The following is a 70,091-nucleotide window of genomic DNA, read 5'->3' as shown; positions in this document are numbered from 1 at the left end:
AGTCATGCGAGGAAATGCTGATTGACAGAATCATGAAAACACGTTCACACTCGAGAAGTGATGGCAGCTGTTCAGCTTTGATCCGTCTATCCCCGGTTTTCTCTCTCCCACTCTCTTCACATCTCTCTCGCCGCCTCGCTCTCTCTCTCCCTCTACCCTTCTCTCTTACAACCACCAGCAAGCACACGGTTCTCCTGGCACCTATCTTACCCCCCGGAGGCTCAGCCATGTCGGACTTCCTATCTCCCACGGTGGAGAGAGACAGGATGTAGTGGTCCAACCACTCTGGGTGATTATTCCTCAAACAAAGGGGTTTCTATACCAAGAGGGGAGGAGTGCTGGGTGGGCGATGCAGGGAAATGTTCAGCCTGGTGTGTTTAACCACCGGAATAACAATGCAGTCATCCATGGCTGCGAAGAAATGACAGGAAACGAGTGTTGGACGCTCGGCAGTACAGTGTAACCCGTACACAGTTAAAATGTAAAATGACCATTTGTTTCACATCCAGCGTTATTCCCTCGCACTCTTATTCTCTCAAGTCCATCTCTCTTCTCTCTGCTGTGTAAAGCGCCTTAAAACATCCTGGTTGTACCATTTGCACTATTAAAAAATGTATTTATCTGTATTATTTATCGGTCCGCACCACTGTGCAATCCAGTTTACCTCAGCTGCTTTTCCTATTCATCTGTATTATTCATCTGTATTTTTTATCCTTATTTGTTATTTGTACATTTTATATTTGATATTTTTTTGGTTTATAGAGATGTTTGACCTTTCTTCCATATTTAAGATGTTGTTGTGAATCGCACCGCACTGCATTGAAATTCCGTTGTACCATTCAATGCAATGACAACAAAGGGAATTCTGATTATGATTCTGGTCTAACCCCCTCTGGTCTAACCCCCCCCCCCCCCCCCCCTGCTGCAGGGTCTGCGGGCGGCGGACAACGACCCCACGGCGCCGCCCTACGACTCCCTGCTGGTGTTTGACTACGAGGGCAGCGGCTCCACGGCGGGCTCCGTCAGCTCCCTCAACTCCTCCAGCTCCGGGGACCAGGACTACGACTACCTCAACGACTGGGGCCCGCGCTTCAAGAAGCTGGCCGACATGTACGGCGGCGGGGACGAGGATTAAGAACACAAAAAAAAACACACACGCAACGGCAACGGCAAATTGAACGACCGCACGCTCGGGTGTGCACTTCGACGTCGAGACGGGGGAGGGGGTGAGAGTGGGGGGGGGGGGTGGGGGGCGAGGGAGGGGGGGTGGGAGGGTGGGTGGGTGGGTGGGTGGGTGGGGGGGGCGGGGGCGGGGGGGGGTTGCGGGTGGTGGGGGTAAAGAAAAGAAGGTGTGCAAAGAAACACACACACACACACAAAGAAACACACGCGTGCGCGCACACACGGCGCGTTACCACTCCACATAACTTGTTTCATCGTCGCTGGGCTGAGGCCACGCCCCCCCTTCGGTCCCGACCGAGACGAGGTCCGAACGGGGCCCCTTGGATGGACACACCGTAACCACGGCGATGGATGGACAGGATCACCGGCCCCATCACATTTGGCCCCCTGGATGTCAGTTTGTTTTCTGGTGAGGCGCCGTCCTCCAAACTGTCCTGAGGCTTCAACTGAGACTCTAAACTTGACGGGTCTGTCATCTGCTTTGGTTCAAACTGTTGTTTTTTTTTATTTTTTCGATTATTATTCTTTTTCGACTCGTCGATGTATGTTACAGGTTCATAACTTTATCCGATTTCTTTTCATTTGGTCTTGCCTCTTTTGGTTTGACTGCACCTCTGCTCGCCTTTCCCCATGTACCATGTGAGAGTTCACCTGTAACTCACTGGTTGATCTCTGCCATGGCAGGGGGGGGGGGGGGGGGCTTTTGGCCACCGGCTTTGCCTTGCTGCCTGTCGGAGGGGGGGGGAAAGTAAACGAAAACACAGAACAAGAACAGGGAAAAAAAGTAAATGTCCGTACCCACACGGAAGGCGGTGGATTATTGTGTGGGTGAACTGGAGGTCCTGAAAAGAGAAGCACTGGTGTGTACAAAGTGCCTTCGGTGGTGCGCATCTGGTAGTCTCTTCCGCCGTCTCAGGATTGTCACGCGATCCCCGACCCTTTTAACGCAGACCTTTCCATCGGGATGAACCCCATGCAGGGGGAGCTGTACACACAAGGGGAGGAGGGGGGGGGGGTGGCGTACGATTTGACTGACATCGTTGGCGTAAAAGAGGGCTTTATGTAGACGCGGAAGAGGTTGAGGGCACCACACGTTTTTGCTAACACGTTATCTGTGTTCCTGTGTTCCTATAGTTCACAGCCAACTCCTTGTCATTGAGGATCCCCAATCACAACATGAAGGATGTATGTTCTTTGCAGCTCTCATCGCAACCTCGGATTGTTTTATCCACCTGTTGTCACCAGCCACGGTTGTTTCCATCTTCACAGGATTGTAAAGGAATCACCAGTTTCCCTCTATACGAACTACATATGCAGGTTGTTTAATGGGAGTTTATTCCTTCATGTAGCTGGGGGAGGCTTATTTCCTCAACTGTTCTCAAAACGATATCAGCTCTCCTTTATGTTCATCTTACAAAGGTTTTTTTTTTTTAAATGTATTTCCATTTTCCAAAAACGGTGAGATCAGAGCTTCAATTTAGCAGCTCCAGAATCTGTCCCCCAGGCAATGTCTTCATTAATGTTGGACTACAATTACTAAGATGTTTTTAAAAGTCGGTGCAAGGAGCCTTTGTTTTGAAAAAAAGGTAGCAATGGGCACTTTATCAAAATAAAGATGCATAACTTACTCTTCAGATAACACTTAACACTTTCAGATAACGGTTGACAGTTCAGCACTACCTAAGGCAATTTGTTTTATCGGATGTTTGATCTCAACTTCAATTAACATTGTTGGACCAAACCAAACACTTTACCGTCACGGTTCAATTGTTTCACTTTGTAATTTCTTTTTTTTTTAACAAGCGAGGCAATGGTAAGAATATATTAAACCAGAAGTATTCAGTGCTCAATGCTAAATGTTTTCCCCTTCACATCTCTCGCTGCCATTTCTATTTTTGGGAGAGCTTTTTCTATCATTAAATCTCTTCTAACGTCAGCGCTGGGAATTCTGGCCATCTATCTCTCCCTGCTCTCTCCTGGTAGATTATATTGGGATTGGCCAGAGTTGTGTGTTTAATCCACTTTTAATTAAAGGAGATGAAGAATCCCTAAAGGTAAACTCTTTGAAGGGTTAGATTCAACCAGGCTCGTGTTTCATAAAATGGAGCAGGCTTCTCAGCTTCTCCTTCCTCCCTCTCACACTCTCTCTCTCTCTCTCTCTCTCTCTCTCTCTCTTGCTTATCATCTACTCCACAACCAGGAAGCATTCACGGTGTACAGAATTAAAAGAGAAAGAGTGGGGGGTGGAGGAGGGGATATGGCCTTCGACAAGCGAATGACGAAAACGGATTGATGGACGTTGTAAACAAACTAAAAATACAGGGTAGAACAAAAATGGGATTGTTAACAGAGAGTTGCCAATTCTATGTAGCGTTGTGAATCTAGTTTACAGCGCAGGTTGTCGTGGCGGTGAAGACACAAACAGCAGGACGTGGAGTGCTATCCGCGGGGAAGCAGGCTGCTGGTGGATAACACCTGTTCTCTCTCCCTACTCCCCCACCACGGTACGGCTTTGCAGAAAATATCTTAGGGAAAACAAATAGAGCACTCACATACGGCCCACCCTTCCTATTTCAGATGTTGTGGTTGATTTTGTTTTCGATAATGTGCTCGTCGTTATACCAATGTTTTGTACGTGTCGCCGGTTGTGGATTCACATTTTATGGCTTTAATTTGTTTCTTTTTCGTTTCATTCAATGCATCCTTTGCCTTTCTCCACAAAAAAAAAAAAAAAAAGAGCCATGGGGTTCAGGAAGAGCCGCTGTGTTTCTATATGAGCTTACAGCCACACTTGTTAATGTGTGGTCGGTGTCCACGGTCGGCTTTTATAGTCCAAGGGAAAGGTCACAGTCTCACTATAATCCAGCGCGTATCGTCACCCCAACTTAACCACCCTTTCACCCTACTAGGCCTTACTGTAAATATGTGGGTGTGCTTCTGTGCGTGAACCCCCTTTCAGCATCCTTCACGGCTCCACGGAGGAACGGAGCACCGAGCGTTCAAAAGAGAAGCTTAATAAATGGTGTGTGTTTCTTTATACTTGTGTATTCTGTTGTAACACACGGTTCTGGGGGAGGGCCACTGCGCAGGGCACGCAGGTTACACAAGCCCACCGACCTGATCTTCGTGTGTGTGTGTGTGTGTGTGTGTGCGTGCGTGCGTGCGTGCGTGTGTGTGTGTTGAAAACCCAAAGCCATGCCATTACAGAGAATCCGTGGTTAGTGATGAAACAGGGCGACCGTCGGACCCCGTAAGAGACACAACCTGCCCACCCCCCCCCCCTCGGAATCGATCTTGTGGGTGTGGAGGTATAGAGAACAGCATCACGGACAGTTTTATAATTTATTGTTCCTTTGCTTTATCTTTATCTATCCATTCATCCGCTCCGATGTTGGCGACAGACCCACTTTTTGTACAAACGCAGTGAAATGGAACGTGTATAAAGGACTCCCATAGCTTACGGCCCCAGGCCGCGGCGCACCTAGCGGACGGTCGCGTTGTGTCTAGGGCCGGTGTGGTCTGCGGATCGCAAGTCTTTACCGAGACACGGGCTGATCGTGTGGTCATGCATAGAGAGGGGAGAGAGGTGGGGGGCGGGCGGGGGGGGGGGGGGCGGGGGCGGGTCCAGGAAGCAGCCGGTGTTTAGAATCTTCTGCTCCAATCAGAACCACTGAGACAGCGGCAGCGGTGTGTGGTATGAATTGTACTTATATCGCTCAAGCCTAACTGTACATAATAAAGTATTTGCTTGAAGCCACAAAATGGAACCACTTAGACAACGTATACTGTACAACTGGAGCTTTTTGCATGTGTCTTTTTATATCGGACAGAAGAGTTCTATAACCGTAAAAAACCATACAATGTTTTCAATGGTGTCGCAGCCCGCATGACCAAGGTGTTTCGGTCCAGACGTGATTCTGGTGTACATACTCACATAAGATATGACAAGAGGGGGAAAAAACAGACGAACAAAAAGATGAAAAAAAAAAATGGTAAAAAGAAAAAAAAAGCTGGGAAAAATCATTGCACAGTTGTCGAGTCAAAAGAACCTTTTTTTGTAAAACTGTCAACAGCACAACTATTTTGTATTGTTGTTTGTACCATTTTTTAAGAAAAAGAAAAAAAAAGAAAAAAGAAGAAGAAAAAAAAATAACGTGTGTTGTTTTAAGCGTGTGTTTCTAGTGCCACTGCAATTTTGGTTTTCAAATACTGTATACGACATACGCAGCCTTGCAGATCACCTTGTAATATAGTTTATGAGCCGGCCACTCCCTGCCGGCGCACCCCCATGTTATAAATAAAGTTTCCCTTCCTAATAAGAATCAGGTCTTTCTGTCTCATCTTTCTCCGCTCTGCACTGGCGCCAAAGAGGCATTTTTTCCCTTCTTATCACTCATTGCAGTCATTTCCCAAATTGATTTCACAATTATCAACTGGCTAATGGCTAATGGCTGTGCGAGCATAAATCCACACTAACAAAGTTTGAGGGTTAGTAATCACACCTCCTGCTTCCCGCCCTTCGGCTGTGCTTTCACTGCCAATTAGCACGAGTAGGTGGATAAACGGCAGCGTTACGGCCCTACTGAGGCCCGTTCCACCCAACACTGACACGCTCACCGGGGGTTAAGAAGCACAAGGCCACTCCGGGCAGCACATGTGGTGAGATGAGATTAATCAATTTGCCATTTTTCTGAAGTGAACATTACGATACGAGCTGGTGCCTTTGTAAATATTGCTGAATTAGAGTCAAGGTAATCTTCTACAAATGGCCTAATGTAGTGTTAGGATATTGAATTTCAGGGTCAAATGATTTATTTGCTTTGTCAGTAATTGGAATGTATCAAAATAAATCGGGTAGCTTTCTTTTGTTGAATGGTGCAGTTGACTTGGTCTTGTGGAAAAGGTTGCAGTGTGATTGTAGCACTGCAGCAGGTCAAGTAAAGGGTAATGTTGTGCTACCTTGTGACAAGCTCCTCACTAGTGTATAATATAATACAATTACCTATTCATACATTTATCATACATAATAATCACACGTAATTAGAATACAGATAATTAACAAGTTAAAAGAGCTTTAGGGTATAGCAAACAAGCAAAGAAATACTACCGAAATAAAAGTATATCATATACAACATCTATGTTATGTTATATAGCAGTAGATATATCTCTGGAGAGCATTTGGCCTGGTCCGTCCTTGGATGGGGGACCGTGAAGGACTGGTAGGGGTGCCTGAGGGCCAGTAGGGGGCGCTCATCCCACCGGCCTACTTTATATCGCCTCTGCCCCAGGACATGGACGGGTTGCGTGGAACAGATGAGACATCAAACTGAGGTCCCCCCCCCCCCACACACACACACACACACACACACACACACACACACACACACACACACACACACGCATACTATGTAAAGTGCTTCGGGGCACTTGAAAAGCACTAGCAATGCAATGAATTATTATTATCATCACGCTTGTGTGTTATCATACATCCCACTGTGATATACGTCGAGCACTTTCCGTGAGTGAGTTTGCGAAATAAATGTATACTATACAGAAAAAGGAGTGCAACCATTTCTGACATTTGAAAGCGTGTTTTGCTGCTCGGTGCGAGGTTCACTGGGGAAGGAGAGAGACAAGAAGATGCAGAAGGGGGAAGGGAACGAGCCAGAGTTGGAGAAGCTGAGGCGGGCGAGGAGATGACCTCCGGGGCTACTCTTTCAGCACAGCAGGTCAATGAAGCAGCAGCAGACTCCATCTCCTTCCCATCGATTGGCCTGTCACACCGTGTCAATGTGCAAGTGGAAAAATTAACCCCTGCTGTCTGCCACTGGGTGAGGCCATGAGCACACACGCACGCACGCACGCACGCACGCACGCGCGCACACACACACATGCACGCACACATGCACACGCACGCAGACACACACATGCAGGCACACAGGCGCACGCATGTAGACACACACATGCACGCACACACGCGCACGCAGAGACGCGCATGCAAACAGACACACACTCATGAGCGCAGACACACACGTGAACGCAGACACACACACTTGAACACATACACACACACACACACACACACACACACACACATGAACACAGACACACATACGTGAACTCAGACACACACATATGAACACAGACACACGCTTGAATGCAGTCTCATGCATGCAGACACCCTCATGTAGACACTCAATCTCTCTCTTTCTCTCTCTATCTGTAATTATCTCTCTCGTTTACTATTAATTTAGTCTTTCCGTCTCTTTATCTGTATTTCTCTCTTAGTCTCCCTCCACCCCTTTTCTCTCTCCATTCCTCAAGGAATATCCTCCGCAGACTGGAAGAGATCTACTCCACTAAGCGTATACCTGGAGAGCTAGGTATTAAAAAACTCCAGCAGTAAAACACCACCTGTAGCCAACAGGAAGGGCCGGTATTGATTGAAGCAGGTAGAAGCCTTGTGATTATCAGAATAGCACCATGTGGTATTTTTATGGATTTAATACCAGGTGGGTAGCTTGTGATTGTATTGATCCCATCTTTCACCATTTTTAGAGCACAACCCCCAATTGTGCTGGTCTTAATCCATCCTATAAAACATAAGGGAAACATTTAAAGAGCTTACTTTCCAAAAGATGTGAACAAGAATAAGATTTTCCGTATTGAAATCCCCAAATGTGTGACATAAATGATGAAAACATCCACACATGCTATTGATTGTGTGTGTGTGTGTGTGTGTGTGTGTGTGTGTGTGTGTGTGTGTGTGTGTGTGTGTGTGTGTGTGTGTGTGTGTGCATGCGTGCGTGCGTGCGTGCGTGCGTGTGTGTGTGTGTGCATGCGTGCGTGCGTGCGTGCGTGCGTGTGTGTGTGTGTGCGTGCGTGCGTGCGTGCGTGCGTGTGTGTGTGTGTGTGTGTCTATCCTCCACACTACTGTTTCTTCGACAGAGACCTTGCCTATCTGATGTTTGTTCTATAAACTGCAGTTCTATTCCTGTCTTGGTTTTTGTAGCGTTGACATAAGACCATTATCCCAACCTGGGGTGTGTGGTTTCTTAGAAGAAGAAGAAGAAGAAGAAGAAGTATGAGTATTGTAGTAATGCATTAGGGTTGTATGCCTTGAACTGGGATGTAATGGTGGGAGAGTGTTTATTTTGAATAAAATGGATTTGGATGTACTTTGTCAGTTCTTTAGACACAAGTATCCATTGTAGGGAAAGATATACTATACTATATATACTATATGCTGCTGCTTTTCTGTCTCCATTCACTGATGGTACGATCTTTATACATGTATGCACACAGCAATGGCAACACATTTGCAGCAGCAAAGGACACATTTTTCTTCTGGTCTGAAAAAAACCCAGAAGAACCCCCCCCCCCCCCCCCCATAGTTAGAGATGGGTGGGCTCACTGGGTGCATCCCTGTCCTGGGGGACCACCACCACAGCAGTTATCCATCCATCCTATCTGTACAATTTCCCCATATTCTCCCAGTCAGTGGCTTTCATTTCCCCTCTGATGGCCCGAGGGGGTGAGGGATGGCGTGAATAGGTTGGGAGCTAGGGGGCAGAGGGGGGGATATGGAACAACCAAGGTGATGGGATATGCATCTGATGGCTGGTTTATTAGACAGCCTCTGGGTATGAAACCGAGAGAAATACAGAAGTATTGGACTGGTCTGTACTTGCATACTCCCAACCCATCCACCATCATAACCACCACCACAGAACCAACACACACACACACACACACACACACACACACACACACACACACACACACACACAGACCCGCCCGACTTGTAATGCATTTACAACAAATGATCCCAGGCATGTGCTTCATTCTGCATATTAGGAATAAACGAATGGCCCGGCTACATTGGCTTTATTGTCCTACATCAAAGTTGATTTATTTAAATTCTTAACAGGGCCTTACTATGCAGATTGCCCGATGACCCGGCGGTGAACCGATAGTTTAATCCTCTCACAGACTGATCCCATATCTGTGGTGGCAGGGGAGTGGCCACGGGATAAATAAATAAACGAGTGAATGAAATGACAACACAGGGTTCAAACAGTCAAACAGTTCACAGACAGCGGCGAGGGGGGGGGGGGGGGGCGCTATTGGAACTCTCTATTGCTCTCCCACCAGGCAGCACACGAGCAGAAGGGCCTCTGCTCAGACTCAGGGTGGATACGCTGGAGGTCACGTGGCAATCGGCCACCATTGCAAGTGGCAGTTTTTCCGCAAAAGATGATTCTTATGACGGGCACTTCCTGAGTACAAAAAGGGAGGGAAGTGTTATTTATTTTCTTCTGTGGCGGGGGCTGGGGGGGGTGTGCCCCTGGATTGAATGACTGGAGCAGAGCACATTATGGTTTAGCACGGGATGGGGGATAACGGAGTAAGGAGTGCAGTGCCGGGCACATAACCCTGGCCCTCAATGAGATCAGTCTTCCACTGTTACATCGCAATTACATTAGGCTCCACAGTTATGTTGTCGGTGGCCATCTATCACTCACACACGCTGCCAAACGGGACGGGCGGTCTTTCAGTCCACTCAGAAATGGTATGCAGTACTTGAGGAACGCAGGGTGGAAGACGGGGCGACAGGGCGGTCAGAGTTGCTGCAAAAGTCAACTACGATCCAGCAGTCCTGCTATGTCACAGCAGAACTTATAGGGGCACAGAGCCAGGGCCAGAAACCAGAAACAGCAGGGGGCAAAGCTAGACTTTGTTTCCTGTTTCGTTACGGAGATATGCTACGAAAGTAAACTCCTTTGCCCAAGTGGATGAAGCTTTCAGACAGGGATTTTAATAATTGTGTTCCAGCAGTGGCCAGTCCAAACAGTGTTGACTCACCCAGATTAGTCTCGTCTGCCATCAGAATTGAGATATTAATCTAAAGCCTGATTTGTGAGATTGCTTTAAAAGCAATAGCGGTGTCTGTGTTTCTACCAAGGCTATCTCCGTGATTTGAGGCCACTTATGAGATAAAATAGTAGAGGGTCATTGAAAACATCCATACATTTTTAATGATGATCATCTTTTCCAATTGATAATTTATTATGTGCAAGAGCAAAAGAGACAACTATTAGCATCAAATGGATTTCTCTCTCAGCAGGCTGGGAGAGGAATCTCTCTGCTTGCAGGGAGGATTATAGAAAAGCAACAATGTGTTTGATTTATGAGATCCCAGGCGGAAAATGAATGTAACTATGGCTTTTTCTGTATTACGAAGACATAAAATATTAATGTTAGGATGAAGAATTATATGAAGGAAGCGTTGTAGCCAAGGTCTTTATAATGAGCCGAGGATATCAGAAAGTTTCTAGTTATTTCTTGGTTCTTAAATAGCTCACTTTCACATCCCTCTTGTACGTTTTGCCTCCATTTCCCCTGTCCTCTTTGTAAGCAAGTCTTCTTTAACAAACATAACGTGACATGCATAACTACAAACATGTGTACTTGTAAGCCCGTCTGTGATGCTGTTGAGACCTTCTGCACACTTCTCTGTGGTATTTTTTCCCCATGTACTCATTAAAGACTGAGAAGAGCAACTTGTCTTTGCATGGGTAGCTTACACACACACTATGTTCAGTGTTTATATGAGTCAGAGACCTGTGACTACAGAGAGCCAGCTCTTGCCACAAACCTTTGTATATTCATCCACTTTCTCCATAAGTTGGACAATCGTAGCAATATGACACACTGTAAAAACGATAACTTGAAATTGCTGGTCTTAAAAGGATTTTTACATTGAGTGAACATAAAACTACAAGTTTCACTGTAAACTGTTTATTTGAGATGTTTCAACTAACTTCCAAACGTTTCTGGTTAAAAGTTGATCTCACTCCATAAACTGAGTTGGCAAAATAAACAAATACGAATTGAATCCTATGGTTCCAACTTCCCATGCGTTAGCGCCCAGAGGTGGTGGAATGGTGGTTGATTTCATGCATGTTATTATTTCACTCCTCCCCTGTCCCTCTTAAAGTGCTTGGGCCCGGTTTTGCTGTGGGACAGGAGGTCCGGAGACTGGTGGGCGAGAGGAGTGGTAGTGTGTATGAGTGTTGGTTGGAGATAGCTGGTGGTGGTTGAGTTTTTGTTGGTTGTTTCTACTTGTTTTGGATTGATTGGTTATTGATTGATTTATTTTGATTGTTTTGATTGTTTCTTTGGTACAGAATCCCATCTAGGTGGGCTTCTGTTTTAAGTGGGGGGATGTGACGACCCAGGTGGGTCTTTGACCCCACCCCTGCTGTTTGTATGCCTGTGTTGCTCTCCCTACTAATTAGGAGATTGTGGGCAGGTGTGGGTTGGACCGGGACCGCGGTATATAGAGCCTGCCCAGACAACAGACCTGGCTTCTCCCTCCTCCAGGCATTTGAGTTCCTTTGTTCCTTTGTTTGTAACACATGGACTGATCTTCGCATGAACTTTTTGGTTACTTTTATTTATGTTGACTTGCACCACACTTCTTATTATATTTATTTAAAAATAAATTCTTTATTGTTGTTGAAAAAGCGTGGTCTCCCCAGTTTATGTTGCATGCATATAGAGCCAGCATGTCACATTTGGGATCCTATGAATCCTATGGCATCCTAAGTTTTAAAGCTGTTTATTACCCTCATGGTGAAAAATAAACATGCTAAATTGTTTAAAAAGCTGGTTTATCGTCCATTTGTGTAATTGTAAATAGGATTTCCTTTGTAATAAAAACTCAAAATTGATGTTTTTACACATGAATGATTCAATATAATATTGACTTAGAATTCTTAGTGTGTACAATTCGATTTCTGAAACTTTCATTGTTATGACAAGTTATTTGGACCAAAAAAACTTAGTTGTCTCAACTTTGAAATTAGCTGGTACAACTATAAGAATTAAGTTGGCACAACTGTGTGATATTTTCTTCAAAACGTAGAAGTTTGAGTTGACATGAAAACCCAAAAATCCTGTGCAGACAGTTGCCTTGAAATTTCAAGTTGAATTCACTTTTTATTTTTTACAGTGCAGTAGCCTATAACTGATTATCCCCCGAAATAAATACCATTTGCAACCTAATGTCAAAATAGACAGTGGCGGATTTAGCAAATTGGGGGCCCAAGGCAAAGATATGTATGGGGCCCACCTCATCCAATCTTTAAAAGAGGACAGAGAAAAACAATGTACCGACTGAATGGTGGATAGGCAGGTAAAGCTAATCCACACGGAAGTAAAGGTTGGAGATGAGAAAAAAAATCTTCCCCTTTAAACCCTGCATACACTACTTTACTCCAAAATGAAGATGGAAAGCAGAGAACACATCAAGTGTAGCAGTACACAAACTAATAGTCACGATGGAACAGGATGAAAACAGGATGAAACAGAGAATAAGGTTTCAGATAACACCCGTCTTTGCCAAAATGCCAGCACTGTTTATTATTATTTTTTAAGATCAAATCAATATCAGTATAACAGCAAGACAAGTAGTTAGGGTAAACCCCCACAAACAGTCATATAGGCCTACTTAGCAAAACATCACAAACAGCCATATGCTTAGCAAATAACGCCAAGAGGAATTATTTACTTTGTATGTGTGAGGTTGCAATTGGCATTGCACTTGAGATTGAACATTTCAAACAAGCCTATATATATATATATATATATATACATATATATACACACAGTATATATATATAAAAGAAAAAGAGAGAGAGAGAGAGAGAGAGTCCTACTTATTGACGTGTCTTCTCACAGGTCTTCACCTAGCGCCACTTCACAGCTAGCTGCTGCTGCTGTAGCGGCATGTTCAACGCTTTGGACGTTGTTGTTCCTGTCTGTATCCCCAACAATAACTGTAAAAAAGGGTGTCATCTTTGGCAGCGTTGCCAAATACTTATCGCATTTAGACTCGTCTTGCTTTGTCTCTGTTTGTGTACGGTTGGGGGCCCCCCTACTGGTTGGGGGCCTAAGGTAATCGCCTACTCCGCCTTAATGGTAGGTCCGCCACTGAAAATAGAGAAACATAAATTTGGATTTTTGTACTATCAATTATTTGCACATTGTTTATTTCTCTATTTACCACCCAAGCTGTTGTCCTGTGACACCTCCAAGAGCAACTATTTTCTCCCTGAAACAAAAAGTAGCTTCCTGCGACGACAGGGAACAAAGCTCAAGGGAAAAGGCTGTATTTACTCCTCTAGAAAACCATTAAATGCTCACAAGCTCAAACTGCATCCTCACACTGCATTTATATTCTGTGAGTGGAGGGTTAGTGCGAGTTAGGCCTATATCGTAAAGGTAAAATTACTTGATTCAGCAAGCTTCCTCCCCATAGGTATTTAGCATTCTTAACAAAATAAATGAATTAAAGTTTCAAGCGGAGCCCATAACGACCTAGAGGTGCCAATGAAGGATTGTAACGCTAATGCTAACAACCTTCTTCATTATTTTATTTTTTACTTAATGACGCTATAGCGTTTAGACGACACATATTACCCATTAGGGGCTCTCTGAACTGGACAGTGGTTTGATAAAGTCCCGGCCAGTCAAGTGGACAGAATACCAGCAGCGGACCGCTCGTAATTGATGCCCAATTGGCGTGCCGGCGTGTGCCTGGCGGATGTGTAGAATCCATAAAAAGAGATGTTGGCGGTAATTACGTTTGTCATGATATATTGAAAGCGGGAATCGCCGAGCTAATCACAACGGTTGACAGCTGTAGCGTGCAGATGCTATCGGACCTCTTGTCCTACGTGGTGATGAAATGAAAGCGGGTCATTTTAACAGGTAACAGCTGCTCGTGGCTAATTTGTTCAATTACACGCAGAGGACGCACGCGGAGGATGTTTCAGCGTCCCGCGGGACCTTCATTCCTGTCTCCTCCACAGCTTGCTATGGCCCTCAGCAGCAAGGAGAATAAATGGCGAATATATTTTTTCTGCTTTATTTTTTTTCGGTCAAACACTGCCTTACACCGTCAGGGTATTGCTATTTAAATTCTCTTTCAACAATGAAAACACTACAATGCTATTTTTTTTGGTCATTAATGATGGAGGTGATGGGGTCGGTCATGTGATTGGCTATAGTGAACCGACTCATTCAATGCTCTTCTTACCATTAAGAATTACTCCTGAATGAGGGAAGAAATGATGATAATAACAATTAACAATTAATAATAATTGTTCATAAAAGAGATAGGCCTTAATGATATGCCTATGTGATTGTCAGGAATAATGACAGCATTTTTCTGTTGCCTGATATTATTTCTTATTTTTTTTCCCCTGAAGTGAATCAGGCGGGTAACGTAAAAGAAAATGCCGACTAATTATCAGTTAGCAATTTATAGCTCTATTGCTTTCCACATTAATCATTAAAAACAGACCGCCCTGCGAGGCAGTACTACACACACTATTAGGGGAAACAATTGATCAATGAAGTCATTACAGCCAAAGTAATGCAACAATATAAGAGGCCTTTAAGAGCCTCTGTTTGCTCTGTCTCCCCCTGGGGCAGGCCGGAACGCAAATGCACACATAAGCAAATCACGGCTTATATGGGTAACACAAGCCATGCCTCTTTCCACTTCCTCGGGCCTGAACACCAGGCAGCCATCGCTCGCTGCTATGCTTCCTGAGCAGCAAGGCAAAGGTGTTATAGGGCTCTGCTCTTAGCAACATAAATCTAGTTATAAAGGCATAATATGACATCATACGTTCCCATAAAACATGCCCTTTAAGGGCTCTATTGGTTTAAAGGTAGGGCTGATGAATCAGCACCCGCTGAACCGGTAGTGTGTGTGTGTGTGTGTGTGTGTGTGTGCATGTGTGTGTGTGTGTGTGTGTGTGTGTGTGTGTGTGTGTGTGTGTGTGTGCGTGCGTGCGCGCGTGCGTGCGTGCGTGCGTGTGTGTGTGTGTGCGCGTGTGTGTGTGTACTGTTGGGTGTCCGACGGCAGTGAATAAAAAAGAAGCAACTTGACAACATGGGTTTCACTCTTCTCACTAGCTTTATTAGAGGAGGGGGGAAACTACTGTGAAACGATGTGTCACGTTCACAGTGTGGTCTAGCATCCGAATTGCAGAGGACACTTCATGGTCTCACGTTGTGGTTCTCCACCAGCGCTGTCCATGGTGCTGGATAGCAGCTGAACGTCAAACAGCAGCGACGCTCTGGACACATTTGTTAATTGGATTTATTTTAGTCATTTGAGTGACGATAGTGGTTGGATCATGTGGGTGACTGAGGATATATACTGTATAGTGGATGCTGTTGTGGTTCGGATTGAGCACCTCTCCTTCCTTCTCAGCACACAGGTTTCATTGAAAAGCGTTTCTTACTTATCTTGTACTATTTATGTCTTCCCAATCACTATCTATCACACAGATAGTCATCCATAGACGGGTGTATCTCTCACCGTTGAGGCTTTAAAGTCCACTGTAACTGTGATAAAAGGTTGTACGGATAAAGCTGGCCTCATTCTGATTATGACCGGTGAGTTGTCGACACACTGAGTCATTGTGATTAGCGGGACTGTATGACTTTAAGGCCCACGACTCCTGAAGTCACCTGATTGGTGAGCTCAGCGTAACAGAGTCACAGTGGGACCCTGGAGGGTCCCAGGCTGAAAGCCCAAGGGTCGGCCAGTCCTGGTGACACTTCTATTCAGCATCACATTGGCTTTAAGCGGGAGAGTGCCTCTGGATGGGCAGATGGAAGGATGGATGGATGGACTTTTTTTTGTAGTAAAACTTATAAACTCAAAATGAAAACCTCTTCAAGGTATCAATTGCTATTTAATTTCAAATGTTCCAAGTTAAGACGTAAGATTCCTGGCAATATCTCAACAGAAGCCACTTATGGCACACAGACAAGAAAGTGATGAGCAATGGCAACAAATTGTGATGCTTCAACAAATACACTTTAGCACATTGTTCTAATTTGTATTCTCTCATGCACTTCGTCTCAATTGCACAATCCGTCGATGAGTCTTTTGCTTTTTATAACTAAGTGGCAGTGGAGCTCACATGAAATTTTGTCTTTAATTTAATATTGTTTCCACCATTTTACCAAAACCCTCACAGGGACGTTAAACACAGAAATATCCTGGACTGCTCTACTTAGAGGTGGTGCAACACGCATTAAAACAATTACAATCAAAGATCTGACCTCTGCACAGCCGCTGCAGGTGCAGAGCGCTACTTGGCTTCCTGCTACGCCCACTCAGACTCCGCTGGTTCCGGACTGCGTCCAGAAATTCTGATTGCTTTTGGAATCACTAGCAATTGCTTCAGTTGTTTATTTCCTGTTTGGCTGTTGACGCCCATGATGTCAAAAATAATAGCGTCAGACTGTCCAGCGTAGCCTAGCCCGTGGTGTGAATCCTCTGTTATCCTTTGAAAACCAAATGGAATGACCATGAGCTGGCATCAGCTCCGTGGGGCCCAGGGAGGGAGTGGGCCGGGGTTACTGCGGGGTTTACTGGAATCAAGGAGTTGATCTGGAATCAAATCTGTTATTGTTCTATTTCCTCCTCAAAGTAAAAACCTAGGTCTCAGCAGAGCCGGAAGTTATAAGAAATGTTGACAAGGCAAAACAGAGTGGAAGGACCTAATCCTCCACTACAGCTGGTTCCGGCTCCGCCCAGCCTACCCTGGACACGCATGACAGTCCCACAAGAGGGGAGGCTGCACTCTGCTTTTACAGAAATTACAAAATTGCATTTCGCGCTCCGTCAGGTATGTCAAAATGTGCACATTTGATTTACCCATCTTCAAAGCTGTCACTCAAAGACATTATCGTGTGAGCAGCCAGCAGAGCTCTCTCATTATGCAAAATCAAACAAGACATTGGAATTGAGTTCCTCCACCGCAGTCCCAGAGAAATGTAAGCAAATATAGCCCGACAAGTCATACCGGCGAGGACTTAGAAGTCTGCCTCGTTCGGGATATCAGGACAGCAGAGACGATGATCTGGGAAACCAGAGGCACAAGTTACCTTGTCTGCAGACGGAACAAAACAAACATCAACGTAAGCCCCGAAATCCACCCAAGCTGAAGGAATACGAGCTCCCGATTTGGATGTGGTCCCTACACAAACATAGATACCCATCTGTGTGTGTGTGTGTGTGTGTGTGTCTGTGTGTGTGTGTGTGTGTGTGTGTGTGTGCGTGTGTGTGTGTGCATGCACGTGTGTCTGCCATTGCGTATCAGTATGCATTTGCTCACTAGAGCGTAGGAAAGACGTCGTCTTTGCAATCACACACAGCATCATCTACACCTTAAATCAACCCAATCACGGTCATAGGGCTGCCCTCCGTTGTTTACCATTGATCGAGAACCCACGGCGCATCCGAAGAAGGATGTAAAGGCCCACCGTCCACAAGTCATCCTGCACCAAGGTATGGTTAGGTAGAGTTCTCTTAAGACGATGGTTCATTTGGTCTAACAGTGCCCCCTATTGAGAAATATAATCCCTGCACAACAGGCACATCAGAGCAGGCTTTCCATTACCAGGAGCTGTCAAAAGGGATGTGTCTTTAACAGAAGAGTGCCATTCTTCAAGCACATCATGCAGTGATACGAGAGTTATGTTTTAAGTCAGTGAAGATGGAAAATGGTGTCTTCCACTTAAGGGGCTTTTAGTAAAAATATGTCACCAGGGATATAAAATAACGTGTCTTTACATGACTCATTTGTATATCATCTTTGTTGCAAAGGGTTGTGTGTGTTGTGCCGTGTGTTTTTAAGCACCTGAGATGTTTGTGACAAATAGTTATACACTTGTAGGTTTACGATACATCGAGACAGATTTTACCAGTGGAGTTTTAATTGAAGGTGTAAGATATGGCAAATGAAAGGTTCTAATCGATGCTGAACATGAATCATGCATTTTCTGCATGCATCGAGTCACCAATAAGCTCCTTTATAACATTGGCACTATTAATCAGTAGTTGACATTTGATGAAGGAATGGCCACTTGTTTTGTTTTTCCCCCAAGACTGCCTCAGACATGATACAGAATGGAGGTTGTGATTTAAAAATACAATAATATTTGAGTTTGAGGTAAAGAAGTAAAGCTCATTATAATATCCGGGCTGCTTTTTTCTTCAAGAGCTGGTTCCATGGCTAATTAGTCATTTGATATCACACTTCATTGTTCCAATTAAATAACAAGTGTACCAACATTACGAATAACAATAATAGGAATCCCTACAATAATAATAGGTATCCACAGATAAACTGAATAACTAATAATAATTCACTGCATTCATATGTTTTTTCAAGACACCCAAAGTGTGTGTTTGTGTGTGGGAGGGACACCGCATCTAGGCCTGTGTGTTGCAGCCACCTGGGTGACGTGTCTGTGACTGTTAAAAAGCTCTTAAAAGTGACTCTATTCTTCAAAGCTAATGCAGGGAATCAAACAACAACAGCCTCTACCGATGCCAACTGTACCTGGCTGTTTGGGACCCTATCCTCTCCGTCCCTTTTATAGACGTGTCAGAGGATGAGATCATGTGCATGACCTGCAGAGCATGTGAGATGGAAGTGTGACACATTAAAGATAAAAGGACAACCACAAATATTGTTTTTTTCTATACCACTTTCTTTAATGAAAGAGACCATTCTCCCTCCATTGGTTATAAAATAGCAATTAGAAACTCTTAATCAGAATATTTACATATGAACAAGTAGCTGTGCAAAATGTACATGATATATATATATATATATATATATATATCTATAGCTATCTATATATCTATATATAGATATATAGATTTATATAGATATCCAGAGGAAGGCATGTAACAGTTAATTTGGGCAATGGTGATAACACACTCAATGAGCATTGATCCCTATTACTCCTACATAGACAAACTCCCCAGATGTGAAAACATCTTTTAACAAAAATATGTCAAATCAATCAAATGTATATACAGTCACAAAAATGTGTCATTTGACATTCTCTGATAAAACTACAAAAGAAAGTATAGAGAAATAAGTATGTGCTCTAAGAATTGTATAAAAGATACAAAGTGGGCTTTGCAATTTTTTGACAGACTAAAAGCTGATCTGTGGTGCGGGGGGGCAGTCAGTGCACTGCCTTTAATCTCTGTGGTTACACACAACGGCCTCGCTCCAGTCAGTGATATCAACATTTGTACATCCAACGTGAAGAAATGAATCCAACTAAAGACTGCAATCATTTAAGTGAATATCGCCCCCCCACAAATCCTATTTTCTCCAATCCTTAACTCTTCCTTGGCTCATCTGATAACTTAATTCCCATTTAACAACAACAACGACAAATTACATTTTGCAAGACATTGACAACAAATATGCCGAAATATAAATATGCAATCATGCTTCTTTTTTTGATTGTTGACTAAACCGAATTGAACAGATACAAATAAACAATACTGCATCACTCGCATCCTACAAATCCAACAAGAACATTAAAAGTTATATGGAGCAAGAAACTTTGATCCGATCGTTACAATGCATTATGGCTTAAGTTTGGGAAGAAGGCAGAAAATGTAAAAACCACAGACATAAAAAAAACAAATAGCAATCAACGAATAACCTTAGAACAATTTCAAATCAGATCAGCAAAAGGAGTGTCAGGGGAACATGTTAAATAATCGTCTGCCGTGTGGTCGTGTGAAGTTAAAAAAGCTCCACCTGAATCCGTCACGCGGTCAAAATAGGGACTGAACAATGTGTTATATTTTTGTATTATTATGTTTTACTTTGCCATCCCAGCAATGGTTCTGGCGTTTTGGATGCTGCATTTTCCCACGGTCACTTGAACGCACCGCACTGGAGCTCAGGGAGCAAGGCAGCTGTGTACGAGGGCGGGGCGCTGGAACCGGTGTGTAGGGGAGCAGTTTGTCTGGAGGCACAAGTGTAACAGAGCAAAGAGTCTGGCTGTTACCCGCCATGGTCTTAACTGTACTTCCCCGCGGTCCGACGGGGCCTGGGGTTCAAGAGGTTGTTGGCGCCGACATGGGGGGGAAACACTCTGAAGCTCTGCTCCAAGCGCCGTTCAACAACTCTTCCCTCATTCAGGAGTGAAGCTTGATTATTGCAATCTGTTTTTGTTTATTGTCCGCCTGTGTGTATATGTGTCAGTGTGTGTGTGTGTGTGTGTGTGTGTGTGTATATATGCGCGTGTGTGTGTGTGTGTATATATGTGCGTGTGTGTGTGTGTGTGTATGTGCGTGCGTGTGCGTGTATAATGTGCGTGTGTGTGTGTGTGTGTGTATATGTGCGTGTGTGTGTGTATATATGTGCGTGTGCCTGTGTGTGCTACTTGAGTAGGCCTTTATAGAGCAGGTGCGAGTGGCCGGACTCCCTCTCGTTCTCCAGGCAGAAGAGCAGGTCCCTGAGGTTGACCCTTGTGATGCGCTGGCGTGTGAACTGCCGGGACCCTCCTCCGTTGGACCCCCCCGGCTGAGCGGCGCCGGACCCCGAGCCCTGCGGAAACACACATGTCAGCCCACGTCAACACCCCGTCCACGTCAACACCCCGTCCACCCCCATTGAGAAGTCCCAGCGATTTCAACGGCAGCCAGTTCAGCCGCGTTCATTTCAGTCGTTCTGTAGCCGTAAGGTCGTGTTCGCCCCGCACCTCTGCGACGGCGCCGTTGGCCGGCGACCCCATTTTGCGTTTCTTCCTGGGCCCGATGGCCGCCAGCGCCGTGAGGTTGGCCTCCCGCTGCCGGATCTGCGCCAGCTCCTGCTGCTGCATCTGAAAGGAGGACAAGGGGCGACACCACAGTTGAGCGGGTTCACCGGCGCCGGAGACCAGAGCACGGATCGATGGGAGCGCCGGGCTGGAAAACAGTCCCTCACCTCTTTGGCCTTTTGCTTCAGTCTGAGCTGCTCGGGATCTTCTTGTCGCGACCGAGACTGCGGAGACACACGGGATGGAGCAGAACCGAAAAAAAAAAATGTAAGAGGGCAAAGATGGATCACGCCATCAGCTTTAGAACTGAAATGACACCATCAACACCATCAGGAGCATCAGGTTGGGGGGGGTTGTTTGTGTTTTTCGGCCGACAGCGGCCCAGGGTTACCTTAGCGGCCTTCATCAGGATTTCTCTCTCCTGCTCCTCTTTCCTCTGCTTCTCCATCTGGTCCAACTGCTCAAAGAATTTGAGCTGCGTTCGCACATCGGTGACCTGCTCAAACCGTTCATCTTCCTGATGGACAGAAAAGGACCAGTGGGCAAGTAGGAAAAAAAAGAAAATAAGATTGGAAAAAATAAACGGTTGACCGAAGGACATTGGGTCCAGGAAGAGAAAAGTACCTTGAAAGTTAGGTTTTTCTGCTGCGCCACTTCCGACACTTTTTCCAGCAGATTCTGCAGTCGCTGCTTGGTTGCGTGAGAGATGTAGTTGATGACCTCTTGGCCCAGGTCACAGACTCCAAACTTCCTCCCTATCACGGAGCATGGGAAGGGAGACCATGTCAGACTGGACAACACATTTTCCTCATCGTATGCGTTACATTTTGTCCGGTGCGGGGCTGAACTCTCACCCATCTCCAGGACTCTGCGGGTCAGCAGGGCGGTGGTGAGGAAGGGCTGGTCCTTACACGACCGGGTCACGGTGCCGACAAGGTCCGAGTTGGTTGCTAGGATACGAGCGCTCTCCTCCGATAAGTCGACTCCCGCCATGGAGGCCACGTCGTTGATGTCATCGTCGTCCCTAAAATGGACCACCCACAAGCAGCCTTTTACATAGACAACTTACACATACACAAACTTTCAAGAGATCAGTTTGTATAGACGCAATTGTAGGGGACTATTTGGATAGCTGGAGGATGATTTCCCTTCAATTCATACCGTTGAGAGATATATTATCACTAGATCTTTCTCTAACGTTTATCAGAGAGAGAGAGAGAGTTTATTACAATGACAATTTTTGTCGTTTTGTCATTTTTGTCGACAGAGTTTTTGATACTGCTTTTCAAGACACTCAAAGGACTTGACAAAGTAATGCCTCAGATCATCCTTTAGCACACGCGGTCTCACACCGGCGGCGGCGGCACTCATGCAGGGGAACTACCAGCAGTGAGCCTCAGACATCTCGCACCAGGGACACCTCCACAGTCAGGACCTGCCCATCCAAAATGGCAGATGATGGTTTATACCCCTCTGAGCGCCTCCTGACTCATTCGTGACAGTGAACAAGCGCTTTTCCGCTGCACCAAGTAGCACGGTACAGTACACATTGGAATACCATCCGTGTTGATTCTCAGAAGTGAGGGTAGGAGTTAAATCTGTGATTTCGTTATCCACGCCACTAGGAGAACACTGAGCTTTGACTGTCGTCTACACTCTGCTCATTGATATTCACTGTTTATGTTGTCCCCATAGCTTTATCTTTAGATGAGCAGACTTGCTATTTTTTGGTGATCTACACGTATAGTAACATGTCCAAGTTCATGGGTTGATTTTGAAAGCTCTTGACGGTGAGGTCACAGCAAGTATTTTTCCCCTCCACTCAATCACTGACATTTCTCCACTTTCATGCTCCCTCTCTGGCTAAATTATTGCCCAAATAAATGAGTCACAGAGCCCTCCTGGTACTTTAGCCAGAAGAATTATAATTGATTGCCCACTTTCTTTTTAACGTTTTAGGGAAAAGAACGAACAGAAGACAAGATAATCATTTATCGAGCCGGATGGGAAATTCAGGTTCCATTGCAGCGAGTAAATGATTGAGTTGAATATTATTTTTTATTTATTTATACCAAATAAATGGAGAATACTTAACCAGGCGCTTTGTTATACCTCAAAGAACAGTGAACAATCTAATCTTCTCTTGATTTTGTTTTAGCTTAGCCAATATAACAAATTTCTCTGACAAATATTATTATTGGCATCGACTATTACTGTAAACACTGCAATAAAAACCTATATATATATATATTTAAAAAAAAGAAGCATAATTTCAGGCGACTAAACTGCCAAAGAGCCAGAGCCTCCTCCTTATATTGTTGACAAGTGAATCTTTTACAAGCCCCAGGAACTTAAAATGAGTGCCAAAAGGTCATGGAGTGAAGCTCAGAGGTCAAGCCTACCTGAAGGTTCCTCCACCCGCTTCCTTCAGCTTGTTCCTCTGAGCTGCTGTTAAGGCAGAGTGGGCGGAGAGCACGCCCCTGGTCCCTGAAGCCAGGGTCTGCTTGACCACTGGCACTGAACCTGCAATGGATCACAGGGAGACGTGGGAAAAAAAATTAAATAAAAAAATTAGGCGTCCAGTGGCCAAATGTGTCGTGGTACATGATGTGTTTGCTCAATATTTACTCTTGTTAAATCTCCACAATTCCCGTAAATCTGCACACTGGCTCATCTGTACCTTCCTTTCTCTTCTTTTAGGATGATTTAGGCCCAGTCCCATTTCTCTCCCCTTAACAAGAATACTTGCTTTGAGTGCCCTTTGAGCTGGCTAGCGTTCAAGGGTTGATTTTAAGGGAAACACAGCACTCCCCCTTGCTCCCTTAAGTATTGGGACACCCTACCCCGGGAACGCGCAAAATCTGGGGGGACAGGGCCTTAGTTTCCCAATGGATGCATTCAGTTCCCCCCCAATCTGTATTCACTTCAATCCGTTTAACCATCAATTACACATAGACGCCACAAGATGGCAGTGTTTCTCCATCGCTCCCAGGAAAGGAATTATAAATCAGAACCCTTGCCAATGAAACAAGATGAGTATGCAAGCTCATCTTTTATTTGCTTTGGCATATGCGTCTGGCCCCCCTCCCGTTCAGATATATTTCCAGCAGACCAATCACACCCGTTAATCTAACATGGCGACGGTTAATTACAGTCACGGAGGCGTGCCTTATGGGAGCTCTTTAGATGCATTTTCGTAAACAACCTAGTCACATGTTTCGTTGCTCTGATTCGTTGAAGGTCTATCCAATTGAGTCCAGGGGCATTTCGGTCGGAGTCTGTTGAAAAACCTCTGAGAAATCTGACAAATGAACCGAGAGGTTTCAGACTAATAGCCTAGGCATTTCTGAATTGGTCTGGCATTGTCAGACTAGAGTACCCTCTCAAGAGAGAAATAACTTATATTTACTGCATTCTTTCCCAAGCAGTTGGCCTTGAAATGACACAACACAACACGTGTACCGGTGGCTTTGCTCACCGCTATTGCTCAGCTTGAGTTTTGAGTTTACACTCATAGCTTTGCGTAAGCCACCGCAGACTTGGATATATGTACAACCATACCAAATAGGATTTCACCCTTGTACTCCATTAATAACAAATGGGAGGCACACCACCAACATTGCATACCACATATTAAAGAGGGTGCAGGACAGGTTTTCTAACAACTCCCTAAAGTGTGTCTGCATGCAAGAGGCGGTCTCTGGGGCACACGCACCTTGCAGCTGCTTGACTACTTGTGGCTGGCTCATGATGACGCGAGGGTGGGGCTGTCCTCTGAGCGCGACCATGGAGGGCTGAGCCAAAGTCACCTGGGGCCTCACCGTCGCCCCCTGCTGCTGGGGCGCCATCTGTGTGGCAGCGCAGGCAGACAGACAGCATGAGGCCAGACAGCATGAGGCACACACACAACACAGCCACACACACACACACACACACACACACACCCACAAGAACGTCTCCCAGTCCTCACAAAGAGGCGTCTTCCGGGGTCAAAGGTTGGCGGTCTCTGGGCTGAAGGCGGGGACTTACCGGGCCCGCCTTGCAGTGGGGCGACTGGGTCAGGGTGACGACGGGGGTTCTGGGGGAGGCGGCGGCGGTGGTGGTGGTGGAGAGAGGGGGTCGCAGCACCATGGCGGTGAGGGCGGCGGAGGTGGAGGAGGGCTGGGTGCAGGGCAGGGGTAGCTGGCTCTGGTGGATGAAGGCGGTGGAGTCCGAAGTCATCTGACGCAGCGCCGGTAGACTCCTCTGGAAGCGGGGGGGGGGACAGAGTAACGGATGAATGGCTCTTTGGAATGGACACGCACTGCACTGAAGTTCTGAACTATAATGATGCACAAAAATGATGTCATCCGCATAAGGATTTTGTGTTTCCTCTCCAGATTTATACTGGTTGTATTTCTTTCAGCATGATATTCACACAATCCTTAAGTAATACATAAAGAAATGAGAACACTGAAAAATCACCAGTAAAGCTTAACTTTGCAGTGGAATAACTCATGATGATTTATACTGCTGTATCACATTCATATTAATTACACTAAACACACCTTAATCTAAGATGAATACCATAGTGTGCAAGCGTGCGTGCGTGCATGTGTGCGTGCGTGCGTGCTTAAAAAAAAAGGCTCCATTACACAGCATCAAGTAGGTGTGTCTCACTGTGGGTCTCACCTTGAGGAAAGGCACGAGGTAGGGCTGTGGTGAAGAGTTGAGCTCCTCATACAACCTACTGGTGAAAGCCTCCGGCTCAATCTTCCCCTCCTGCACAGCGGCAAACACACAGGTTAGCCAAGACCACGCAAATCAACCGGCAAAACGTGACCATTGAAAAACCTGAAGGTTAGGTGAATTGCAGGTGAGTAAAGTTCCGAGAGAGAGAGAGAGAGAGAGAGAGAGAGAGAGAGAGAGAGAGAGAGAGAGAGAGAGAGAGAGAGAGAGAGAGAGAGAGAGAGAGAGAGAGGAGTCATACCAGCAGGTTCTTCACCAGCTCCTTGACGTTGGCCGTGGTCTCAGGGGACTGCTTTCCACTAGAGGCCAGCTTGATCAGAGTGGACAGGAAGTTCCGACACTTTTTCACGTTCTCCAGTGTCTCCTGCGACCATTCCAATGTACGCAAACACAAAGACACATTTCAATAACGAGCCGAGGGAGGACACCTGATTTCATGACCACCGCGCATTGACCCGCGCAGGTGAGCATGGACTAAAAAAGGCCCGGTTCATACGGCTTTATGTCGCGCACCTCTATAATGTTGAAGCTTCGCAACCAGAGTCTGCAAACTGCATGTCAACAGCATGGTTATGGTGACTTTAAATCATGCTCAAGAGTGAAAAAATACAACAACAAAAAAAAAAAAACACACATATATACTGTATACTGTAAAATAATTTCCCTTGGAACTGAAGAGGGACGTTTGTGGCTCTCACCGCGGAGATGGGAGTAGGGCCCTGGGGGGTCCCAGCGGGGCCTATCCTCTGGGTGACGGCGGGGACAGCAGAGCCGGGCTGTCCCGTGGTGGCGGTGCCCAGCGGCTGCCCCGGGGTGGTGGCGCTGCCTCCCAGCATGATGGTGTTCTGTTGGGAGTTACTCAGAGTCTGTTACGGCCTCAATGATCCACTGGCTGCACCACCAAACTGCTTATTGTGTGTTGACAGTTAGGACGAGGATGTGGGTCGTGGCCCATGGTAGTCTGAACAAGAGACGGGTTTTAGACGGGTTAGGCGTTTAATGGTCAACAACAGATGGCGCCATATATCTGAAAAAAGAATATTCCCCATTTGACTGAAGCAGCCACCCTTAGTCACATTGCCAGGGGCCAGAAACATGGATGGACACAGTGATGGACACCAGCACAGTGGCTCAAAACACCAAGTGCCATTACATTTAATTGTGAGTACATCTTGATAAATCAAATCTTTATTAATCAAGATGTGGTCTAGAAAAGTATCTCAAAATATGTCTTGAAAAAGGGGGGAGGGGTCGTCTCTCGGAAATACTGTATTTGCACAAAGAGAAGACTGCCACAGTCGTGACGCTGTCAGTGGGCCATGTACCTGCAGAACAGGAGGCCTCTGGAGTGTGGTGGTGGCCTGGACACTGGTCTGGACACTAGAGCCCTGTTTGATCAGAGTGTTTGGGGTCACCTGGCGAGCCAACAGGGAGCCCCCCGGAGCCTAGAATATGAAACAAAATGGAAAAGGTTTCATGTAATCAGTTGATTTGAAAATACATCAGGAATCAACATGGATAACGTGTGGATGTGTAGGGGTGCAGGACCTGTAAAGAGGCCAGCTGGACCGATGGAGTGCTGGTGGGGGTCGCTGGGCGCGGAGTCATGGCACTCTGGGACTGGGACTGGGCCTGCATCTGGGCCAGGGTCTGGTGGTGGATCATCAGGAGCTGCCCACTCTCACTGCGCACCAGCACCATGCCTGCAATAAGCCCATGCCAGTAAAAGGGTGAGAAGTGCATGAGGTGTATTGAGAAGTACTTGGCACTATCAACATCTACCAGTGTAAATGTTAGCGTGCCGTTTAAAGATTAAGCAAACACTTGGGTTTTTGAGAATGCAAAACCAAAACAATTGATAGCTTTCTTGGCAGCATTGAAGCAATAATTCAATAGTAGTTTTTGGTCTCAAAGAAGCAACAGTTTAATACTATCTATATCTTTCTATATACTATAGAAAATACAATTACTATAGTGAAAGCCTATTGTACCACAAATGTCTGTATTGATGTGATACTCTGTATTGATGTGATACTAGCAAATCAGACTAACCCGTTTGGCCCCTTATTATGATGCCATAACGAGTAGCAATTAACATTTTTGTTGATTAAAAAAAACAATATCAACATCATTATAATTATCCTACTAATTATAATTTGAAACAGAAACAACAAAAGCATAAAGAAGACGCATTTTCAAGTAAAACTACTTGATTTTCTATCAAATTAATAAAAAAAAAGGGGGACACATGTGGATTCCCGTTTCAAAACACTGCTCATGACTGTCCCTAGAGCTCGCACTGAGCTGCAGGACGTAATCACTACTAATTTCAATCGATCATAAAACAGATGGAAGCACAAACGGTTGGTAAATTGTGTGTTGTGTGTGTTTTATCTATGTTGTAACTTGAATAAATACGTATACAATCAAATAAAAATATTCAAAGCTGAACATAAACAACACATATATTCAATACATCTATAATTTCTTTAAAAGAAAAACAAGTCAACAGTAACAGTGCTGTGCTGGTACCTGGCGGAAGTTGAATGTTCTGGACGTTGGGGGCGTTGGGTTGTTGCTGTCCAATCCGCGGGGCCAGCACCTGAGCAGCGATGGTCCGTACCGCAGCGGACCCGGGCGCTGCGATGATGGAGGACGGCACCGACGTCCGCACGTTCTGCAGAACGGTCGGGCTTTTGACAGTTACGGTAGCTACGGTTGCTCCCGTCGGCACAGCTGATACCGTTGATATCGGCGCCGTGGTCTGAATGATGGTTTTGGGTGACTCGAATGTGTTGATCACAGGACCTGGACCTTGAGTGCTGGTGACACTGGCCACTGTTGAAGTGGAGATGACTGCGCCCTGAGAGGAAACCGAGGGAGTTTGCATAGGTGGCCTCACCAGCGTCACGGTGGGCACACTGCTCGGAGAGGACTGAGGGGCGACCACGGTCGAAGCGACAACATTATGAGCACTGGGTAAATATGTCGGATTAATAGTGTTCGCAGTAGTGGACAGGATCGCATTTCCTTTCGGCACACTGGGCACGCCTCCAGGAATATGCGAGATTGTCACCAAGTTACTTCCATTCAAAGTTTTGACAGCGACCGCTGCTGGGGCGCCGATCGCTGGATCGGTGGTGACCGCAGCAGCATCACTGACGGCGCTGGTCTTGGTTGGAGTCGGACCGGCTGTCATACCCGATGCCACGGCCGCTGTGGTTCCGCCTGCTCCATCCATGGGTGAACCGCTGGTGATGACACCTCCTTGCACCCCTGTGCCCACAATCACACAACAACCACCACACAAATGTGAGCTTTCTTAATGCTTTTCCAACACATTGGTGGATTCAACCCCTTATTAAAATACATTGCATAAGTCAAAGGGCATCAAACCTGTACAGAATTCGCCATCTGGAGTAATTTATGTGTTACCTGTTTTTGCGAGCTCTTGTGAAATTCTGCTGGACTGGACATTGGAGTTTGCTGCTGCAGCAGAGTTTCCGACCTGGTTTTCTGTGGACTGTGACCTAGCAGCAGCGCTCGTTTCACCCGCTCCTGTGAGTTCGGACTCCAGAGAACCAACTAGATCACTAACTACTTTTTCGTCCACCTCTGTGTTGAAAACATCATCCAGCAAATCGGAGCCCGCCGCCATCTTTGCACAGCTACGCTCTCTCGTTCGACAGAAGCGCCGATTGGACGCGTCCCTGCTGACGCGCCGTCGCCGGGTGCTGTGATTGGTTCAGCTGAGAGATAAAGCTGGAAGTAATGGCGGATGGTTGCATTTGATGTACGTCTCCTCTGTAGATGAGAGCGATTTTAGACAGAGGGCTACTTTCGACAGAACTGGGTTCTTTCGGGCATCGTTTTTACACGGAGGTATTCCAAATAAAGTATAAGCATACGCTCGACCTTCAGTGTCTTTTTATAATTCATAAAACGGATGACACAAAATGGCTGCGTATTTTTCCAAGCAGCAGCTGCCGTGTCCAGTACCGCAGCTCTCGCTGCTGGTACTGTCAGCGCTCTCTGCACCACCACAGCCCCCTGCGCTCTGGGCTGGCTTTCAGATCATTTGAAAGCGTCGACTGTCTGGAAAGCCCGTTTAATCGTGTTCGCCACATAAATGTATAATAATTTGATTGTACATTGTTGTTATCACTTACTAGTTTAGAAATTAATACAAAAAAAAACGTCTTCTGTAAATATTTAAATAGAGCATTATTATATATTTCAGTAACCGCCAAATGGCTGAAATGTATCCATGATAAGAAAAATAGATAAATAAAGCATAATTATAAGGCTAGGGCGGGGTGAATGAATGGTTCAAATCACAGTTTGTCTTTAATGCCAATCAATTACGACCAGGTGCGTTTATCTTGATAAATGGGCGTGGTTATTGCCCATGCGTGGAGTTGCAATTTTATAAATGTCGCTGTGTTGGTGTAGCTACTCATATGTTTTTGTCGAATGAGACAAATAAGGAATTTTATTGGTCTAAATACTTGTTTATAACTATGAGCAGTGGAAAGCCCTACATTGGATGTAAACTGGGCCTAATTTCAAAGGCTCAGAATCGTTATGAAGGCATTTTGTTTACAATTGATACTATTAACTCAACAGTTGTACTGGAAAAAGGTGAGTTATATTTTACCCCTTCTTGGAAAAATTAGGCAACACCATTTTGTGTCTACATGGAAATGCCGTTAAGTGTATAGGCCAAGTGTTTGATGCAGTGTTTTAAAAACAAATACTTTCATATTTTGTAAATAGTGAAGTGTTTTGGAACAGAGGGGCGACCAACACACAAGCCAATTCCTCCCAAACATGATGTCTTTGAGTTCATCACCTTCCGGGGAAGTGACATTAAAGACATCACACTGTGCGAGGCTCCGAGGTCACACTACAGCCTTCCACATGATCCCGCAATCATACAGGTAATTCTGGCCGTGTAACGAAACCATTTGTTTTGTGAGCTCTATTGTATGCTGTATTGGGTCTAGTATCTACTAAACTAAAAGTTGTTTTGGGCCAGTCATCAGATGGCATCTCATCAGGACTCTACAACCCACAAGAAGCGCCGTTCAGTCCCCTAAGGATGCCCTCCTATAACCAGCTAGCTAGTAGCTGTCTGCTTAACCAACAGCTGGCTGCTGTGCATGGCTTTGGTAAGAACAACAAGAACACATTAGATTTGAAACACATTTCTATTTTGACTCGTATGTCGACTATGAACGCCCCTAAACTGGACCCTCTCGGTACGCAGGGCCGGTTCCGGGCCAGCTCGTCAGAAGGGCTCCCATGGTGGAGAAAGCAGTCCAGACCACGGAGGGCTGGAGGCCCCAGGGAGCTAGATCGATGCCCCCTAGGGACACTAGACCCCCAAGTAAGCAGGGAATATAAAGTGAGACAAAACTAGCAATGATGACACATACAATCCTAACTCAATATATTACAGAAATGCTTTTTAATCCAGCTGTCAAGTGCAACTTGTTCAATCTGTTTTTTTGTTCATTGCAAATAGGAAGGAACCCAACCCCTGTGTCCAGGAATCAGGAACAACCTTATCGAGGACAAAGTGGATATTATGAACCTGGACCTCCACCAAGGAGAGGTCAAGGTGAATAGTAAAGTGTATTGAAGAGCTTTTTCCTGCTTTTTCTCAGAAAGGCTTCAGTCTTTATTTTTTTTTAAAGGAAACATGTGGTCTGCTTTTAATATGGCTCGTCTGTAGAACTTAATGTCATGCTAATATTTAAAAGGACAGATTTTGAGTATTTTCGTCGTCACTCCTGAATAGTACCTTGAACAGTCTTTCAACCATGAAATTCAGAATTCAGAATTGAAGTCTTGAATTGCATATCCCTCAATCTTTGTATCACATTTTAGGCAGGCGCAGAAACCAGGGGAGAGGCTGGGAGATGGCTGAATATGTTGCGTCTAGCACCCTGAAGTTTGATACCGACTTTGATTTTGATTCCGCAAATGCTCAATTCATTAAGATGGTGCTGGAACGAGAGATGCAGGACTGGCTGAATAGAAAAGGTTGGTGGCAATGTAAAGTAGAAAATGCATGCGCCTGAGCAGAATTATTTTGAAAATAATCGTAGGAGTTTGGAATGAACTATTAATGCATATTAATGTTACCCAGTTCCAGGGTTGTTATCTCGCATGTTTCCCTGATATGTTTCTATAACTCATTCAGAGGGGAAGGAAAAGGCTGAGCAGGATTCCCAAACTGATAAAAATCTGGAGGATCCTATTGGCCCAAAGTGCTACTATGACAAGGGAAAGTGTTTCTATGACAAGCTGTCATCGGATAATGCCTTCAGGTAACCATAGTAGTCCACTCATTTCAGAGCATCCAACTTGTTATGGGCCTGGTTTTCCTTTTGAGGGCTACTGTGTCTTGCCCTCCCGTTTGTATTTGATCCATCTGAAATGATTCAGGCAATCCTGGGCCGAGGAGCGTAGGAGGAACATCGAGACCTTTGGAGTTCCAGGTCTGTTCCCACGGGGACGGGGATTCCGAGGTGGATACCGTGGGCCCAGGGAACCGATGTTTCAATATCGGAGAGGCGGGAACAAACTGCTTTAAGATTCAGTATGTTATGCTTTATCATAGCTCCTCCCAGCAAGCTCCTTATTTTGGACTAGTCCTTCTAAACAAATCGTGGCCCATATTGTTGCTTGCCAAACGCTATTTGATCTGTCCTCAGGTGTCACTCGGGCAACGTGAAACCTCCAGCTGTCCCAGTGACTAATTTGATAATATTAAAGGATGATAAGCATGTTAACCTTGTCAGCATTTATTATCAAATCTTTCTTTGTAAATACTGATATAATCTATAAAATCATATACCTATTCAAATATGTGCCCTATTTGGTTCTCTAAGCTTCCTACATTAAAATATGAATAAATGCATGAAATTGTAGACCTATGTTTGTCAACTTTTTGCCTATAAAAACATTTGCGATATGCCTACTTAATTCCTACCCTGGATAAATAGGCTACTGTATTTTAATTCTTATCGTACTATACATAAACTGAATCAAGAACCCTTCTACTAGAAAGTGGGTGTCTTCGTTGTTGGGGCCATACAAAAAGCTGAGGAGGGGTTTCGTTCCAGTTTATATTTTAACTAAGTTAGAATTTTGTTACAAAGGTATGTTGTGTTCACCAATAAGTGCAGATCCTGCACATAAACCTTACTTGGGTACAATAGCAAACTAACCAGAACATGCAGTCTGGAATATTGATAGAAGCTCCTCAATTTGTTCCCTCGCACTATACACCCTAATCTCTGACCCTAATTTCCAACTCTACCAACCATCCCCACCCTTTCTCTCAGCCTCCCAATTCAAATATGTCTATGGGAGTTGATGGTCTGGGCCAGAACAGGCCAACCCTTAGAGCAACCTCAGTGACAACCCAGCTACGGGATTGACCCATGTCAATGATGCAGAGCTAAACCAGCAATGGTGATATTCAACAGTTAACCTGTTCCGCAACTATCTAAAACGTGTTCAAGAGGACATAAACACATGCAAATGCACAGGAAAAAATCTCCCGGATTGGATTCATGTGACTCTGGGGGATGGGGTTAGATCCCGGGAGAGTCCCAGTCATACATACTCGAAATACTGCTTATTTTTTACTTCTTATGAAACATATAAATAAGTAAATGGACCCACATGATTTGAGAGATATCCCATTAAAGTTAACAGGTGAATAAAGAGGCGTATCTTGGAGTTTTACTGACTTCAATTAGTACTGTGTTTCGATGAAAAATATTTAAAAAAAAAAGTAAGAGTTCAGAGTAAGACTGGAGATATGTGATTCTTGTCTGGGTGAATCACTTCCCGTGGCGTGTCAGCAAAGGCCTATTTATAACTCACTGAAAGAACTGCTAAAGGCACGCCTCATAGATTCCAGATAAAGATGGAAGATTCCACATTGTTTACCTTGACCCTGATGCTAACATGTTCTTTAATAATCCCAGGGTATTTTATTCTCAATAAGGCTTGAATACGTGATTCATCTCTGGGTTTATTCCTTGGGATAATTTGTATTGGTAAAACAAAGTCAAGGCTTAGGGATACACAAGACAATCCCTAGAAGACTCACAGTAGCTGCTGCACACCCGTTTTTTCTTGGAAATGCAATACAACTACACCCATCAAATATGCTTCAACATGTAAACAGGGAATACTGAATGGTTGCTTCCCACCACCAAACTAAGATTTGATGTTCCCCCAATAACTATCCATTGGGAGTATTGGAAGACTTCTTTTGACTTTTTTTACTTTGATGTTATAGCTTTTTTGTAGGAACACATTCACCGTTTATCATTGGGAAAACAATTCATGGGATCAGATCAGAGGAACTCACACATGTATATGCAAACACAAATGCACACACACACACACACACACACACACACACACACACACACACACACACACACACAATATATATATTCCATATACGCAAGACTTTAATTGCACAACACATACAGTATACATTACACATACAATGATAAATCTATAAAGCGGCTTTATGTGCCTGTCAGGCCCTAGCCAAGGTGGATCCTCACAGTAAAAAAAAAGTATCAGCAGCCTCAGGACCAAATGTACAGCTCCCACCACTGCTCTAGGGGAGCCCTAGAGCAGTCACAGACACCCTACCCATATCAACAGATTATACTTTACACTAGCTATGAACTTATAGTTCTGTCTCTCCTCCAATTAATATATAATAATTATAGTATTGTTTTTTTTAATGATAAACATATGTTGTATTATAGATTCATATAAATTATCTCTTTATTTGATTCTTGTAGGTAGGTCACTTTCAGCAATGAGGTACAATCTCCTTTATACACTGGATGATAATGACAACGAAGTGGTTCTCAAGTGGAATAAAAATTCTGTTATGTGAATAACAAATGAAGACACTATAATATTGTTTGTGTTATGAAGGTGAGTGTCCCTAGAGATGTGTACATGTGTGATCCAACATTCTCTGTTTGTGTGTCTTAATGCCTGTATTTATTTTAACTGAGATAAGAGGCTCAATAGATGGCAACTTTATGTATAGTTTGGAGCGTAATGGTGATCAGGCATAGTGATAGTATTGCCCATTGTTTTTTTTATTGTTTTAATGCTTTCAAGAAATTATGTTTATATGATAACACTTTGGCATTTGTTTGCATTTTTTCACTTCTGTTTAAAATGTGAATAAAATATGTAAAATACATATAATATACCACATAATATCCATTTGTTCTACATTTACCTTAACATCAAAAAGGTAATGGAAATTAAAGTATTCAACGATGCTTTCCTAAATATTATATATTTAAATGCTCCGCTTCCTGGGACATTTTCAGCTATAACTTTTCAGACCCTTCAGAGCTTCCGTAGACGTGTGGTGGCTTGGAAACAGCCTGTTTGTACCTCTAACTTGGTGGCTATTCTGGATGCATAGCTTATAAACCTTTCTTAAATTAAACATACGTTACTTTTCTACTGAAGTCAAAATAAAAGTCTTCGCTTTGGTGACCATGCCAATGATTGCAAGTGGAACTGTTATTGTGGATTTGAGCTGTTACTCTCCTAGATAGGTCACATTGCTAGCTAGCTAGCATTGCTCAATAAGACCATGTTGAAAACATTGTCGAGAAGCAAGTGCTACAATGTGCTTTCGGTAACACTACTACAAGGACGGAAATGTGAACAAGAAAGCAGAAGGACCGTGTGGACGCTTTTAAATAACAGCTTTCCACAATCAGCGGTACAGAGGAAAGCAAAAGGGATCAGAAACCTCAGCACTACAGATACGTTGTGTGCCAAAGCCCGAGTGGTCGTGAAGAAGAAACCCCTCTCTGAGAAGAAACTGGTATGCTGACATATGTATGCAATCTCTATACGATAACGGCCCTTTGTCTGTAATGTAATCCTCCGATTTTCTACGATGACATGTTTCCCCAGACACGTTACTTTATTGACTACCGCAATGTGAAGCTGGCGGCGGGGTCAGGTGGGAGAGGAGTCTGCTCCTTCCTCAGCGAACCACGAAAGGAGTGGGGCGGACCTGACGGAGGGAATGGAGGTGACGGGGGTAACATCATTATCAAAGGTAAATCATAGGCCCAGTATACTTGTGATAAGTAATGCCCACATTATTCATTCAACATTGTACTTGTCTTGTGTGTACATTTTTCATGTTTAATAAATAGGCTTTGTGTCAAATCTGCCAAAACAAAATGTGTCTGCTTTCAGTTGACCGACTTATCAAGTCATTGGCACAGGTGGTACCACTGTATAAGGGAGAAGATGGCCAACCGGGCGGCAGCAAAAACTGTTATGGTCGGAACGGCAGCATAACCTACATTTTGGTGGGTGTGTGTGTGTATTTGTTTTCTAAAATGTATATAGTCCACACATGCTTTTATTGATATATCGTCTACCTAATGCATTTCCATCTCTATATGTCTATGTTTGCAGGTCCCAATCGGCACTGTGGTAAAAGAAGAAGGAACGATGGTAGCAGATCTCTCTCAGCATGGTCAGGAGTATCTGGCAGTGTTTGGTGGAACGGGAGGAAAGGGAAATCGCTTCTATCTTTCAAATGAAAACCGCGCACCAATGACGACCACTCCTGGAATACCAGGTCAAGAAAGGCGCTTACAGCTGGAGCTACGCACCATGGCTCACGCTGGGCTGGTAAGCACTTAAGTTTTCTGAATTCAAAGCTGCGTTACACAGATTTTGCACAAAGGGGACGTGGTGTTCCAATTTAAGAAGACCACATTGGTACAAAAAGATGACCTACAATAAATCTCATCCTGCAGAACCATGAATAAGGTCCTTTTGTTTTGTACTTCAGGATGTCATTTTGGGCGTCAGATTATGAACAATTAAACATATGTTACCCCTTCAGGTCGGGTTTCCAAACGCAGGAAAGTCCTCTCTCCTGAGGGCCATCTCCAACGCCACGCCCGCCGTCGCCGCCTACCCCTTCACCACGCTGAACCCACACGTGGGCATCGTGAAGTACAGGGACCACGAGCAAGTAGCAGGTAACATGCTTTTTCTCCCGCTTCCTGGAGACCATGGTGTCTTGGTACCTGCTAAACAAAGGGGTGCTTTTACTCTTGTTCAGTGGCCGACATCCCGGGCATCATCCAGGGGGCGCACCTGAACCGCGGCCTGGGCATCTCCTTCCTGCGTCACATCGAGCGCTGCCGCTTCCTGCTGTTTGTCCTGGACATGTCCTCCCCAGAGCCCTGGACGCACCTGGAGCAGCTGTGCTACGAGCTGGACCAGTATGAGCCGGGGCTGTCCAAACGACCCCAAGCCATCGTAGCCAACAAAATGGACCTTCCCGAGGCCCGGGGCAACCTGGAGGCTCTGAGGAGCCGGGTGACCCAGAGGGTGATCCCTCTGTCGGCGCTCAAGGGACATAACACAGAGGAGCTGATCCTGCATCTCAGAGAGCTGTACGACGGCTATGACGGCACGGCCACTAGGTGGTAGTAAATGCTCAGCCTTTCACTTACTTTGTGTATTCTAACAAGTTATATCATTTAAATTATTGAATAAATATTTTTGAATAAATGGAAAAAAGGGTTATTTCTGAATTGTTTTCACATGTTCAATGAATGCACAATGAACATGATTTGGGCAACTTAAGGTAGTAGAGAAGAGAAGCAAGGGGTTTTGAATGTCTTAAAATTCTTGATGTATCCTTGTTGAGATTAACGTACAGTAGCTGTGAATGATGAATCGAAAAAATTATTGGTCAATTATGTCAGGGTTATTTTGACATTCAAAGTTTCTTAAAATTCAAATCTGATAGATTTGACTTCAAACAAACTTTTACAAGATATGTAACAAAAGCTTGTTTATTGAAAGGGATGGCCCTAGGACTCTGGATTCCATTTAGCATCTAAAGATCTGTGACTCACCTGCCAAATTCATATTTTCTGTAACATGAATTATTTATAGATTTATTACAATACAAATGTGTCATTACTGACAGTTTAATGAGTAGAAAAGAATAAACAAATTGCCGCATTTCATATGATAAGTACTTGATTGTTAATCAATGATAAAGCTGACTTTTATGAGTATATCAAAGCGTTAATAACTTTCTTATTAACTTTTTGTCATAACTTTCAAGGCATCCAAATTGCTGTGGTGATATGGTTTGTGGCCTAGTACCCTGAAGATTGGCAGAATTTGTCAGACTTTCTTATCAATTGTGATTTATTTCCATGACACATTGTAACCCAGAACGCTCCCCCTGAAAATTTGAACTTTGTAATCAACAAAAAACTGTTTTCTGTTCCAACTTAACCCTAACTTACTGTCAGAGAACTTCAACGACAGAGAAGTAGCATGTTAAAAAAGGTGGTACAAAAAATGGTAAAATAACATGACATGGCATGACATTACATGACACAAGGACAGGACATGTGGTGGGAGTCATTCAAGGTTAAAAAAACAGACTTATACACCATATCAAGAGTGTGCACATAGTTTCCAGTGTTTGTTTACTGTAAGTTCTCATTGGATCAGAATAAAAATAAACAGTTCAAGCTGATTTGAGAAATGTTTTAGATTCCCGTGTTCAAAAGGACAATAAAGTTAGATAGTATAACAAAACTTTTGACAGCAGAGGCTGAAGATCATGTGAAGTTTATGTTTAGATGACCTTCAACCTCTGCCGGATATGTGGAATTTTACCTATTCTATACATTCTATTATGTATACGGTTGCCCACTGCCAAATGATTTTCCACAACAACCACAAAAAAAAGTTGTTTCACATGATGTTTTCAGAATGCATTAAGAGTAGTAATGAATAGCTTCTGGATAATTCTTAAAACTCTCACGTGTTCCTGTGTTCCTTCTTATCTACATCATCGCTATCGTAATACATACCTATAAATATATGGAAGCAATTATTTTCCAAAAAAGAGGGGGTTAAAAGTAACTACAGGTGTTCAGTGGCATAGGAATGAGTTTAACATTTAACAAACTTGATAGATCTGTTAATGGTTTGAACAGAAATATGTCATAAATTGACTACACTTCAAAACATTCACAAATATATTTTATTCTACTATAAAGATACATTGTAAAGGTAAAGGAAAACACATTTTGGATGGCAGTAATTAACTGATAAAAACCAAACCAATTCTTTAATTGCAGGCTTAATCATCCAGTTTTGTAGAATAATAAATAACATGGGAAGAATATTGATCAAAATTTGAATAAAAATTTTCTGAATCATTCTAAAAATGTGTTCAGATTCATAGCCTACATTCTGACAAGCAGAGCCTGGACAAGCTTCACTGCATATACAGACCTACTTCATGGCATTCCTATTCCTTGCTATTTGTCCTGGGTGTTATTCTGATATTGAGGAAAATCATGATCACTGTTCTAAAGGACTACTGCTCACAACAAAGCTAATGGGGTTTTTGGTAGGCCTATATACACATTTAAGAGAAAATATGAAAGACATTGAATGAGTATCGTGTGGGACTATCTACTACTGTGTGTGTGTGTGTGTGTGTGTGTGTGTGTGTGTGTGTGTGTGTGTGTGTGTGAGAGAGAGAGACGTCAACCTCCTTGAGCATGAGCACAGAGACAAACACTCTTCAAATTAGCCTACACATATTTGTTTGAGGAGTGAATTTGCTCCACAATCGATTTGTTTGCAGCCAGATGCTGTGGAATTGCTAGTGGAATTGCGGACAGGTGTCATCAAAATTGGCCCCTGTAACAACACTCACAGAAATGAATCATGGTTGAGTTTATTTTTAAGCATATAAATCTATTTGATTTTATTTACTTTATAATTTATTTTATAATACTAAAATATATTTTTTAAATGTATGTATTTAAATCAATTATAATCTGTATAATTCTGTCATTTCTAAAATGTATTAAATGTAATTACTTAATACATATTAACATGGTTTAAATAATCAAAGCTGTGAAACAAACAAGATTATCTTATTTAAAATGTATGTGATTGGTTTACATACAACTTAGGGGAAGTGAAATTGGGAAACAGGAAATGACATCCTTATTTTCCAAGTACTAATGGCTGCGGCCTGCGGGAAGGCGGAGTTGGACGTCCAACCACGCCCACATCCAGATTGGAAGGTCCAGCCCTGCCCACATCCAATACCTTTATCGTGCTTCATTCAGGACGAAACTTGCTGCATTTACGAGACATGCAAACTGTAGGATTTTGTTTTCTTTTGGACTGTTTGGACCCCCCCCGTAAATATACGTATTCTTCACATATTCTTTCAGTGAGCGGTGATTATTTGTGAAATTGTGCAAACGACAGCCTTTTCAATGCATTTGAGGAAGGTGGTAGCATGTAGTTAAAGCTCTCAAATTGACACTGATGTCAGCTTCGGCTATACCTGCTAAAATAGACTCAGGAAGCAAGTCCAGTGACGAGTCCATGGGTTGAATTTGTTATTACACATTGTGCTTTGTGGAATGGTCTCAGTCAGTACGTTTACATGCACAGCTTAATTCGATTAAAGCCATAGCTTGACTATGCTCCTCAATTGGACAACTGCAATTGTCTGCGTATACATGGCAGTGAGTAAATCGATTCATTGGCCGAAGCGTGTCATGCCCCGGTACGTTAGGTGGCGCTGTGCCCATTTCAACTAGTGGTAATAGAGCCACCGGTTGACCTCTTTACGTCACCAGCAATAGTGGTGGATTTCATGATTAGTTTGAATGAATCAGTTTGCGTCGGTCAGTTCGCCAAGAAGAGTCGTTCATTCGTTCGTTCGTTCGTTCACATTTCCGGGAGCGGTGAATCATGATTCTCAGTCACTGAGTCGGTCAGACTCGGCTCCTCCCTCGTTCCCGTTCAAACGAATCACGATCGTGCAATGGTGCAAACAGTCATCAATCAACACAACATTAACTAAGTTCCTTTTAGCTGAGGAGTGCTTCATGTTCGGAATCGGGATGTTGTTGCCCGGCTGACTCTCGTGACTTCTCAGTCCTCGAGTCTTTACCGCTAAACACAGTCAGTGAACGAACGGCGATTCGCGAGTCAGCGCGACTCAGCGACTAGTGGGTGGAGCTGGGAGTCGAGTCTCGGAGAACGAACGAGACGAACGACGACGAACGAGAGAGGCGAATCAGGTCGGTTCGTTCGTTTTAAAGAGTTGTTTGTTCGAACTGATTCGTTCGCGAACAAGCCACCACTAGCACGCACCCTGCGCTATGGGAAGGCAGCGCCCCCCAGTGGCCGCGGAGTCTGGGGGTCTATGCCGCGGATGTCCAGCTGTTGACCCGACGCGGCTACCCGGACTACCCAGTGGCTGTCCGGGAGGACCTGGCGCTCGAGGCCTTCCTGCGGGGACTGGTGCCGGAGCGTCTGCTACAGCATACAGCCAGCCGTCCGCTGCATCTCGACCACACGTCCGGCGGACCGACGGTGAGGAGGGTCGGGAGACGGCTGAGGGCCCCCCCCCCCCGTAATTCAATGTAAAACCGCTACTGGCTGGGGCTGCCCTACAGGGCCGACCTCAAGCCGCAACAGTGTCACCAGCTGGGACTGGTCGAGGACTGCGGGTGGACGGGGCAGTGTGCCACCCATCCTCGTCCCAGCCGCCGGCGTGGCCATCGACGGGCCAGACGTCAGAGGACAGCGGGGGATGGGGTCCCCGAACGGCGCTCCAGAGCCCCCCCTACAGCAGAACCTGGTGGGGGCCCCCGATGGAGGTGGTCCCCGACCACACCCCCAGGGCTACTGTTTTAGGACACTTTAGTTTTTTAGTCCGACACCATGAGTGAGAGTGCTGTTCGTGTTGGGCAGGTGTGCCGTGTTTTCTGTTCGTGTGTTCAAATAAAGGCAACTCCCGGAGTCGTGCGGTGTATGGGGCGTGGGAGTTGTTTGACTGCTTAAACTGGGCTCCCGTCTCGTCCTTCCCATGCTGCTCGCCACAATATGCAATACATTTCTTACATAGGGTGTATTTAAAGTGAATTCCCTAAATTATAGAACAAGGCAGGTTTGACGTTGCTCATGCATTTTGAAATCAGCATCACTCTACTCTATTTGAACTCCTCATAGGAGTTGATTATGACTATCTGTTCCTCTTGAGTGAAATAGACTCCTCTTGCTCTATCCATGTTGTAAAGGTGAGTAAAATGACGTGATAAACGCCCCTTTCACATGAACGCGCGTTGAACCTAAAGCGGAAAACCTGGCTTGACTAATCGAATCCTAAGTGAGTGTCGTAGTACCATTTAACTCTGATCGCGAGTTGCATCTCTGTCGATCTAGGTTTTTCCCTGTCGAGCCTGGGTGTGTTCAGCGAGGTTCATAGTATACCCCACGGGACTTACACACTTTTTCAGTTTGTTTACATAGAAATGTTTGAATCTAACTTGTGTCAGTGCATCAATTATATATATATATACATATATATATATATATATATGTATATATATATATATATATTTTATTTTATTTATTTTATTATTATTATTTTTTGTTTTGTTTTTGTTTAACTTCTGGAATGCACTTTTTCTGTTTGTAATCCGGTTGCATCAGTTCAAGGGGCCTTTTTTTTTTGCGCCAGAAACAGCCGTTCTCCTTTCGGCGCCCATCGGGCAGAACCTATATGAGGATAAATGCGCATATATGAAACCTATATGCAGAATATACCGGTAACTGCATATATGCATCATATATACATCATATATCGTCATATATGATAATAAATGAGAAATTACCGGATTGCTGATTGGTAGGACCGAACCATTTAATTTTTGCATTGGTAGGCTATGTCGTTTCTTCTAGCTAAAATAAATTACCAGACACATATACATTAATTAGTAATTCTAAGCATTCTTAGATAGATTATATAATTAATCTAACCCACATGGTTACTTAACCATTTATGTGATTTGAGGTGTTTACTATGCCACACCACAAGGTGGCGTATTAGCCTAACTCATGGTCAGGGTCACGCGCGAGCGCACTTCGACCCGTAGATGTTGACTACATCGGTAAGAAAAATAACAATAAGGTCGAAAATTCACGATTTATTATACCAAAACACTGACTAATAAGTCTCTTGCTTTTTAGGAACAAGATGTGTGTGTTATATATGGCTAAGAAGAGTCGCTTCACTGAGTGAGCCCTCTGAGAGAAGAGGCTAGGTCTTTTATCATCGTGAATAGTGTAAACGGACTAACGCTAATCGCGAGTGGTGCTACCGCTAGCTCAGATTAAGTTAGAGAAATGGAGAAGGCATGATGTATATTTGTGTTAATATGATGTCAGGTTGTTGCTATAATGTTTTATATTGTAATGTGGTTGTATAAATATTCAAGTTGGTTAAAAAGTGTGATTTAGTACTGTTCATTTATGGATTAAAAGAGTTAAAAAGATAAATAATGATTAAAAGAGTTGTTTAAAAATATAAACATGTACATTTATGTTAAGATACAAGTTCATGATAAATAGTTTAAATAATGATATAATGATAATCTAAATTCATGATAAATAACTTATATGTACATATAATATATGAAAATGACTAATTTTATGTATGTTGCATATATTTAAAACCTATATCAAAACCTATATTAACACTGACCAGCTTGAAAACCAGCAGTATCGCTCCATAAGAGATGGTGTATACCTCAAGGAAAACCCGTTCCTGTCAAGTGATGATTTAAAACTTTGTTTAAGAAGAAGCACAAGTTGTGTAGTATATATTGGATTCTGAATAACTTGGCACCAGGCTCTCACTCAGCACTCAATTTATTTGGCAGTTTTGTGCAAGAGTTACGATGTAAAGGCATATGGATATGGAAAAATATTAGAGCCACATTTACTTGATCTTGTTACATTAGAAGAGCATGGTGTGTTCATTCCAAAGCTTGGAACTTTTGTCAAAGGAACAGTGCATAGTGTAATTGCTGACAATTTGGGTGCCCACGGTTTGGCTGGTTTTATAGAGAGCTTTTCTGGGCAATATATTTGTTGATTTTGTACTGCTCAGAAAGTATAGATACAGTCAAAGGACGTTCATTCAGGTGCCTTTTCTCTACGAACCAAAGAAATACATGACGCACATCTGAAGATTACACAGGATACTGAAACGAGTTGCTTTGGAGTGAAGAGAGCTTGCCCTTTAACTGAACATCTTCACCATTTTCACGTCAGGACAGGCTACCCCAGGCTACCCCCGCTACTTTGATTTCTCATAGGAGACCTTATACCAGAGGGTGAGCTGGCTTGGCAAGTGATACTAGACCTGAAGGAAATTGTAAAGTTGGTTGTGGCACCTGTTCACACCCACGAGACAATTGCCTACCTTGATGTCAAAGTGTCTGAGCACAGACAATAGCTGCTTTCACATATGACCTCAATCTTTTCTCTGCATTTGTGGAGCAGGAGGTTCGACCGTGAGGGTCATTCACACTTATTCACACTTGATGCCCGATATGCGGAGATCGGTGTCAGTAGAATCTCCGGCTACTTAAGGGGGGCGGACTTGCAAGGGACGGCATATGACGTAGGGTCACAAGAGGCGGGATCGGGTTTGTTTTGGTTTGACCGCAGACAGCACGCAGGCAAAACGGGCAGAACTCATCGCGATCATGTTAAATGTTGCTGCAGCGATGAATATATTCCGTTGCATCCACAACACCCGCATCAATCGATGAAAGATTGGAGCATGTATTACAGACAAATAGAAGAAATGACGAACAAGAAAGGAGTTGCGAACGACTGCGTTACCAGAGGAAGAGAGCGTCTTTTTTGGCTTCATTTCACATCAAACAAACACTGGGACAAATGTAGTTGATTTCTGTGTTTAACTGAGAAAACAGGGAGTGGAAGGACGGGACCATATAATGTTCAGTTGTCAATAATAATTGTTACGAGAGTAGCACATATGTGTGCGCGAGAATGGCAGTGTGTGTGTGTGTGAGTGGACGAGCGAGGAGAGCGAGCGGTAGCGTGTGTCAGTTTAGTGAGGTAATGAACGAGTCCGGTTGTGTCTGTGCAAACGTGTAGGCCCTACTGTAAAGTTAGTGAAACTAAGAATAAAGTACACAGCCTGTCAATAATCGGTGGCCGCTTCATTCCGACCATATTCAAACCTATAAGCAGACCCACTGCCGGTCAAAGTGAAGGGTGTTACTCCCGAGAAAATCAACGGGAGACAGCAGGAAAGGTGTAACATAATAATAAAAATATTTTTTAAACCATTCAGCGAACAAAAGGCAATAGGGTGATTATCGATTAGGGTGCGGGTGCCACTCAATGACATGAAAACTTAGACCAAAGCGTCATCAACACGCCCACTCAACTGGTGTGAAATGCCGACATCCTACTGCTCATTCACATATAAGGTAATTAGCATTTCTTGCGGAGAACATACTACCTTGGGGGTAGTATTTTTTTCAGGAGGTCCAACGTCAGGATATGGCATTCACATATACGGCACCTCCGTAGAATAGACGGAGAACAGACGGATGCACGTCCATATGTGAAAGTAGCTACAGATTACTTGAGCTTATCCCAGGGGCTAAGTTGAAACCTAAACACCACTAACTTGAGCATTACTCACACTTGATCAGGTGCTTTGGGCCTCTTGTGGGTGTACACTGTAAAAAATGTGACCAACAGTTACTTAAAAAATTGTGGCAACAAAGTGACATGTGATATAATTGAATACATTGTAATACTACAACTTTGATTAAAATTAATTGAATAAGTCAACTAAATTTACACAATAAAATTAATAAAAGCCCAAAACTATTTAGTAAATCCAAATTAATATCACAAGGAAAACTGACTTACATTTAGTAATTATCAATGCAAAATTAATTAATATTTACTACATATCTGGGCAAACATAATTCATATTTGCTAATTATTTGGGCAAAAGTTATTTATATTTACTACATATCTGAGCCAACCTAATTAATATTCACTAACTAGTTGGTCAAAAGTTATCTATATTTACTACATATCCGGGCCAACCTAATTCATATTTACTAACTATTTGGGCCAAAATTATTTATATCTACTAATTATCTGGTGAAAGTTGATAAAGACTGTCTGGATAAAGGTTATTTGCATTCATTAAATAATATAAATTATATTAAATTATATTTCAGTACATTGACTAACGCCTTCCAAACAACTCAATATCATAGCTAACCCTAGCTTCTTATAATGCCAAAGTTTACTTGAGTTATGTCAACCATGCATGAAAATAAACTCAAAATGTCTTGCTGGAGTAACTTAATAACTTAAGACACCTAAGGCAGGTACATTTAACCTTTATGACACGCACACAAACATGCACACACACAGATAAACACACACACGCACAAACACGGTCACACACAGACAAACACACACACACACACGGGTGGAGGTAAAAAGGTGAAGAAGAGGAGGGATGGAGGAGTAGGGTGAGGAAGAGGATGGAGGGAGGAGTATGATGAGGAAGAGGATGGAAGGAGGAGTAGGGTGAGGAAGAGGATAGAGGGAGAAGTGCGTGAGGAAGAGGAAAGGGCTGAACAGCGAGGGCGGCGTGAGGGCGAGATGATCCACGTGTGTGTACAAAATTACTCCAAAACGTAGTACCAAACGTGGAGCTTCACTCAAATGTTTTTCAAGTATTTGAAGGTAACATAACAATTTGAAGGTAACTGAACAATTCTGTTATATTTGCTAACAGCTTATTCTTAAGCTAGCAGTTTGTTCTTGAGGCTGTTCACTTTTGGGGACAGCTTTGAAGAGTCCAGCTCGAGGAGGAGTTTCTGGAAGACTTCAAAGGTATATTTGAGCTCCTTGGGATAGGCCAAATTTACTGCATATGTCAACCCAAGGAGCATGGAGCAAGCCCTTGTAAAGTTACCCAGAGCAGTCAGAACAGTCATGCCCTCTACCACGATACCAACGTCGTCTGGACCTTCTGATGTATTAGTCTTGATGGTGTAGATTTTCATTCTTTGCACAGCAAGGTCCTGTGACACACTGTCTCCATCAGCATCCTGAAACAGAACATTGTCTATTTCAGACTGTTCAGAAAAAGGATTAGGTCCTAATTATACATCTCCCAATTTGCTGCTCTTAACTCTTTTGAAAAGAAAAACTGGGATTGTTATAGCTGCTGCACACAATATAACCAATGTACATCAGTGTTTTAGAAAGTGATAATGTAATTGTAAAACATATGTTCTTGCAAAGTTATGTAAATAGGACAGTCAGCTCACCAACATATCCAAGTAATTCAACGTCAGCTAAGATTAGTCTGAACTAATGAGTTACAGTTGTAAATATTTGTAAATTACTGTTTTTTTAAATTAAATCGATCCATTGCTCCGCTTCTCCCTGGCACTTGTGTATTGATGAGTATTTAATCTCTATATAGACATGAACGTAGAAGTGCAAATCTGCAAACATCAGTAGCCTGCCAAGAATGATTGTGAGAAATACAGTTTATACAGGGTAGACAGAGCGACCTTCATCACATTTTAATATGTACTTCAACTTACATCATACTCTTTAAGGAGATGATCTAAAGATTCCCCAAGGTACACCACCAAACATCAAAGGACAACAGCTCTGGTCAAGTTAGTGTTAGGATTGGTTGGAGCCTGAAATGACAAAAATAAACATTATTCAAGGGTGAAAAACATCCACTGACAAGAGTTAGTGTTCGGAACTGAGCGGTGTGAATATCCTGCCTCCCGCTCAGATTGCTGTTCACTCGGCCGCTCCTTTGTTCAAATGTGCGTAATTTTGCTTCTTGTAAATTTAAGTCATATCCAAATGATATTCCAACTCATTCCTTTAATAAAATATTAGCTAACATAACTCATTGAAGGATACCTTGAGTAGGATGGCCTGCAACTCTTGGCTTGGAAGAGATTCACAAGCTTCGGAGTGTATTCATCCAGCTTGGCCATGAACTTTGACTCATGCACCATTCTGCAAAACTCATCCTGGATCTGAATTTTTTTTTTTCATTGCACATCACTTCAGGAACTCCGAAGCCTCGGAGTTTAGTGCGTTAATTTCCCATATTGTAATTTAAGCTTTGTTGCCAGCCATAGAAACCTGAGAATGAGCCTGGTTCCTTGAGAAATGGATACTTTGTGCAAAGTGCACTAGCAACATCACTGATCTGTGCACCTGATGGATACACTGTATATGTATACATAGTTTCAGACAGTTTCTCAAGTATGTTTGCCTTAACCTTTGAAGTATTCAGAAGTGTTCCATTATTTTGATACTCTTCAGCTGCTCTTTCAAGGCACATCTCCGTTTCATTTGCAAACTCTGGAACAGGGAACTGCTTTGGCCATGGTTGGCATCGCTCTCTGGAACTTTTCTTGGGCAGGATAACAGTAGACGCCTGTGAGGATACAGATCCAACAGATGACTCTGTACTTAATGCAACTGACTCTGCATCAGATCTAGACTCACAGTCAGTTGATTGTTGACCAAAGGAACTGTCCAAATTATCTTCAACTGGAAACAGCTCAAGAAGAATCGGGGCAGCCTTAACAACCTTTATGGTGTCCTTGTGTTTGATTTGGTCACTTTTATGGAGGGTAAAGAAATCTTCAAACTCAGAATCCAAATACTGGAGACTGAACTCGACAGGTATTCCAAAGGTCCAACAGTTTGCAGTTCCTCCACAGTGGATGGGATCCCTGATGGAAGGAGCAACTTCTCAATTTGGTCCTCAATTACTACTCGGAGCTTTGCCAGCCTGACAAAAGTGAATAGACAAAAGTTTAGATGTTAGAGATTTATGTGATAAAGAGCCTGTATGTGACAAGAATAAATAATAATTAAGAAAATCAAAGAAAATAGGGTTACAATTATATCTGTATTCTCTCTTTAAATAATGTAGATACATTGGTTAATATAATCCATTTCAATCACCTTAAATTAACGACAGATGTGACGTTTGAGTGTAACCAAGCGTTTTCCTCCCACACTGTAGGCTGCCAAAGGGTACACATCACCAAGTTTCTGCTGCTCCACAATACACAATTTCCCAGTGTTCTCAAGCTGAAAAGATCTAAGATGCTCTTCATACCAGGCAGCAAGTAACTTCACAAAAAATGTTAGAGTTGTCCAGTATGGCTATCTGAAGAATCTCAGCAAAGTCTGGTAACCCACCAGTAGAGCCATACGACAAAATCATCCCAACTGTTATGATATTTTAGTCCAGGAAAGGCCGCCGAGACAGGATCGCTTTTAACTCACTTTATTTGGTTAAGGTTATTGGTCTATCGTCTATGAAACAAAAGGAGAGGGATCGTATATAACACGCGTGGAGCGTCTCTAAGCTTTATATCTAATTGATACGCCGCCCAAGAGATTCTGACCTAAAATGGCGGAGTCCGAGTTTTATATCAGGTGAGAGTAGACTTCTTCTATGGTTTTCTCACTTCCTGTGTGTCCGTTGCTGCCCCTAGTGTAAATGTTTGTAACTTTGTTAAATGTGCTCAGTACTGCCCTCTGAGGTTGTGTGAGAGTATTACTGCTTAATTTGTCAAATGTGTTCAGTGCTGCCCTCTGGCGATTGTGAGGCGAAATTACCTCTAAACTATGCTTGGTGCTACTGGATGTGGCTATGTGAGAGTATTACAGTAAAAATGTATCACTAGGGAATATTACAATTAAAATATGTCACACAACAGTGTACCTTGTTCCATAGTAGGTGACAGTGTTGGCTAACTGCACAGTAGATAGAAGTGGGGATGTTTCTTTTAGAGCTTCCTGTATGTCTGAATGCAACACATCTAAAGATACATCAGATATTTTTGTGACACACAATGGCTGTTTTACAACATCTGTACGAGAGTGGTATGCCATCATCAGCTGATGTCTTGTAGCAAGGGTCAACAACACATTTTTGAAATTGTTAGTGTGTCTAACAACCTGCTTAAAAAAGCTGTGTTTCGCCTCAAATCTCATAGTCCATACACCAACCAGAGGCCCATAACCTTCAATCATGGCAGGGTAGTGTTCCAAAAAATGGTGTTTGGGTGTCAGTTTAGTTTCAGGAAAAGCAGCTAAGAATTGTTCACGATGTTCAGATATTTTAGAGTCGAGGTACGCAATAGTTTCAACTGTATGAATAGGGGTAACCACCAATTCAACTATGTATTTTTTTGTAACAGCAACTGTGCGATCATCCCTGCCCTCACACATTGTTGAAATCATATGCTGGATGCTTTAATCTTTCTATGTGTATTTTAGTGAATGATCGGGCTATAATAAGACCACATTGGCTATGTAATCGCAGACTAAAGGGAACATTTCATAGTGGATGGTGGAATAGTAACATTCACCTTTGCTTTGATTATGAAGATATTCCTGTTTTTCACCTCCCATACGACAGCGTTGTTAACCCATCCGTAGGCTTTCAATTGTTGTGCGGTATAAGGTGACGGATTCTCAATGAGATAAATGTAAATATCTCCAAACTCCAAGTCTGGTAGAGTTTGCCAGCTTCAAAGCAATGAATAACCTACATCAGCGGGTGCTGTGTATGGATCACAAGTTCCGAGTATGTTTATCTTCTCTTCGTATCTAATTTTAACATTTTGTGACAAATGGTCTAAATAGTTGATTTATTTAAGTATCGGAAATCTGTATCGGCCAACCAGGCTGCAATTCCCCTGGTTGGCCATTGTTCGTCGCCATTTTGCCAGCGTTTGTTGCCCTCCAGGTATCCAAGGTAGTCACGTGACCGCAAAGTATGAATAGCATTTAATATGCATGGCACTGAAGTTTCTGACAATTCTAATTTTGAGAAGGCCCATTATTGATGGCTGTCATTCACTACGTTTTCATGCAGCCAATAAACAGTTTTTAATCAGTTTATTGGGAATATTCTGAATATGCGTGTGTCTTGTAAACACCTTATTCTGAATGAAATAAACCGAAGAGGCCATATTCGGTTTACTAACAAACCGTTTGCACACCCTAGCATATGCCTGTTTTAAACTGAATATTGGGTCATGGATACACCTTAAACGGAATATGCTCCTCCGCAACACATCTGCATGTTTCATTTGCACGTTACTTGTGTTGTTTGGTTGATTGCGCGCAATGAAAGTGCTCTAGGGACTCAAACTAACTTTGGAAGGTCTCAAAAGCCTTTTGGTCATTTCATAGACTTTGTTAAATGAGCCTCACGATATGCATTTCTTTTATTTACAATCTGTGAACTCTTTTGCCGAGTGGCTATGAACTTCATGCAAGCCTACGCTAGCCACAGTTTGAGAAACATTGACCTATAGAATATTTTAGAGACATAAGATATTTTCACATTTTTTTAACTTGCCATGAGAAAATGTACTTGTCGTATATTATGTACTTCATCAACAGCAGCAGCAAAAATATAGGCCTATATAGAGGTTGTAAAACCGAATTGTTAATCCAGACTTAGGTTGACGCGCTGTAAGCGCTAAAACAATCTCATGATGGTTCGTGGTTGTCACAAATAAATATGTTTATTGTTTTTTCAAAAATTGCAAAAAGGGTATGCTACCTTGATTTGGTTCTTCCGAGCAACATGGAGATGCAAACCAGTCCTTTTCCTGTTCCAAACGTATAGCGCTTATCGCGGTCAAAAAACCTTTGACCGCGATACATAAATAAATTCAGCAATACATAAATAAATTCAAATGCATCAAATATATTATTAAACTAAGTTATAATAAATGCAAAACATAAACTACATATTTTATAACCTTTACCAATCTTTACCATAAATAATAACTAACCATAAACGTACATTCTGGCTCCAACAGAGGTTGTTTGGAGGTATGTTCTTTTAGATTTACTTTAACTTCAAATATATTTTTAGTTCTCACTGTGTTTCTAAACGTTATGTGTTAATAGGCATATGCATCAACAGATGAAGAATAAAGAATAGATGAAGAATAAAACCCTATTCGGACGGGATTAGTTTGACATGGGGATGTGGGTTAAAATAATTTAACTTTAGGGCGTCAGTAATATAAATGGCTAAAAACAAATAATATAAATGGCTATAGGCCTAAACCAGGGTTTCTCAACGGGGGCGGCAGCGGCCTTTGGGGGGCGTTCGTTGAACCTAGGGGGGTCGCTGGGAATGAACACGGGGGTGTCACAACTTTGCTTGTGTAGTGGTCATTATTTTGAACTTTTTAAACTTTCATGGTTTTCAAATATTTTCAAAAAATAGGAAAAAATAGGATAACTGAAATAAAAAGCCTATCTTCATATGGGTTTCTAACCCCTCTATCGTCTCATCTACTTTTTACTTTATGCTCAGTAGCGTCATGATCGCTATAGTAATGCCGATAAACAAATCCACCTCATCACAGTAGCGTGGTGCTTTCCGAAACTATATTTCGCCCTCCCCTGACTTCCATTGGTTGGTTTGCGGGACATGCAAAGCAAGCGGTGGATGGGGCATTACACTAAGGAACATGAATGCCAGAGGATGCCAGAGGATCAGGGGGGCTCAAAAAAGGTTGAGAAACACTGGTCTAAGTGAATGTCTTCGCTTGGAGGAAATCTCCAGACAGACAAGCTTTCTACCTGCTGTTGCCCCCTCATGCCCTGCAACAGTGATGTTATGAGACCAGTCTACATCGCTGTTGTTGTCACACTTTGACTGAGGTTGGACCCGCAGGCTCCACTCGCTGGTGAAAAGGCCATTTATTTGTTATTATTGAGGGGGTAAAGGCTTGTGTTTTAATGTTACTAGTTGATTCAGATGACACTTAATCTACCATTGAGCAGGGTGGCGTGTGACAGGTATTGACAGTGAGAGGCAGAAAGTTATATGGACCTGTGTCTGCGTCAAGTCAAGGAAAACAGTGTTGATATTATTTATTATATACTGTATATTCAACGTATTTAGTAGGCTTTCTTTGTGTGTTTAGATGTGATTTGGCATGGGTTGTCATGAATGCAGCGTTGCTGAGATGTCAGGCTCTTTTCTTGGAGGGATGACAAGCTCCATTGGTAACCTTGGTAACCAAACAGCCGGTAGCTGTATTCCAATTATCTGCTGGCATTTTCTTCTTTCTTTTGAAATTTCATTCAAACAAACGAATGTCATTGAAGAATATACAGAGAGAAAGTGGGTCGGCATTAACAGGTTTTTTTTCATTCATGTCTTTATCTACACATACAGAGACAGCTTTACATACAAGCCCATATCCTTTTATCCTTTTAAAAAAAAAAAAAAATTGTTTCCTCGATTTCACTGACGATTTATGCTGCCTAGTCGAACATTGCTGTTTTAGCACGAATCGTATTTCGGTAAGGTGAAACAATTCAAGAAAACACTGTGATGGATCACCTTAGAGTCAGAATTGTAATAAAAATAAACACCAAATTAGGACATTTAATTTAACCAGGCCGATGTGGGCTATTTCAAGTTGCAATGCGCTTCTTCTCTCGCACTATAAATATGCAATATCACAGATGAATATGCGTTCTTGAGACACATCACCAGGCACGAAGAGCATGGGATTTTCCGATCATTAAGGGGGTAACGATTCTGCAAGTGAGTGAGTGATAATAAAGCAGGGACGTGCGGTCAGGGGAGGCAGCGGAGGCAGAGCCTCACAAAGAAAAAACTAATGATGGTAAAATACATTTGAAAATATTTGTTTTGTATACTTATCTGTACGATAAATGTAATTTCTGTACGATTTCAATAATATCAATCATTTTATAACCAAAATCGCTGAATTTGAGTGTTTCCTGTTCAATTAGAGTAGCGATATAAAATGAACGTTCTTCCTTGGCCAAATATGTAAGCCTACCCTAACTATGTGTGTGTGCAGAGCCGATTCTAGAGTCTGTGGGGGCCCTAAGCAGGGACGTGCACAGGAGTTTTGAGGGGCAGTATTGTTGACGGTGGATCGCGGACGAGCGCGATTGCGGGCGGGCGCGATTGTTGAGGGGGAGGGGGTGTTAGGAGCGCGATTGCGGGCGGGCGCGATTGTTGACAGGTGTGTGTGTGTGTGTGTGGGGGGGGGGGGGGGTATGTTTGGAGCGCAATTGCGTGCGGGTGCGTTTGTTGGCGGGGGGGGGGGGGGGGGGGGGGGGTTGGATCGCGGACGAGCGGCAAGCGCTCTGAGACCAGGTCGCAGGGGCCCCCTAGCAGCTCGGGGCTCCAAGCATTTGCCTACCTTGCCTTGTTGGCAAGCTGCGTGCGTGTGTGTGTGTGTGTGTGTGTGTGTGTGTGTGTGTGTGTGTGTGTGTGTGTGTGTGTGTGTGTGTGTGTGTGTGTGTGAATAATGTTGACAACTGAATGGTGAGTTAATGGTAAGCTCCTCTATTGGGTTGATTTGTAAATGTGACTGTAATAAAGATAGGCTACTGGCCATCCATGTGTTGTTTCCGGCCTCTCTTGTGACACTTTTGTTGTACAAGACAGCCTGGAGCTGAACTGTGAATGGTCTTTCTTGACACGAGTGGAGGGGCGGAACAGGCAGCTCGATCGACCAATTGCTGGCTGCAACCCAAAAAACTGAATTCAAACAGTGAGAAAGCTAGACCGGTAAAGAAACGCTTTATGGGTCGGACTGCAAGTCCAGAAGTGACTTCTGATTCAGGGGCTGAACCAGAAGGTGCTGATCAGCAGAAGTACTTATTTAAAAGAAAAAAAAAAGGTGATGTTTATGAAATTATATTTATTTGTACAAAAATGTTCTTATATGCTGAATAAGACTTTATGAATAAGAATAAGATCATTTTACATCATACATTTATTAAAAAATGTTCACAGGTTATCAGAGGCTCTAAGCATTATCATCTAATCAACAGGGTAAAAAAACAGACCCAGCAGCAGAGTAAAAAAAAAGGAGATGCAAATCATATACACATATACATCAACGTGGAGTTGGTCACTTTGGGGCTCCCCAGCTATATGGTATTTGGCCATGCGGCCCATTTGCCACAATCTCACAACACGGACAGGACTAATTGTTGCTAAGATTGCATACTAGGCCACATATGCATTACTTTCAGATGTCTTTTTACACAGCTGCTTAAAATAATTGCACATAATAGATAAATAACAACCTACAACCAAAACCAAAGTCCAGCTACAAAAAAGTGCTTCATGACCAAGTGGCCAAAAGAAGCAACAACTTAAAATATTAGTTTTTATTGTTAGTGTTAAATGCATCAAGATTGTGGCAAGGAATGTGTGTGACTTTGTGTGAAACCCTATTAGTTCCAGAGATTGAGAGGCAGACAAGGCAGTCAAATTAATTTCAATAAATCATGTTCAGGGGACAAGAAAGCACAAAGAGCTTTACACTAAATATCTTCCTTAACTGTACACTATACACACAAATATACATATATTTCAGTACATATATATTTTAGTGTTTAAAGTCATTCCACTTGGTGGAATTTGACAGGCCAAAAAAAACGACTAACATGTCATACTATGTTTAACAAACTCTTTAGTCTAACATGACAAAATATTTGAACACCAATATTTAAAAGTAATTAATTCAATAAACCAGTGTATTACACACTTTTGTTCACCTTGCCCTGTGGTAGCTAATTAAGTAATTTAGCAAAATATTGTGGTAAATGGGTGTGGGTGTGTAAGTGTGTATATGCATGTGTGTGTGTGTGCGTACATGTTTTACGAGGATGTGCCTTCGGGGCCGCAGAGGCAGGCCAGTGTGTTGAATTTTGTGTCCAGGTACTGGAGCATGTCTGGGTGGAAGGGGACCTCCTGGATGGGGATGGGCTCCAGCTGTGCGCTGCTGTCAGGGTGGCCCTCCTCAGCGTACAGGTGAGGGGCGTAGTCTCCCACCTCCTCCCATGTGGCCTGGAGGATCATGATTCTCTGCACAAGACGGCAAAAGCATGTCGCAACCAATCAATCATGGCAGCACTTCATATAAGTCATATTCATGTTTAATAAACACATTTTTTTATTATTATTACCCTGTCTATAAATTGTTGCAGGAAGTTGCGTTGCTCTAAAAGGTCTTTACTGTCCCAAGCAGCATGATGTTCACCCTGCATGGGAAGAAATATGACCATGGTGTGAAAGGTGTCAGAAATACAGGAATGCTAAATAATGGAAAGGTCATTCATTTTTACATACGTTGGTCCTTGTGTAGCCATTCTGAGTTCCCCGAAAGGACCCCTGCTACAAAATAACATTTGTGAAGTTTTATGAGATTAGTGACTTTTGACTTTATTGTATTTAATGCAAACATTTGATAATAGAGAGGGTTCTTCTATTTATTTATTATTACATACATTTGTTCTTCTCATGGAAAACTGGAGAAAAAGAAAATGATCAAATATAAGGAGAGAGGTTAACTATGTATTTATTTGGACTTAATTGTTTTTCATGCCAACATTTGATGATAAATTTTTATATAAATTTGAAATATTTATATATAATAATATTATATATGAATATAATATTATAACATTTAAATAATATTAATATTTAAATGTTATTTATTTTGTACATACGTTTATCCTTGTTGAGCCATTTTGAGCTCTCCCCGTGAAATACTGGAGCAAAACAAAATTAAGAAATATTATGAGAAAAGTTAGCATGAAAAATGTTTCATGCAAAAATGTCATAATACACAAAAAGTCATTGTATTTCATTTGTACACATTTTTTACATACGTTTGTTCTTGTATAGCCATTGTGAGTGTCCCAAAAGGAAGTCTGGAACAAAATAAGATTTTGTGAAATATTATGATAAATGTAACAATAAATATATTTGTACTTTATTATGATAAATGCATAATTACATTACATAATAGCAGAAATTGTTATTTTATATTTTATCCGAATCGACAGCCTGGAACTAAATAATTATAAAACTAACGAGAAAAGTTAATTCAATGTGGATATCATGCATAATAAAGGTACAGCAACAGTAAATACAGACAGGTTTATTTAATTATTTGTTGCCCTTGTACAGCCATTATCAGTTTCTTATTTGGAAACCTAGAACAAAATAAAATAGTAAAACCTTTATTAAAACCATTTATTACCTTAATTAAAACCATAATAAAACCATAAAACCTAGTAAAATATTATCAGATAAGTGAACCTACGGCCTTTATTTATTATATGCAGCCATGAGATAGGCCTAATGGCACCCAGGGCTCTATTTAACAGCAGTTTGTCATAATCGGGTAAATAAATTACCTGGTGGCCAATGTCTTGCATGTAAGTCCTCTGGATCACATCGTCCCTCTCATGGTGTAAGGCCTTCAAAGACATCTGTCAATATAACAGGATGTTGTTGGTCATGACTCACATTAATATTAAAACACTTATATTCTTGTTAATCCGGATCTAATTTGTGTTGTATTATAACCTTGCAGTCGCTTCCCCGCTGCTCTGTGTTTGAGGGAATCAGGTTTTGTTCCGTCCCTTCGTCTGGCATGCGCATAACCTCTTTCTTGCACGATAGTAGAAGCGACAAAAGCAATATACCTGAGAGAACACAACAACAACAACAACCACACAGCAAACATTAGTATCACATCAGCCAGTCTTGAAGTGCAATAGTGTAATAGCACTCTCTCTCTTCTTTTTTTATTACCTAGTAGGAGCAGAAAGGCAATAAACAGTATAGGAGCGGCTCCCCCGAACCCGATGGAGGTGGAGCGCTGGCGGTCCAGACAGCTGGGCATGCCCCCGCTGTCGGAGGCCCCGCATTCACACACCAGCACCGTGAGGTTGTGCCGAGCAGAGTTGTCCTGCTGATCAGACACCTCCAGCTGCACCACATGGTGCCCGGTGTGGACCCTATCCTCTCGGAAGAGGTTGACAGAGTACCCTGCAACACAGCCGGGGGGGGACGGGGGGACGGGGGGACGGGAGGGACCAGGAGAGGACACGCGCCGGTTCACACGCTGAATTCTATGGATTCTCTTTTTATGTCTGTAAACATGCCTCTTTTGAATTGTACATTTTCATATGCTCATGGAAGGGGCGTAGTTACCATTTTCAGGGTCAATCCTCCACTTGTCCTTCACATCTCCGAGGAGTTTGAAGCTGAAGGGCCCGGCGAAGGGCTCCTCATCGAGATCAAAGGCAGTGATGTTTGCTTGGGAATCCGCGTTGGTATCGGAGATGCATATTCCAAGTGATGTGGTGACCAGTAGGGGAGCGTTGTCATTTCGGTCTCTAAGGCGTATGAACAGGGTTCCGGTTCCAGTTGCCGGAGGCTCTCCTGTGAATCATAGAGAACAACCATTAGATCTTCTGATTGCTTACAGTTTGGATTGTGGCTTTTTTTTTGGACACAAACTTCAGAGGTTCGTACCATCGTCAACAGCTAACACGGTGACTGTATATATATTGTTTTTAACAACAGATGATTCTCTGTCTAATGTTTGGACTGTTGTTATGGCACCAGTCTTTGGATCCACAGTCACCCAGTTGGCAGGATCCTCTCCTTTGAAATAACTGGAAGACATAGGGTATTTTCTGTAAGTTGTTTAGTAATTAATCATACATTTTTTATAATCATTCAAAAAGTAGCCAAAGCTCCTAGTTTCAAGACATGCAAGGGGTCTCTCAAAAATGAGTTTTCCTATATGTTGGTATAGAAGTAGAGGCTGTATGTGGCAAACTCACCGGATCTTGTTTCCGTGTGCCACATCCCTGTCAACTGCTGTAAAATCCCCCAGATTATGCCCAATAGTAATGTCCTCATACATCATCACTGTTTTGTTCATGGGCTTGAATATGGGCGGGCTGTTCACATCTAACACATTCACTATCACAACATGTGTGGACAGCTCAGGCTTCTCCGTTGTTTTCACCACTTGCCAATGACGATTGCTGTTCACAGCCTTGGACACAACCTTGCATGAAAAATATTTCCCATAATTCTCCACACTAATGGTCAAGTTCAAAATCGATAGGTCCTCATAGTCCAAGGGCTGTGAGAAAACAAACGAAGAAATAATGGAATTAAGGTGTAGGTAAGTTGTAAAGTAGAGAGTTGTAAAATTTGTACAATTGATTGTTGATTTGACAGTAGCAAAGCTTCATAATAGAAAAAGGAAGCAGATGGTTTATATTTACTACACAGGAGCACTTAATGTTAATGTTTATCTGTGTATCCAATCCTTTGTCACGGCCACAAGCTTTGGGTAGTGACCAAAGGTAGAGCATGGCTCAATCAAATTATTCCACTGCAGTATGGCTGGATAGGAAGAAGAGCTCAAGCAGCAGCTATGCTGGATGAAGTGGACAGGGAAAGGATCACCTGGACTGCCCTATACATGCCCTGTTGTCACCGAAACCATATCAGATGGATGGATTGATATTAAGGATTTGATATGCTAATAGTTTATGTGGTAAAAAAAAATTGGTATGGCTTTGCTGTACCAATTGTTGGAATGGCTCATCACACAACCAATGCGATGAACAACTTCTACCACATCGTAATTGCAGAGATACCTTAAAAATACCTTAAAATACCCCTCAGTTTCAGTTCTGAAATCAGGCAGTATGTTCAAGATGGCAGCTCTAAGTACACACACTTCTGTCCAATGTGTGTAAGCTGTGAATGAATCATATTGTGTGCACTTGAATCCTGTACATGGAGTATGTCATTGCAGTCTTCTTGCACATGTGTGGATGTATGCAGCTGTGTGTGCACAGTTACATCTAATACAAGTGTAGATGCATTTTGTAATTCCTAATAACAACAAACAACATCTTGATAATAGCTAGATAAACATGTGACTACATTCATGTTGTAAGCTCAACAACAACATTAATTCAATGCCGGAAAATGTTTGAGTAGAGAACTGGGGCCTCTGCACTTAAAAAAACAAACAATGTATTAGAAATCTATACTTTAAATAGCAAAATACCTTTGTCACGTACAAGACCCCTTCATTTGTCTCTGGATTTGTGTTGATTCTGAAGTTTTCACCACTTTTTCCATGGATGACATAATTGACCTTCCAGGCATCTGTGCCCCTGGTGTCTCTGTCCGTCACTTGCATGCGTAAAACCTCCACATCTACTTTCCCTTCATCCAGAGTTGCGCTTTGCTGAGATTTATGAATGTTTGACAAATGAGAATTAGAAAAATTATTACATATATGTCATATGTGACATAACCATTGAACTTTGACGCCACAACGGGGGCATAGGAGAGAGAACCTGCTGACCGATGGCCCTGTGAAGACAGGAAGGTGATTGTTTTCATCATCGATATTGACGACCACAGTGCACGTGCTTGACAACTGAACGACTTCCCCACGGTCTTTCGCCTCCACCAGGATAGTGTACGTCTTTGCTTTCTGAGTGTCGTAAAAATAGTGTTGGTCCAATAACAAGTCTGTTTGTAAATGTTTTTTTCTTGTAAAAAAAACCCTAACAAAATGACACACAAAACTTCTCTCACCTCATAGTCCAGACACCCTCTAAATGAAATGTTTCCATAGTGCATGTTCTGTTCAATGAAGAACTCCAGGTCAGAAGGTTCTGGTGTGACGGACACGATCCTGAAGTCAAAAGTCCCATTGTTGCTGCTTGCTGAGTCTAAGTCCGTGGCATGAACAACCATCACATATGAACCTAGCCAAATTGGGAGAAAGAAGAAATGTGTATACACTGCCCAACAATTTATTGTAAAAAAAATAAAACATTCAATGGAGGTTATATGTCGTAATTATGTAATACCATTGTATACCATCATTACATTGTATACATATTACATTACGTAATACAGAATTTACCTTGTGGGGCTGACTCTTTCAAGTGGACCGTATAATGAGGAGTTGTAAAAGTAGGAACATTGTCATTTACGTCCAAGATTTGCACCTCCACAGATAGTTTGGTGTCTATGTTGTTTAAACGCGTGTCGTATGCCTCAAATCCCAGCTGAAAAAAAAAAAAAGTATATAAGTGTATATAAGTATATATACAGTGTATATATATATACTTATAATGTTTGACAAATGAGACAATAAAAACGATAAAGGCTATATATTATGTGACACAACCATTGAACTTTATGCAAAAACATATGCAAAGTGTTCTTGCCATATATTGATGACCTAAATACGAATGCATAACAAAAAAGAAACACTTCATTAATTGAAACAAACCATAAGTCTATGGTTTTGCTCATAGTCCAGTTTGCCGAGCACGCTGATAATCCCTGTGTCTGGGTCAATGGTCAGTTTACCCTTGGGCTCCTCATCGATTCCTTGACCGTGCAGCTGGAAAACTGTGAACTTATTGTCCAGTTCAATCTGAGGAAGGTGTCAAATCAGCAGAAAGTATAAAAAGCTCAATGCATCACTGTGCTCAAAAAAGGAAAGTATTGCGTTAACATCCAGTTCACTCACTTTGCCAAGTTCATACGGAAAGGCTCCACTGTATTCCTCTTCGATTGAAAAAGTATCTATTATCCAGGTTCTTTTCTGCCGATGCAAAATATCCGACGATGAATAGTTTATTCCTAGAAACTAAAACAAAAGCATTGAATAATTATCAAAAATATTGATTTCTTCTTACATATTTGGTTCACGTGTTTGGTTCATTGTATGTGTTCAACACAAATCAAAATATCCATCTACACCTAATTGCATGCAAAAACAGAACGATATGTCGCCAGTGGAAACCTCTATCGATGTCACGATGAAGAGGTTTGCGGTGGGTTAAACCACGTCTAGGCTGTGCTGAAAACAGACGCGGCTGGATCTGAGTATTACTGAGGAAACTATGTAGCCTACAACGTTTAAATGAGTTTGAATGCCCTCCTCCGTGCCATGGATGAACTGGAATGGCTGCATATTATAAAAAGCAACGCATGAGCAGTCTCTAAACTGTGTAGGCCTACAAGTTATTGAACAGGAACAGACACTACAACCTTACCAGGATGACGAGGAAGCTGGGAGATATTGTGTCCATGTTGGGAGTACAGCAGAACAGCACTAAAGCTTGCTGTTTCTTTGTAAAACATAAGCAAAGATATATGAGCTGCAGAATACATTCACATGGGAGGAGCAAATGCTGATTAAGAAATGTCACAAAATGAAACGATGGCCTCAGCGTGGAATTGTGTGCTGCTTTAGTTACTGGGTGTGTGTGCGGTTAGTCACACACTATTTTCCTGTGTGTGTGTGTGTGTGTGTGTGTGTGTGTGTGTGTGTGTGTGTGTGTGTGTGTGCGTGTGTGTGTGTGTGTGTGTGTGTGCGTGCGTGCGTGCGTGCGTGCGTGCGTGCGTGCGCCCGCGCGTGTTTGTTTTGTTTTGAATGACGTTTCGGGGTAAGTCCAAGTCCGCTTCCATGTAATTGAGTAGGCTACTGTTCCATGTTGATGAAAAGCGATAGCTTCAGCGTGGAATTGTATGTAGCCTTAGTTACTGTGTGCGGGGTAAGCCACGCACTATATTGGTACTGTGTGTGTGTGTGTGTGTGTGTGTGTGTGTGCGTGTGTGTGTGTGTGTGTGTGTGTGTGTGTGTGTGTGTGTGTGTGTGTGTGTGTGTGTGTGTGTGCATAAACGTGTTTGTTTGGTAGTGAATGACATTTTACTTGTGTACATTGCTGCCTTGAGTGATTCCTGAACAGGAAGTGAAACCAGGAGGTGGCGTGTTTAGTAGAGGGGCTGACTATTATTTTTATTTGAAACGTGAAAGAATGTCACATGAGGCGGTAGAAATTGTGATCTTAAAAAAACCTTAATGTCACTGTGAACGTGTCCTGATTCTTCCCTCTGATAACAATGTTGATATACTTAGATATGTTGAGTATTGAGCCGTAGGCTACTGTTCATTGAGAGCAATTGTTTTAGCCAGCAAACACACCAGGGCCCCGTTTCCCGAAAGCATCGTTAGCCTAATGACGTCGTTAAAACCGTCGTACGATCATCGTTTCAGACCGTTTCCCGAAAGCATCGTTACGACGTCGTTAAAACCCTCGTAGCTAACGACGGCTACAGGGGTAGGCTACTCGTAGAGCACTAAGATGCATCGTTACTATAGCCTCAGTGGAGTCACCAGCTGGACAGTCCGTGTATTGGATGTGTTTTATTAAAACACGTCATCCAATACCACTGAATGTCCAGCTGGCGCTATTTCGCAATACCCCAAAAACAGTGGTTCCCCGCATATATATTACTCGTAGACTACTGTTAGATTTAAACAGCAAAGACAGAGACATGTTAGAAGTCAACACAAATATTACTTATTGCAGCAATTTAAAATTCCAAAAATCCATGCGCAGTCGAAATGTACCGATCAAACGCCACGTCACAAGGCAACCCTATCACAAGGTATATAATAAAATCAAATGATTCCGTTGCTCGTGTGGGAGGTCGCTTGCGAGCGGCACTTGCTGTCTCCCTTTGATTTTAATTCAACCATCGTGGTTAAAATGTCCTCATATTGATCAATGACAGAAGACATACTGTACATGAATCATGCTGAGACCAGCGGGTGTCGGATAATTTCTGCAGGCGTTTTTTGTTGCGATTGTTTGCCATAAAGCACTGTAGGCGCGTCAGTGAGGCTGTGATGAAGTTCACTATTTATTGGACCGTGTCTAGGTTACGAACATCCCTGACCTTAGTGGAGTGCACAATCGCCAAATTGAGAGCGTGGTTTCTGCAGTGAATGTAGACTGCTGCGGGAAACTGTGCTGCGAATCGATGCGTGCCATTCCTGCTTACATTGCCCGAATCATCATACCCCTGCCCAACAATATGGGCAGGAATCGATATAGACCAGCAACAGCAGTGACAGACTGGACGGTCTGGCATTCAAGCAGGTGCCAGAAGGGCCGTTTGGGCCAGCCAATCACGGAGCGGCATGCTTGTCGGGTTTGCGCGGCCCCACATTATCTCTCGGCCCACTATCAAGCATTAAAGCCGTTTCTCAATTTGCGTTCTTGTGTGTTCTCGTGTACTTGCGTTCTCGATAAACGTCATCAGTGGTAGCCCAAGCACTGTTCCAATTCCAATTCCAAGTACGCGAGTACGCGAGTACACGAGTACGCGAGTACTGTCGTAAAACCCGGAAGTGTTCTCGATGCGTTCTCGATGAGGCCGTTCTACCGAGGATGCATCAGAGGTGACTCGTGTGGACTTGGGACCATTAAATATCCCAGAATGCATCATAGGGTCCGCTGCTGTTCCAATTGCAGGTGCGTACTCGCGTTCTCGGAAGTCTGTACTTGAAAGTCCGGACTTGCCAAGTACGGACTTCCAAGTCCGCGAGTACGTAGTCCGCGTACTTGGTATTGAGAAACGGCTTAATAGTGTTGAATGGCTTCAAGTCAGCCATTTATTTCTAAATCCCTAGTCATACCACATACATGGAAACTGATCAGTATTTATACCAGATATGAGTCTCTACTACACAGTCATGGTTACCCTCAATATTTACATCGGTCTACATTCTTTTGTAGCCTTATTCAATCAGATGTTTAAAAAGTGCATTGTTTGAAATTGAAATACAACAAATCTGCCTGTATTTTTTATTTTATTATTGGTTTACAAAAGTTATTTGAAGCAATGACTTCTGGGAATTTCAAAACCGAATCAGACCGCGTCTGTGTGTTAGGGGGTTGTTGGAAGATAGTCTGCTGAGGTTAAACTATGAATCAAGGAATTCAGCGACAGAAGGAGAGAAGGAGATTACTATTGGCTGTCAATGAAAGTCTCCTCTAAACGAGTACACAGAGAGACGTCAGAGCGTCGGAATTTGATGATGCCGTGGAGATAGAGGAAGATAGGCTACAGAAATAAACCTGGTGAGCAAGAAATGTGCTACCTGCATTGTGTAATCTGTTGCAATTTCCTTCTCCAGCAGTTAAACCTCTTCACCTGTACCTACAACAATAGGCCTATATGGTTGGCATATAAATTCCTACTAACACTGTCATGTAGCCTCCTTCGCACCTTGTTAACTGCATGACGTTAATTAAGACACCTTTGTATTATGGAGTGGCTGCTCTGAAGATCTATTCTAGGCATTCTTTTTTTTTTTTTTTGGAGTTGTGCATTGATATATCCATGTTTTTGGTGCAGTCTTTTTGCATATTATAGTTAGAGTTCATCACCAATGGGGCTACAAAAGTGTGTGTTATTTCCGTGCGTGTGAAGTTATATCTGTGTAGCGGGCACGTGCACGCGCGTGCGTGCGCCCCCGTGTGGGCCGCTGGTGGGTGAAAATGCCAGGGCCGTTTTTTAATCCCAGTCCGTCACTGAGCAACAGCAATAGCCGTGTCAATGCCTCTGCGTTTGAATGATAATGAATGAATGGAACGTTGCATTTTTTATGTTGACACCATAGTTTCTAGAGAGTGCGCGGCGCGTCAATCACTGAATGAATGAATGAAACGGAATGCAGGAATCAGAGAAAGTCTGCCCTCTTTGCGGCGCAAAGCATGTTTCAGAAATCAGTACATTTAAATAAATGCTATAGGCCTAGTTGTCACACAGACACATGCTATTTTTTATTTTTGTAATATGGAATTATTTCAGGGGAGAAAATGATGTGAAACAATGTATGCACGGTGCGTTCGGGATTAGGACTGATATAGCATATATCGGCCTAGACCAGGCCGACAAACCAATCAATTGTGTTTTAATATTTGTAGCATTCATATTAGTCTATTCTTTTCGTAGGCTACTCTGCTGTTGGCCTTGATGGGGAGATATATTTTTGCTGCCACAAAATATAGTTTAATCCAACAACATTTCTGCGTCTCCCCCTCATACTGAGCCCATTTCAGCACCGTGTCAGTAGACAGCTACAATCCTACGACGTCGTAAGAGCAGAGCACGCGCGTTCATGTTAAGATGAGTTTCGGGAAACGCTCGCCTAAAATTAACGATGCATCGTGAGATCCATCGTACGATGGATCGTACGAGCATGGATCCATCGTTATCGGGAAACAGGGCCCAGGATTCAGCTGCAGTGCTTTCCACCTGCAAGCAATTAGTTGTAATCTTGATACATTTAAGCATGTCTTGATTAACGTATGAGATAGCCTAGGGAACTTATTTTGTAAATATCTTTATTAAGTTCTTAAATATGTATTAATAGTTTGTTTGTGACCGTAGATGCTGGCAGCCATTTTCTTTCTGTTTTGTTTCTAAATGCTTGTTTATTATTTGCCCATTTATGTAAAATGTTATTTTGTGGTTCTGCTCACTTTGATAACACACGAGGGATGATAATCAACAGTACAATTACACACAATGTATTTGAAGTCACCCGTTGGTGTTTTGCCATGAGAATACTGTCTGCACCGCTTTAAAAACATAGGCAATCCACTACAAGGCTGTGTTGCCACCAGACTGCCGTTATATGCGGTGGATGACTACGAGAGAGATTGGTCAAAGTCTTCCCACCCTCATTGCTGTAATGCAAAGCAAGCAACCATATAAAACAACAACACCACATCCCCTTCTCGGTCGCCTGCTGGGACAATGTGACGTCACATCCTAATGGCTGCCTCCATTTTGTAAGTATGGAAGCATAGGAATGTTTTTGGTAGTCATGGTGTTTTGGTCATTGTTTAACTATTAATCGTGCACTTATGTGTCCTAATCGGGAGTGAATCATTATGTTGGAAACTACCACACCATTTCTCTTGCGAGACATGAAAATACAAAGTCGTCTTATTAGCCTAGGATACTACCCTGGAAATACAGAGTTCTCGTGAGAGCACAATTTGAATTTGCTCAGCGAGTCACTCTGGGAACGAGCAATATACTCACTCCCCGATTGGCCTGACCCAGAACATTAACCAATCACATCGGTGTATCTGATAGAGGCGGGCCAAAAGCGTTGCTGTTTTACCGTCTGCTGGTCCGTAGTGTTATCCAATTGCGTGCAGTGATATTTTCAAATGCATGCTTGGTGCCGCCGCTCGAGTTGGGCCATTTTCATTACTCGTTGCCAGACCCTACAGCTTTCTAGATGGGTTGGATGGATTTCCAGGCTACTAGGATACATTATATACTACAACTCTCTCTCTCGGGTCGATGCAGAGGAAGTTGGAAGATATTGTGTCCATGTTGGGAGTACAACAGAACAGCACTAAAGCTTGCTGTGTCTTTGTGAAAAAAATAAGGAAAGATAAATGAGCTGCAGAATATATTCACATAGGAGGAGCAAACACTGAGTAAGTGATAAAAAAAAAAGACAAAAAAAGTGATAGCTTCAGCGTGGAATTGCATGTAGCCTTAGTTACTGCGTGCGGGGTAAGCCACGCACTATGTTGGTACTGTGTGTGTGTGTGTGTGTGTGTGTGTGTGTGTGCATAAACGTGTTTGTTTGGTAGTGAATGACATTTTACTTGTGTACACTGCTGCCGTATAATTATTGCCACAAGAACACTTGTTTTTACTGTTCTGTTTCTATTCTGTATCTGATTATGTCATGCTTTAAATTCTTCAACAGGGAGAACCAGAAAAGAGTGAAAAAAAAACAATAGGCTGACTAATGGTTTCATTTGAAACTTGAAAAAATGAATAATGAGGCAATAGAAATGGGGATTTAAAATGAAACCTAAATGTCGTTGGAAATGTTTCCTGCTTATTCTCTCTGACAACAATGTTGCTATTCTTACAGTAGTAGCAGTCATTTTGAATGAGAGTACTTGTTTTAGCCGGCCAGCCCACACAACAGCTGCAGTGTTTTCTACCCGTTGTCCAATCCCAACGTCTCCATTTTGGAAGTATCGGAGCATAGGAATGTAATTGGTAGTCATGGTGTTTTGGTCATTGTTTGTTATTAATTAGGTCATTAATTGTGCACTTATTTGTCATTATCGGGAGAAATCATTGTGTTTGAAACTACCACAGTGTATCTCAAGACGTGGCATTACAAAGTCGTCTAATTAGCCTAGGATACATTATATACTAGAACTCTCTCTCTCTCTCTCTCTCTCTCTCTCTCTCTCTCTCTCTCTCTCTCTCTCTCTCTCTCTCTCTCTCTCTCTCGTCATCAAAAAAAAAAAAAAAAATCCAATGATGCATTCTGATGTAGCCTACAAGCTCTATTCAAGCCAAGTCTTCATACTGGGGCAACTCACATTTGTTTCCACAACTAGTCAGTTCAAAATATTTGACTACCAGTACCTGTCAGGCTTTAAACCCTGCCAACATATTTTCTTGTCTCATGATTACACATATATTGGGCATGGATTTCTTTGTTCTGTTATTTTATTGTTGGTTTAATTATGCAGTATAACGAAGATCAGATAACCCTTGATTCACCCCTGATGGGAAATCCAGGTATAAAGCTTGTGAAACTGCAGATATTAAGTCTCGCTCTCTCTCTCTCTCTTTCTCTCTCACTCTCTCTCATACAGCTCACTCTCTCTACATACATACATATTTATATATATACATACATATGAAAACGAATAATTTACAGTACTGTATTCTGTTATGTAAGATATACTGTAAATTATTCGTTTTCATGTGTTCAAATACTCCCATGCTACTTAGAGGTAAAACTATTGTAATGGAATGAAAAAAATGCTCACATGCTTTATCTAAAAAGTGTAGACACAGCTCATTGCCACAGATTTGTGATTTAATCTCCCAGTTGTGGCAGTTCGTTAGACAAATTAAATTTAAATTTGACCCTTTAGTCACCCCAGATATCCCTGAGATTCAAAGCCAGTTTGTTTTCGTCAGCGGACTGGGGAAACAAATTGGTCAGATGCCAATAAGGAAGCTGACCTTAGAGATCTTCTTTTGATAGTGTTCTTAGGAAAATGCCAACCACCCACATATACTTGCCAAGTCATGTCAAGTCGAGTCAAACGGTGGGAAATGAGAAAAGTTTTGTTTTTAATCTGAATCTCCATAAAATGATCTTGGCAGGGTTTGGGTGACATAAATATAATTTTCTACATCAAGAAATATCCAATTTAAAAAATTGTCATGGTTACAACTGTGTACCTACAGAAAATGGAACAGACTTTAGAAGGTGGCTGCTCTTTGCTCCCTCCTCAAGCCATACTTTATGTCAGTTAATATATTCTCTCTTGTCTCAAACTAAATGTCACCACCCAACCATGTTATATGTTGGAGAAGAGTTTTTCTGTGGAAACAATACGCCTTTAACAAAACGTTTCATATCAGTAAAGATAAAAAAAAAAACAGTTTGAACAAGAAAGAGACAATATCCTGACTTCCTGATTGTGCCGTGACTAGAGAGAGATGATGCAATGATCTCACATGACGGCCTGACCTGTTTTAATGGGAAATTTTGCAGTGTTGTTTTGCAGTAAATCAGAGGTCTTTTTTTGTTTTTTACTGACATTGCTTTAATCAACATTTTAAATCATATACCTGATATCTTATATATATCTGATATCTGAAATCTGATAATCCTTAATGAAAAACATTTGAGCTGTTACAAAGTCAGGTTTAATATGATGTCAAAGACATCATATTCAATTTCAAAACACACTGGACTTGGATTTCATGCCAGCACAACTCCCCAAGCCCCCAGCTCTCCCTCAACTGCAATGTTGAGGGAGTCTTATATGCAAATCTTAATTTAACCACGCTAGTGCTAACAGGACAAGCCCAGTGTACAGTGGTAGCTTTCCGCACACAAAAGGTTGGTACAGGTTAATACAAGTAGCCAAATGTTTTTGAAATACACAAACATAAAACCTGAGTGCCAAAGAAGAAGTATAAGCATTATAAGTATTATTCATCATCCCATGAGGAACTTACTGGAGGGAACATTGTGTTAGTCACACAATATGGTGTTAGTCACAGGGAAACAAAGAAAAAACATGTTTGTACAACAACCTGTACAACCAACCAGTAAGTTGAATTTAAGTCAAATCAATAATCCAAATATTTGCATAAGAAAACAATGTAAAAAACAAACATTGCAGAGCGTTACCGATACCATCCAAAAAGCAAAGTAAACACATATGACTTATGAATACTAGATACTAATACTACACTAGCCAGGCTTCTTAAGTTCATGTGGGCCATAGGCGTTGATAAAGTGTAAGTGATCCCTGGGTTCAGCTTAATTTCGGACACAATGAGATTTGGGCTGTGAGTTCTAAGGAAGGGTAGGGGCTGTTATCCTGAAGTACCGGTGTTGTGTATGTGGGGTACAATGTGAGGTGTTGTAAGTGAAATGCAGCACACCATGGCTTTATACTAGAAGTGCCCCGAACAAACTTAACCCGTCAACGTGGCCAAAAAGTAACTAAAATGACTATAATGTCTTATTTTAGTAACTGACAATATAGTGTTGAAGAGGATTACATAAAACATTACATTTAAAAAATAATTTGGGTTCACTTTATCTGTACAAATCTTTACAATATTAGACGGATTTATCCCCAGTGCAAAGCGGTCTTTTCTCTCTCTCTCTCTCTATCTCTCTCTCTCTCTCTCTCTCTCT

The 70,091-nt window shown here is 42.7% G+C and overlaps 5 protein-coding genes across 6 annotated transcripts in view; 3 read left to right on the top strand and 2 right to left on the bottom strand.

The window, feature by feature from the left end:
* The window catches only part of LOC311359821 (cadherin-4-like), a gene marked incomplete at both ends in the record, with an annotated part of 18,622 nt that extends 17,487 nt beyond the window's left edge, over positions 1-1,135 (top strand). Inside the window, one exon of the mRNA XM_084479853.1 lies at positions 929-1,135. Within this exon, the coding sequence (XP_084335979.1) occupies positions 929-1,135 (207 nt within the window). The remainder of the gene's footprint in view (positions 1-928) is intronic.
* Positions 1,136-18,901: 17,766 nt separating this feature from the next.
* On the bottom strand, positions 18,902-29,257 carry LOC311359244 (transcription initiation factor TFIID subunit 4-like; the record flags this gene model as incomplete). Of its 2 annotated transcripts, XM_084479228.1 has the most annotated exons (16): positions 18,902-20,645; positions 20,800-20,919; positions 21,024-21,080; positions 21,248-21,373; positions 21,481-21,611; positions 21,711-21,880; positions 23,259-23,379; positions 24,572-24,704; positions 24,886-25,101; positions 25,528-25,617; positions 25,826-25,948; positions 26,283-26,429; positions 26,910-27,029; positions 27,133-27,287; positions 28,117-28,860; positions 29,020-29,257. In XM_084479228.1, the coding sequence occupies 16 exons, from the start codon at positions 29,240-29,242 to the stop codon at positions 20,478-20,480; spliced, it is 2,844 nt and encodes a 947-aa protein (XP_084335354.1). In that variant the 3' UTR covers positions 18,902-20,477. The 2 variants fall into 2 exon arrangements, with proteins under 2 accessions (XP_084335354.1, XP_084335353.1); XM_084479227.1 differs by having other exon boundaries at positions 21,481-21,880; positions 29,020-29,242.
* Positions 29,258-30,104: 847 nt separating this feature from the next.
* On the top strand, positions 30,105-32,351 carry lsm14b (LSM family member 14B; the record flags this gene model as incomplete). The annotated part of the gene is made up of 9 exons (XM_084479852.1): positions 30,105-30,225; positions 30,361-30,524; positions 30,623-30,755; positions 30,854-30,973; positions 31,112-31,207; positions 31,477-31,632; positions 31,793-31,915; positions 32,038-32,191; positions 32,336-32,351. 9 exons carry the CDS (start codon positions 30,105-30,107, stop codon positions 32,349-32,351), a joined length of 1,083 nt encoding a protein of 360 aa, XP_084335978.1.
* Positions 32,352-35,032: 2,681 nt separating this feature from the next.
* Positions 35,033-38,115, top strand: mtg2 (mitochondrial ribosome-associated GTPase 2). The gene is made up of 6 exons (XM_084479251.1): positions 35,033-35,488; positions 35,581-35,728; positions 35,872-35,987; positions 36,097-36,315; positions 36,533-36,671; positions 36,755-38,115. Exons 1-6 carry the CDS (start codon positions 35,252-35,254, stop codon positions 37,126-37,128), a joined length of 1,233 nt encoding a protein of 410 aa, XP_084335377.1. The 5' UTR covers positions 35,033-35,251; the 3' UTR covers positions 37,129-38,115.
* Positions 38,116-54,400: 16,285 nt separating this feature from the next.
* On the bottom strand, positions 54,401-61,675 carry LOC311359364 (cadherin-13-like). Its single transcript, XM_084479368.1, has 18 exons — positions 61,567-61,675; positions 61,038-61,157; positions 60,795-60,941; positions 60,423-60,567; positions 60,089-60,261; positions 59,853-59,984; positions 59,550-59,732; positions 58,300-58,607; positions 57,986-58,128; positions 57,662-57,892; positions 57,260-57,496; positions 57,032-57,150; positions 56,860-56,934; positions 56,329-56,370; positions 56,167-56,208; positions 55,787-55,831; positions 55,624-55,698; positions 54,401-55,522 (listed from the first exon to the last, which is right to left on the bottom strand). Exons 1-18 carry the CDS (start codon positions 61,600-61,602, stop codon positions 55,316-55,318), a joined length of 2,460 nt encoding a protein of 819 aa, XP_084335494.1. The 5' UTR covers positions 61,603-61,675; the 3' UTR covers positions 54,401-55,315.
* Between the last annotated feature and the right edge of the window lie 8,416 nt (positions 61,676-70,091).

Source organism: Micromesistius poutassou, assembly GCF_964030765.1.
Source record: "Micromesistius poutassou genome assembly, chromosome: 15".
Lineage (NCBI taxonomy): Eukaryota > Metazoa > Chordata > Actinopteri > Gadiformes > Gadidae > Micromesistius > Micromesistius poutassou.
The sequence above is the reverse complement of the archived record's forward strand: the minus strand, read 5'-3'. Positions and strand labels throughout refer to the sequence as shown.

What these genes read in the sequence shown, in the direction of transcription:
- mtg2 (XM_084479251.1), top strand. Translation starts at nt 35,252, where the DNA reads ATGTTGAAAACATTGTCGAGAAGCAAGTGCTACAATGTGCTTTCGGTA. An exon ending in GCAGCATAACCTACATTTTG is followed by an intron (nt 35,988 to 36,096) that starts GTGGGTGTGTGT and finishes CTATGTTTGCAG; the next exon opens with GTCCCAATCGGCACTGTGGT. An exon ending in CCATGGCTCACGCTGGGCTG is followed by an intron (nt 36,316 to 36,532) that starts GTAAGCACTTAA and finishes TTACCCCTTCAG; the next exon opens with GTCGGGTTTCCAAACGCAGG.
- LOC311359364 (XM_084479368.1), bottom strand. Translation starts at nt 61,602, where the DNA reads ATGGACACAATATCTCCCAGCTTCCTCGTCATCCTG. An exon ending in TTCCGTATGAACTTGGCAAA is followed by an intron (nt 60,942 to 61,037) that starts GTGAGTGAACTG and finishes CACCTTCCTCAG; the next exon opens with ATTGAACTGGACAATAAGTT. An exon ending in AGCAAAACCATAGACTTATG is followed by an intron (nt 60,568 to 60,794) that starts GTTTGTTTCAAT and finishes TTTTTTTTTCAG; the next exon opens with CTGGGATTTGAGGCATACGA.